Raw genomic sequence first — 72,089 nt, 5'->3', positions numbered from 1 at the left:
GGGGGCTGTCCCCCCCCTGCCCCCCTGGCTACGCCCATGAACACCTCTAAGATATTGAGCTCAGTATCCAGGTTATAGCCTGACAAAAGCAATGAATACAAGTGATCTCAGCGTACTATGGCAAAGGTGCCTGTAAGGCAAGGAATAATAATGCTAAGTGACTCAGTCAAATTAGCTTTGCCATACTGGCTTCCAGAAAAGGTGGGGTGGACAGGAACGGGAAATGAGTGCCTTTCTTTCTGCCCAAAGAGAGCTGACAAATTCCTAATAACTGAAACCTGTTCAGTAAACCTTCTAACACTGCTTGTGTCTATAAGTTAACCATAAATGTAAACCTTACATAGATATGAACCATTCAATTATAAATGCTATTCAAGGTAGCTAACCATTTGCTTTAGAAGTACAAATACTAATATTTTCCAAAGCTGTGTTAGCCTGTTGCATCAACAACAGCAAAGGCTTGTATCCAAAGTAGTGGTAAATCTCTTGTTCCATTAACACAAGGATTTGCCCTTGCATGTCTGAATGTCCACCCCTCTCTTCCCTCTGCATGGCATGATCTGTTAAAAGAAATGAAGGTTCGTAAGTGAACAACAAACTGTGGCTACAGAAAATGTCATTAAATACCCCATGGAAATCGCTAGTGATTCTACACCAGTGATATGCCGCAGAGAAAAGTCAAACAGCTGGAGGTTTCCACTTGGATTTACCTTTGCAGCCAACAAGTTGCTTTTTTTTAATTGTTGAATTCTTATGGTTTAAAATCTAAAAGTGCCAAGGCCCTTCTGGACAGTTTGGATCAAGGAGGGAGAGCACCAGAAAGTAGAAAATAAATAAAGAAACTCAATCAAAAACAGCTTACCTCTTCATCTATACAAGCGGTCAGAGCCCCCATTGGTAGTATAACGTGTAACGATTATCTCTGAATAATAGCATCTTGATTGACGCATCTCTAAAGCCCACCTATGCAAACTTCAGAGAATCCTGGTTGGGCTAAGATTCCCAAGTTATGTGCACAGAGGGGCTTAATACACACATGCACATCTTACTCTCAAATCTTCCTGCCAGAGACAGTCATGCTCAACTTTGGCAATGACCTTGAGTCACAGGGCATGTCCAAACCTTAGAAATCCCCACCTGCTTCTTCTTAGCCATTCCATCCTTTCCCCTTTCACTCCACACACCTGTTTTCTATACATTTCCTTAAAAAATGCAGGTAGGGAGATGTGATTCATTTGAATATATATTTCCCCATCTTGGATGTTTACGTCTTGGAATCTTGCAACAACACCAAAACGATAAGCAAGCCATTTATTTGCTGGTGTATTTAATGCTTGACTATGCTGTTTCTTGTTTTGAAAGCTTAGTTCACGCTACACACCATCAAATTTGCAGTGGAAAGATATGGAGCGAGCTGGGAGAGATCTTTCAGTCTCCGGTTTTGTTATTTTGCCTTGAGGCATAAGGGTGGCTGATTAGCTCTATCTTGGCAGATATAACTAACTGCTTGTTCTTGTTTTTTGAGCCATCACCCTTCTTCCCAGGAGCTTAAGGCTGGTGCACATGGAAGGTTTGTCCCACTTCATCCTGTGCAGGCTGGCTAGGTGGAAAAACTATGGCATGACCAAAGCCACCCAGTAGCTTCATCAACCAAAGTGCTGGTTCATACAATACTTTGCAGCCTCTCTCTTTTCATGACATCCTCATTTCATAAAAGGAGGTAGAATAGTCAGTGAGCTTCTCCAGAAAGCTCTGAAGCTGGTCAAAAGTACTATTTCAGTGGGATGGTATTGACAGTCCATGCACAGAGCTGCTGCCACCAAAGGGGGCATATGACATTGTGCCCCAGGAGCTGATTACATATGTCATGGATGGCATGCAGCACAGCAGCAGTCGCAGGTGATAACCTATCGCCATAGGTGCATCATCTGACCTGGACGCTAGTCAACATGGTGTCTGAACTACCCATGGTGGCATGCATACTGTCCCTTGAAAGGACAGTGAAACACTGCTGGGATTTGGCTGAAAGAGAATTGAGCTTGGTGGACCAGGGGAATGCTGTGGGCATAGTGTAATAATAATAATAACAATAATAATTTATTATTTGTACCCCGCCCATCTGGCTGGGTTTCCCCAGCCACTCTGGGCGGCTTCCACAAATACCAAAAATACACTAATATGTCATACATTAAAAACTTCCCTTAAGATGTCTTCTGAATGTCAGGTAGTTGTTTATCTCTTTGACATCTGGTAGGAGGGTGTTCTACAGGGTGGGCGCCACTACCGAGAAGGCCCTCTGCCTGGTTCCCTGTAGCTTTGCTTCTCGCAATGAGGGAACCGCCAGAAGGCCCTCGGCGCTGGACCTCAGCGTCCGGGCAGAACGATGGGGGTGGATTTTCAATCTTGATTTGATTGAAGTAAGGCTTTTGACAAAGTCTCCCATGATATTCTTGGGGCGAAGCTGGTAAAATGTGGGCTGGATGAGGCAACTGTTAGGTGGATTTGTAGCTGGTTGGCTGACTGAACCGAAAGAGTGCTCACTAATGTTTCCTCACCATCCTGAGAAAAAACACAAGTGGGGTGCCGCAGGGTTCTGTCCTGGGCCCATTGCTGTTCCACATCTTTAAAAATGACTTGGATGGAGGAATTGAGGGGATACTCATCAAATTTGCAGATGACACCAAACTGGGAGGAGTAGCTAATGCCTCAGAAGACAGAATCACGATTCAGGATTACCTTAACAAACTGGGGAACTGGGCCCAAACTAACAAAATGAATTTCAGCAGTAACAATGGTAAGGTTCTACAGTGGTACCTTGGGTTACATATGCTTCAGATTACATACGCTTCAGGTTACAGTCTCCGCTAACCCAGAAATAGTACCTCAGGTTAAGAACTTTGCTTCAGGATGAGAACAGAAATCATGCTCCGGCGGCACAGTGGCAGCAACAGGAGGCCCCATTAGCTAAAGTGGTGCTTCAGGTTAAGAACAGTTTCAGGTTAAGAACGGACCTCAGGAACGAATTAAGTACTTAACCCAAGGTACCACTTTGGCAGGGGGGAAAACAGCTGCACAAATATAAGATGGGGGAGACCTGGCTTCCCAGTAATATATATGAAAATGATCTAGCAGTCTTAGTAGACCACAAACTTAACATGAGTCAACAGTGTGATGCAGCAGCAAAAAAACTAATGCTGTTCTAGGATATATCAACAGTGTCCCGATTAAAGGAAGTAATTTTACTGCTCTATTCTGCCTTGGTCAGACTACATCTGGAATACTGTGTTCAGTTCTGGTCACCACAATTTGAGAAGGATATTGACAAACTGGAACATGTGCAGGGGAGGGTGACCAAGATAATCAAGGGTCTGGGAACCAAACCTGATGAGAAATGGTTGAGGGAGTTGGATAAGAGGAGTTGGATAAGAGGAGTTGGTTAAGAGTCTTGGATAAGAGGAGACTGAGAGGAGATATGGTAGCTATCTTCAAATATCTCAAGGGTTGTCACATGGAGCAAGCTTGTTTTCTCCTGCTCCAGAGGGTAGGACCCAAACCAATGGTTTCAAGTTACAAGAAGGGAGATTCTGACTAAACATCAGGAAGAACTTTCTGACAGTGAGAGCTGCTCAACAGTGGAATGGTCTCCCTTGGGAGGTTGTGGACTCTCCTTCCTTGGAGGTTTCTCAGCAGAGGTTGGGTGGCCATCTGTCTTGGATGCTTTAGCTGAGATTCCTGCATTGCAGGGGGTTGGACTAGATGACCCTTGGGGTCCCTTCCAACTCTACAATTCCATGATTCTATAATCCTCACAAATGTTTCTCCTTAAAATTCCAAAACAAGCTACTTTTTCAGAAGTGTACCGGGACCTGTCCCTTAATAAAAAAGTTAATCAGACACCCAATTGATCTCTCAACTGGGAAATTTAAATCTTTGAACAAGGCTGCTCTTAACTCTGCATAGATTAGGCAGAAAATAACGGGAGATGGTGTCTGTCTCATTTCAGCCACTGAGCACTGTTTGCCTCCAAATCCGAATAGGAAAACAGTTAGGATGCAATAGCAAACTTGTGGTTTGGCCAAACCCAGATGTGAGAGATGGTGAAAGTATCAGTGGGGAGAGAATACATGAATCCAGGGAATGGGTCTGGCAGTCAAAAAGTGTTTTGGGGTGTTTAATGGGAACTGAGTGTGTGACCAGTCATGAGGGATGCATCTGCAAAGCTGTGTGAATAACCTGAGATGCTTCAATCTGAATCTTAGCCAGTTCTGAAATTGGATCTATAAAATACAAAGATCATTTGAACGTGAAAAAAAATGACTTTAAGCAAGTTTTCACTTGCACAAACCAAGTATTCTGAGATGTCTGTAAGCATCTTCTTTAGAGGAGTTATAAACCATAATTAAATACTTTAAAAGTGGGGGGGGGGCCACTAAAATAATAAAACCTTCAAGAAAACATGCTTTGTGAATATTGCTCTTGTGTGAAATTTTCTGTTTCAGAGGTTCAGTTGTTGTTACAAAACTCGTTTTGTAAAGCCCTCCAGCAGATGGGTGTTATGAAAAAGCAACCCGACTGGTTTTAACACATCTTTTCAGGACTGATAAGCAGGAGTTCGTTTAAGTGCTTCTGAGAAACAGGAGCAAAATAATCATTTCCTTTGATTTTCCATTCAGCGAAGTTCAAACATGGGCCAATGACACATTATTCTCATGAACTAATATACACCCATTTTTAATGCGATTAGAAACACTTCACAATAGTTCACATACTGTTATCTGGACCAGCGTCACATCCTTTTAGTGTCTGCCTTTAAACCCGTTTTGCAAGTACCAGGAGGGACTGAATCTTCAACTGTGAGCGCCTTTGATGCTGTGTTAACTAGTCTGAGAATCAGGTAGACAAATAGTTGTATTGTAAGCTGTTAAAGGTGAGAGTCTCAACCACTTACATGGTTTTCTGAACTTGGCTAACACTGCAAAATGCCTTTAAACTTGGGATAAATAGAATAATAGATTTCACAGTCCCTGCATATGCTTATTTTGGGAGTGGGCAAGCTGTTATCTACTCAACCTGTTCGTACAATTTGGACGGCAATCCTAGGCACACTTACACAGGAACGAGGCACCAAGAAATTGAGTAAGTAGAAAATTAACTGAACTATGTTTGGTGAACTCTGAAGAATTTCTGTAATTGGTCTGTAGGCTGCATACACACATTAAAACTGATTAAAGTACATTGGGGAGTAATGAATAGTTAAATCTTCCTTAAGGGTCTCTAATACAAGCTGTATTTCTCCAGAGCATCCACAATGCAGACATGGTAAATTACAGCCCCTCTTCTTTTACATACGATGCCATAGACACAGCTCATGCGAGAACTCATGAAGGCCATTAAAACGATTTGCCCCAAAATCCTATTAAGAAACAGCTTTGAAATTAAAGTGCTTGCTATCGCCCACCAGGAAACTTGGTGAGCCCTTTGCCAAGGTAACCACACTACCCCAAACAAAAACCAGTCTGTTTTATGATGAGGACAGACAGGCCGAGAAGAATCTAGCTTGAGTTTCCAAATGCAAAGCTGATTGGCATCGCCCACAATTTTAACTGTGCCTGGAAAATCTGGGTAGCATGTTTTGTGATACTGCGGAGGCGCTCCAGTCTGGGTATTCCATCCTTGGCACTTTTTTTACTAGTATAATAAGGATTTGCATCTAAACCTTGTTCAGTCCACAGCCAGATGCAGAAAGTGTAATGTTAGAACTAGTTTGCAGTAAAAAGGGAAAGGGGGAAACCCCTCTCTAGCTACAATAAGCACAGGATGACTCTCTCTAGTAGCTGTGCTCAAAGGCTTGGGCATATAGGGCTTTCAAAATGTAGAGTAGGGAGAAAAGCAACTGGATTCAAATCTTTGCTCAGCTCCAATGTTCACTAGGTTGTTGTTGTTTTTTGAGAGCATAGCCTGTTCCTCAGCCTCACCTAACGAGCGAGGATAAAATGTGATAACCCTGCTATTTCAAAATGGGCAGGATATTAATGCAATGATACGCTTAAACAACAGCCCCTGCCATGTGCCACATTTCAAACACAGCTTCCCCTGTGGTGTGAAGTGTGCCGGCCTGGCGAGAGAAGCAGAATTAAGTTTTGAGGTACAGACCATTGCACCAGATCCAAACATCCAAGAGCACTTGTCTAAGGCAGGGGTAGCCAGTGTGGTACCTTCCAGATGTTTTGGACTACAACTCCCATCAGCCCCACTCAATACAGGCAGTGATCAGGGATGCTGGGAGTTGTAGTCTGAAAAAAATATTCAAATACCTCAAGGGTTGTCACATGGAAGATGGAACAAGCTTGTTTTCTCCTGCTCTGGAGTGTGGGACACATATCAATGGACTCAAGAAAGGAGATTCTGAATAGCATCAGGAAGAACTTTCTGACTGTGAGAGCTGTCAGTAAGAACGGATTCACTCAGGAGGTTCCTTCATTGGAAGTTTTTAAGCAGAGGTCATCAGTCATGGATGCTTTAGTTGAGAATCTTGCATTGGACTAGATGACTCTCAGGGTCCCTTCCATCTCTACGGTTCTATAATTCCATGATGCTATTTTGGCTGCTCCTGGTCTAAGGTTTCTTCTATGGTACCCACAGACTGCAGTAAAACCAGTGTTCGAAACTCCCATTGTTTTAGGCGCATTTTGCAACAGGGAATTTCATTAGCAGTTTCTGAGCTCTGGGCGCAGTACTGTGCCTAAGATTTCAGATTAAAACTGCAGAGTGGAAGGAAAGGAGGACCTTTTTCTGCCTCCCCACTTCCAGCTACTCTCTGAAAACTGGAAAAGAGACCCTCTTAAGAATATTAGTTGGGTGGGCAGGGGAAGGACTAGACCATGTGAAAATCGAACATAACATTTTAGCTGCAGTTCATTCATTTTCAGCTTTGTATTGCTATTTAAAAAACCATGCCTAGATAATTCCGTTGTTGTGCCCATAACCTAGGTTTAAGGTGCCATTTAGCTCCTAGCTTTCATTTCTCATTTTCTAACACTGGGTAAAACTCTCCACTTGTTGAAAAAGGAAGATCTTCAATAGGCACCCAAAGGACAACAGAGGAAGCGCCTGTCTTATATGTAGCGGAAGGGAATTCCAAAGGGTAGGGGTCACCTCTCTAAAGGCTTGGTTTCTATATCATACAAAACAGATGTCCTGATAGAATGGTGTCTGCAGGAAGCTCTCACCTGCAGAGCACAGAGATCTGTTGGGTACGTAAGGGGTGAGTTTATCTTCTGTGCACCAGTACCAACATCTTGAACTAAGCCCCACAGCCTGTCATGATGGTGAAAGTCTGTCCCAGTGAGTAATTCAGTTGCTGCATTTTGCCCTGGCTGCAGCTTCCAGGCCGATCTCAGGGGACAGACCCACATGGAGCACATTGGCATAGATCAGCGTGGCAGTTACCAGTGGATAGCTAAACAGTGGTCAAAGTATCTGATACAAATAGCTAGGGGACAGTTTGGAGAGTAAAGGGTATATTTCCTAAGAAGCGGAGGTCTAGAGAGGCTTGGAAATGATGGAGTGCATTTTAGTAGCCCATTGGTGGCTGGCTCTTCCATGAATTATGTACCACAGATGCAACAAAGATGAGAATGTTATAACTTATTACAAAGTGATTTCTCCCTAAAATCTAAGGCTGCGATATTTAGTGCGCTTAATGGAGAACAAACACCATTGAACTCAGTGGGAAATCTCTGAGTAAACATGCACAGAACTGGGCTGCTTCCTTTGCTTAGACAAAAGGAGTCTACAATTTCTGTCTCTGAGGTTTGCTGTTGTCTTTTGCAATTAAAGACAATTCTCCCTCTTTATAGGTAGGTGTCCACTTAGTTTTTATTACATTTTTATCCTGTCATTCTTCCATGCTCAAGGCAGCATCCTCAGGATTATTCCATTTTATGCTCACAAGAATGCTTTGAGGAAGGCATGGCTTGAGAAACAGCGTTTGCCTAAGGCTACCTAGGCTGCAATCTTGCGCCCTTGCCAATGAATTCTTTACCATTTATTTCAAAGTAAACATGCATAGGATTCTGCCGTGAAGATTTGCATCCATGCCTCCCCAGCCCAACTCCTGTGCATTCATTATTAACCCGAGGGCTTCTCTGGCAAACCTAGAAAGAGATCTGATTACAGCAGTAAGCCAGAGAGGGACTTCTCAAAGTATACATTTTGTTCTTTTCCCTTCCCAGCAAACGTGAAGCCGATTTGCCTAACCAGCTTTTCAAGAAATGCTCAGGGCCCAGTTAATGCCTGCATAATGTGCTCCTTTGGCCAACTCCAAGGGTGTGTCTACAGGGCATGGAAAAAATGGCACTTCGTTTCTGCAAACTACTTTCGAATTAAGTCCATCCGTGGCATGGAAGTGGAGAAGGGAGAATTCTCAAGCTGGCAGTGGGGAAATTCAGGTGCCGCCAAGGCTTTAAGGCCTGCTGGGCAGAATACTTCTTGCATTAGAGCTTCGATATTGCTTCGGGCCTGCACCCTGCTTCCTCCTCCTTTTAGAAAAGCTCACCTAGGATATTTACTGCACCATTGCATCCAAGCTAAACTTGGTTGCTGAGGAAACCGAGTCGCCCCCCCCCCAACTTTCTCCAGAGGTCACAGCGTACACAAGTCCTTCAGAATCCCTTGGTAACCATCGGCCAGCATGGTTGGGGAACATCCATGGTGTAACACAGTCTTTCCATCGCTAAGGCGCTGCGGCCTGTGTCGGAGACGGGAGTGGGGGGAGCAGAGTCTAGTTACATTCCTGACCCACTTTCCCATCCCCTCCCTTTTCCTCCTCCCCCGAGGGAGCAGCCAGTAGGAGCCTCCGCTTACAAGAAGCAGCACACCTTCAGCTACCAGGCAGCGCAGGGAGTGAGCCGTCTGCCTGCCAACTGACTCCTGTCTCCGCACAGTTTCTTGCTCAGCTATGACTCAACTCAAAACATGCTTTCTCAGAAAGACAAGACGGAGAGACACCTGCAACGGAAAAGCCATTGTTGCAAACTTTAGGCAGGGGGACTGGGTTGATCGGTTCTACCCGAGCAGATTGCAGGGATGCGGAGAGGTCGCTATTCGATCCACCCGGGTTTCTCATTCCCAGTTCTTCAGCAACGGAATCGACACAAAGGCTTCTCCCTGCACACCCTTTCATCAAAGCCGCAGCCACCCCAAAGTTGAAACGCTATGATACCACTTTAAATAGTCGTAGCCTCCCCCGAAGAATCCTGGGAGATGTAGTTTGTTAAGGCTGCTGACAGCTGATAGGAGAACCCCCCCTACTTTCCCCTGAAAAGCTACAGTTCCCAAAATGATTCCTGCAGCTCAGCATCCCATCAGACATATAGTTTGGCTTGCTCTGCGCTGGAAAGCTGGCCTGTTGATATGGTAAACATCGCGAACCAAGCATTGTGTGTTAAGTGCAAAAATGTCTCATTTTCAGACTTTTTGGGTGATCGTTCAGTCTTTTAAGTTTATTTTAAATGCGGCCACACACACAAAAAAAAACCTCCCAAAGTGATTTATAACCAAAGTGAACCATACCGAGGCAAAATCCCATTATTAAATGAAAACAGATTCAATATACTCGGTGTTGCCCAGACATCTGGCAAAATGAAAGCGACCTTGCTTGGTGACGGAACAATGAAAATATTGGTGCCTCTCTGGGGGCAAGATTCCCTTGATCAAGGGCCACCACTAAGAAGGCCTGTTCTCTTGTCACCACCCCCTGGAGCTCCCTTGGCAGTAGGGTCTCAGATTATGCTCTCAGGGTCTGGGCAGTTCATAGGGGAAAGGCGGTCCTTTAAGTATAGGGATCCTCAGCTGTATAAGGCTTTAAAGGGCAAAATGAGCCCTTTTGCCACCCCCACCCCCTGGAAAACCCACTTTTTACCTCTGAATCAGAGCAAACGTCCATCAGGTTTTGTGCAGATTGATGTTTGCCCTGATTCAGCACTAAAGAGCAGGATTTGCTGGGGAAAGCGGCAGGGCAAGCAGAGAACTACTCAGTCCTGTGTCCAAAGAGCACAACCAGAAAACAGCTTGGACCCACACTTTCTAGGGGAAGTGGGGACGAGCCCAAACTGGCAGTCAGTGCAATCAGTCCCAAACCAGTATTATCTGCCCATGCCGTTTTGTTCCAGGTAAGCTTTCCTCAGAGGGAAGTGTCTCAAGCCTCTCGATTGTGTCGGTTGTCCTTTTCTGCTCCTTTCCCCAATGTCTTTTTTGAGGGGCAAATGACCAGTAACCCGTGCATGGTATTCTAAGGGTGGTCGCACCACCCTAGATGAGCATAAATGCACTATAATACTGGCAGTTTGATTTTCAACCCCTTTCTCAACTATCCCTAACATATCAGCCAACCCCAGCCTTGAGATCAAAGGAGACCCTTCTCATTGTTCCATCTGCCTGTGTGGCTCGCTGTGCGGTCACACAAGAGAGGACCTTATGATTGTGAAACTCCCTCTCCCTGGAGGCGCTGGAGGCCTCTTTGCTGGGCTTCCCACATCCTGTTAAGACATCTGTTCACTCGGGCTTTGGGTAGAGGTGATTAGACTGCTCAAGTTCTATCGATAAATGAGTGACTTTTACGCCTGCTACTGTGTTCTGCTTTCTGCATTTTGTTTGTGTTGTTCTAATACATTTGGATACTGGTTCCTCCCCCCCCCAAAAAAAAAATCTGTTTTGCAAACAGCCATAGTATCTAGAGGATGCCACACATTGGGTCAACATTTTCAATGATGCCAAGGTTATATAATCATAGAATTGTAGAGTTGCAAGGGAACCTGAAGGGTCTGAGTTAAAAGGTAAAGGACCCTGGATGGTTAAGTCCAGTCCAAGGCAACTATGGGGCTGCGGCGCTCATCTTGATTTTCAGGCCAAAGGAGCTGGTGTTTGTCCACAGACAGCTTTCCGGCTCATGTGGCCAGCATGACTAAACCGCTTCTGGCGCAACGGGACACTGTGATGGAAACCAGAGCACACAGAAACGCTGTTTACCTTCCCATCGCAGCGGTACCTATTTATCTACTTGCACTGGCGTGCTTTCAAACTGCTAGGTTGGCAGGATCTGGGACAGAACAATGGGAGCTAACCCCGTTGTGGGGATTTGAACCGCCGACCTTCCAACTGGCAAGCCCAAGAGGCTCAGTGGTTTAGACCAGTGTCACCCGTGTCCCATAACCCGCATCTAGTCCAACCCCGTTCAATGCAGGAATCTCAGCTAAAGCATCCATGACAGATGACCATCCAACCTCTGCTTAAAAACCTCCAAGGAAGGAGAATCCGAAACATCCCAAGGGAGACGGTTCCACTGTCAAACTGTCAGAAAGTTCTTTCTGATGTTTAGTCAGAATCTCCTTTCTCCTACCCTCCAGAGCAGGAGAAAACAAGCTTGCTCCATCTCCCATGCGACAGCCCTTAAGATATTTGAAGATGGCTAACATATCTCCTCTTACTAGGTCTCTTTTCTAGTCAGTCATCACCAGTTCAGTCCCCATTTTATGTGGATTTTTTTTTGCCCCAGCATTCATCCAGTTTGGAGACATCCTTTTGGAATTCCCCACAATCCTTTTGGCCTTACATAAGAAGAACCAAAGGCCCATTTATTCCAGCATGTTGCTCTCACAGTGACAAACCAGACACATACAGTGGTACCTCGGATTACATACGCTTCAGGTTACAGACCCCGCTAACCCAGAAATAGTACCTTGGGTTAAGAACTTTGCTTCAGGATGAGAACAGAAATCATGCAGTGGCAGCAGGAGGCCCCATTAGCTAAAGTGGTGCTTCAGGTTAAGAACAGTTTCAGGTTAAGAACGGACCTCCGGAACAGATTAAGTACTTAACCCGAGGTACCACTGTACATAAAACCCGCAAGGACTTGAGATAAACTACATGCTCCCCAACTTGTGATTTCCAGCAACTAGTCACCCTAAACAATTTGATGTCATCAGCAAACTTGGCCATCTCATTGCCCACCCCTAACTCTATGTAATTTATGAAGAAGAAGCCCTGGCTTGGTGAAATAAACAGTCTGCTTATATGTGTATATGCGGTTGTTTCAGAATAGGCAATTAAAACTATTTTCATGTACATTAATTTAGGGAAATGGAATTACGGGATCCGTTATACACTTATGAAGCAATCCTATACATGTCTACTCAGAAGTAAATCCCATTGGCTTTATTGCACTAATTCCCAGGTAAGTGGGTGCAGGACTGAAGTCTTGTTTACCTCCCTTGCTACTGGTTAAACAGAGCTGTTTCCTTTACACTTTTTGCAAATGTTTGGGGATTTTTACATTGCCAGCAAGCTGTATAGAAATTCGGAGAAGTTGCATTAAAACTAAACTATATGCCAGTTCCTGCATTGAGAGGGGCGTTTGTCTAATAAATCCAAATACTCTCCCATATTTGGGGGGGGGGGTCTACTCATGAAGCAATAGGGGGAATTGACTGATCCCTCAAATTCAACGTTTTGAGATTTGACATAATTCCTAGTTTTCATACCTCTTCTTGTGTTGGATACAGAAAAGTAAATAGTTACCCTCCAGGATCAAAAATAATCTTGTTCCACATCAAACATTAAGCTTAGGGTTGCCACCTTGAACAGCAACAGAGCACAACGGACATTTTGCTGGGGATATGTCACCAAGAATCTCCATCTCTGCAAGCGTTTTTAGATCCACAAGGGAGAGTCTAATAATTCCCCAAGCGAGTTTCAGGGCATGCTAGTCATTTTGCTCCCGTTTATTTTCAGCGCACGCAAATGCAATACCGTTCTCCCGCAATTCCTTCTGCGGAAGGCGAGTCTGCAAAACGCGTTTTTAAGTGGAGAGCAAAGATGCTGCACGTTGCTGCATTTCGAAACCAAAAGGTGCCTAGAAATCGCGCGCTTTGGGCCATAAAGTCTCATTGCTAGCCGAGGGCGGGGTGGGGTGGGGAGTCTCAAGAGACGAGGGAAACGCATTCAAGAGGCACTTGGAAATTTATAAACCGCGCTGAGCCGCAAATCAAAACTCGGGAAGGACACGACAGAAATGGTTTTATCAAAAGTCTGCAATCGGCTATTTTTTGTTTAGTTTTCTTTAATGCTGGTGGGGTTTCTGGACCACTGACAGAATTTCCGCTTGTGAAGCTTTTCCTAAGGTGGGGTTGTGAATAGCAGCAGCTGAATTTCTGCCTGTTATTCGGGCGTTAGGAGGATCCGGAAACCAAGATCATGGTCAGGAGGGGTGGGGGGTGGACGTTGCACCCCCTCCCTAGTCTGTGTTGTGATGGGGAGGGGTCCAGAGGCGGCTGATTCTCCGACTTGCCAAAGCGTCGATTTCCAACCCCGTGAGATCCCCACCTGCAAAAACAGAAACTATTGAGATCTGCCCTGCAAGACAATTACGCAGAGCGAGGTAAACCCGCCGCTGAAACCAACGGGCTGCACGGGTTCAAGGCTATAAACTGCTGAAAACCCAACTCAATTTAAAAAGACGGTCTGGTTTGCTTCGGAATAAGCAAACCAGAAACGAAGCCAGCCGACTCCCGATCCGAGGACGGGAACTGCAACAGCAACAGCAGCTCTTTAATCTGGACTTAAAGCTGCGATCCTGACAACAGGAAAATAGTCAACCCGGTTGGAGCGCAGCGGGACTTGCCGCCCAATAAAGACGCGCGGGGTTGCGCGCTAAAGTCTCGATAATATGCGGGCCTTACTTCCGAGGAAATTGGGTTGCTGGTTCTCCGACTCGTGCAGAGGGCTCGGATCGCGCCCTCTTCTCCCCCCTCCCCTCCTTTCGGCTGGGCGGCTGCGCGCCGCGCTCCTCCACCCCCTTGGAGAGCCACGTGTCTCTGCCTGGTCTTTATTGTGCTCGGGCTCCTCGCCCGCCTCCTCGCTCCATGAAGCGCGCCCAGAGCTCCAGCTTTGCACACACGCACGCGTGCACGAGGAGACAACCGAGCAAAGGCGCCGCCGCTTGTGGTTCCTCCTGCAAGCCGGATTAAGGCTGCTGATCTCATGCTCAGCAGCGCCCCACTGGACCCGCTTCTTGGTAGACCGGGGGACAGAGGTTGGGTGGCAGCGGCGCTTCAAGCCCGGCTGCTGCTGCAAGGCGCCCGGCTAAGTCTGCTGCGGAGGCGCAGGCAGGAGCTGCTGCTGCAGGGAATCCGGTTTCCGCCTCGCCACCGGAGGAGGAGCAGCAGCAACGCTGCCCAGCCCGGGGTAAGGAGCAGCGCGCGCATTTTTCCGCGTTTCTCATGTCTCGAGGGAAGGGCGATGCGATGGCAGCCTAATGCAAAGCTCCCGACTCTCTCCAACCTCTCCCCCCCCCCCCGACGCAGTAAGTCAACAGGTGCGGTTTTGCAATCCGCTTCCCCTGTTGAACTTTTTTTCCTGCTAAAGATTGGAGGCGGGGGGCGGTTCGTGTTGTAACGCAGAGGCGGTAAGGTGTGCACTGAGGTTTAATTCTATTTCTGTTCCGCCCGCCCTTCAGTCTTTGAAGCCCGTTATCATCTCTGCCAGAGAGGTCCGAGCTGCAGTTTTTTCAATTAGTAACAGATACTTCTTTATAAACTGTGCGATTACCTGTTCCTGCTGTCATGCCTGGAAAGCTGGGCATCCTGTTCTAGAATGTTTTAATTTTGTGGTACGTCTCCCCCTGTGCCCACGCATTCATACGCACTATAACACTTCAAGGGCTTGAGCGTGTAGATTTTCTCTGTTTTCTCTGTGTTCTCCCTCTTCAGCCCCACAGTAAGTCCCACAAACGTTCCATTTATCAAACTGTTCTCAATTGTAGAGTTGGAAAGGACAACGAGGGTCATCTAGTCCAACTGCTTGCAATGCAGGAATCTTTTGCCCAACGTGGGGCTCGAACCTACAACCCTAAGATTAGGAGTCTCATGCTCTACAAACTGAGCTATACTGACTTCCATAGTTTGCGTAGCTACTGGTTTCTTTAGACCCTCGCTTTCTTTCTCTTGTAGGCTCAGCTGTCATCAACTTTCTGTCAGCTCGCAAGTTCCTGTTAAGCGCTTTCTGGGTTGTGGTTTTTTAAAAAATAAAAAATAATTTAAATAAACTCACAGCGACGGTATGTACCTAGGGTTTCCCCCTGGGCGTGTAGAAGCAGCTAGTTTTCTTTTAGGTGGTCCGATGCTTCTTCCAAATTGATTGGCACTCAACCACCTGAGTGTGCTATTAGAAGGAATGATGTTGCTTTAACTGTGGCCTGTCATGTTTCCACATAAAAGTATGGTGTATTTACAGCAATGAAGACAGGAACTTGGTGGAGGTTTCTCATGTACTAACTCTTAACGTGGGCTAGGATGGGCCTTGTTCATCACCAGAGGAGAATGCCACAAGGCCCCACAAAAGTGGAGGGAACTGATGCTGAGAATATTTATTTTATTATATTATTAAATTTCTATCTTGCCCTTCCTCCCGAAGGAGCCCAGGTCTTAGTATAAAAGCTGATCGCTTGAGCCCAGGTGACAGTTTCCGCACTCTGCCACGGAAGGGATTTGTGGCCTTAGCCAAGTCGTTCAGTATTTTTCCAGGCTATTGTTCTTTCACATTTAGCTGCTACATTGGCGGGCAACCTCTGGCTTGGTGGGCAGGGGGACATATACCCCTCCAGTCTGCTCTTACATGGTGACCCTTGGAATCTGACCCTCAAGTGTCTCTCTTTCTTCATTCTTGTATCCTCACTGAAAAAGTGTCAGATCTATACTTATATCTAGTATGAGAAATTGGTACCGTGGTACCTCAGGTTACAGACGCTTCATGTTACAGACTCCGCTAACCCAGAAATAGTACCTCAGGTTAAGAACTTTGCTTCAGGATGAGAACAGAAATTGTGCAGCGGCAGCGGGAGGCCCCATTAGCTAAAGTGGTACCTCAGGTTAAGAAAAGTTTCAGGTTAAGAATGGACCTCCAGAACAAATTAAGTTCTTAACCTGAGGTACCACTGTATTGGACTCTACCATCATGCAGCCCCTGACAAATGGATTAAGCCCTTAGGCTGCGTTTGAAATTTGCCAGGCACATTTTGCACCTGGCTATCGGCCACTTGTGACCAAGTGAAGACGCCCAGGTGCCAGGATAACTCCTGACATCTCCACCATCTGGAGGTGCATTCTTGGGGATCCTCAGATCTCGACTGTTTTCACACACTAATACTACATCCTGTAGAATTCTATCTTATATTTTATCTGCACAATCAAGAATGAATTTCAGGAAACAAAAAAGACGTACTGTATTGAAAAACACGACTTTCAGGCTGTCTGCCCCCCCCCCCAAGTGGCGACTAGGCAGCATTCCATTTTTGGCAACTGTGTCCCTGTTTGAAGGAGCCATTTGGCACCTAGCTTATACAGTGGTACCTCGGGTTAAGAACTTAATTCGTTCCGGAGGTCTGTTCTTAACCTGAAACTGTTCTTAACCTGAGGTACCACTTTAGCTAATGGGGCCTCCCGCTGCCGCCGCGCGATTTCTGTTCTCATCCTGAAGCAAAGTTCTTAACCTGAGGTACTATTTCTGGGTTAGCGGAGTCTGTAACCTGAAGCGTCTGTAACCTGAAGCATCTGTAACCTGAGGTACCACTGTATATCTGAGTTTCTAACGCTGCCCATAGGAAATATGGCCTTTGAGAGAGAGAGGAAATGGCCCACTCCTGATGCAGAGGGCATTGGGCATAGCAGGAGTCCTTGACTTGGCAGAATGTGTGTCTATGCTTGTTTCTGGGAAGCTTTGCTTCCAGGGAGTGGTGCTGAATTTCTCTTTCTGGTAGTGAGAGATTCCTAGAAGCAGGACCAATGTCCAACCCATTTTTCAGGATCATTTTGATTAGAATAGCAGCAAGGGCAAGACTCATGTGTGCTTAGAAGTGTATAAACAGTGCATGAGCTAGTGTATGGGTAGGCAAACTAAGGCCCGGGGGCCAGATCCGGCCCAATCGCCTTCTAAATCCGGCCCGTGGATGGTCCGGGAATCAGCATGTCTTTACATGAGTAGAATGTGTCCTTTTATTTAAAATGCATCTCTGGGTTATTTGTGGGGCATAGGAATTCATTCATATATTTTTTTCAAAATATAGTCCGGCCCCCCCACAAGGTCTGAGGGACAGTGGACCGGCCCCCTGCTGAAAAAGTTTGCTGACCCCTGGGTTGGACATTGACTAGGAAAGCACAGGCTTAATTCTCTGCTCAATCTCAAAGCTCGCTGGGTGACTTTGGACCGGCCACTATTTCTCAGGCAAACAAAGTTATTATATTATCCTTATTTGTAAACTAATTTATGTTGCCCAGATTTCCTTGGATGGATGGATGATGGGATACAAGTGAAATATAGAAATATTGCCGTTACGTCTTTAAAATCCAAATTGTTGTCTTAAACTAAATATCAGCTAAAAGCCCCCTGGCTTTCCCCCATGGTGGTTGCAAAGAAAAACTTGATAACTGTAGTATCCAAATATTTGGGCAAGCAAAAAGCAAAACCCAAATGCACCATGTCAGCAAAGAACGTTATTTTTAAGCTGATCTCATGACTTGTGACATCAGGTTACACAGATCTATCAGGCTTCTGTCAGCCTCCGCTGATAAGAAGGAATTTCTTCGATAGAGAAACTGCAGCTGGAATTTGAAGGGAGGGAAGGAAGCACAATTCTGAGCATATTTGCAGAGAATTAAGGATCAGGCTGTGTGGACAGAGTCTCTCATGTGAAACTTAAAATCAGCTTTATTTTAAACCACTCTACAGTGAGAATGTGTAAGCCTGCTTTGACTACAGTATACAATTGAATTCTGTTCCACATTTAATCCTGAATGAATGAATAGCATTTTACATATGGCGTGATTAGTGTGAAAGAAACGTAGACCGCATATTCTCTCTCCCACCTACCTTGGAGTCAGCCCCACTGAACTTATTGGGACTTGCTTCTGAGTAGGATAGGAGTGCAAGTGTTACAGATATTTGTGCCTTGATTGCCTTAAGCGTAGATGGCCTGATCTGCTATTTATTGTTGGTTATTTTAATCTGTCACCAGAAGGTACCGAGCCATGGATGGAGATCTTCTGAGAAACTGGAAAATGGAGGAGTCTTCCATCTTCATGTTCTACCAGCCTCTGGAGAGATACCAGGCAAAGGTGGCGCAGCTTCACTTCTCTGCTAGGACTGTGTAAACTTCTGTGCCTTCCTAAGCTATTACCTTCTCCTCGTGTTTCATTGCTGCTGTTATGGTTGCAATTTTATGCACTCTTATTTGGGAGTAAGTTCCTTTGGACACAGTGGCACGTATTTTTTGGGTAAACTTGCATAAGTTGGAGCTGCGTGATAACCAATAATAATACCCTCTTGACGGTACCGTAATCTGCAGTCCCAAGTCGCAGGGCATCTAGAGAGGCATTTTCGGTGCCTGCTCCGACACTATTGAACTCCATACCTTGGGAGACTTGCCTCAGGTTGGACCACGTGTAAAGCGCTTCTGAAAAATTAGAGCTGGTGAGTGGAGCACCACCATGTGGAAAGAGATCTTCCGTGAATCTGAACACGCATTGAAAATACGAACGGACCAATACAATTTTAGGCATGTTTGTTTCGGCAAGCCTATGTGGCCTATGTAAAATGTTAATGCGTGTTTCAGTCTGATATTTAGGCAATTGTTGGTTTTAATTATTGTTTTAAAATAATTGTTTTTAATGACAATACTATTTTTTAAAACTATTTTTGTAGGGTTATTGCACTAAATAATAATAAATGAATGGATTTTAATAACGAACTAAACAAAAGAATAACAAATTGTGGACCAAGGAGTAGTCTGCAGTGTGATTTTAGTCATATCTATATATTATTCTTAGAAGAATGATTATTCTTCAGAGCTGAGCAGGCCCAGAGTACGTTCACCCAGGAGTTGGATTCCTGGATCCTAACAGCAGTCCATTTCACTCTCCGTACATCATTCACCTAGCAATGGTTAGAGTTTCGGTATAAGCTCTGAACCATCACAGCCCCCTTTCCAGAAAGAAAATGGGTTATTCATGCAAATTGCATTTTAACTGCTGGCTTTAAATGTGTTGTGATGTATCTTTACTATCTTCTTTTTAACTATTTGTGTTTTACAAGTTGAGATGGGCTATAGATATATTGGCGTTTCCGTGTGCTGCTCTGGTGCCGGTTCGCCGGAGCAGCTTCATCACTCTGGCCACGTGACCCGGAAGTGTCTGCGGACAGCGCTGGCTCCCGGCCTCTAGAGTGAGATGAGCGCACAACCCTAGAGTCTGTCAAGACTGGCCCGTACGGGTAGGGGTACCTTTACCTTTTATAGATATATTAAATAATAGTCACCTGCTGTGTTCGAGGAACGCATAGCTATATTGTGGCAGTTCATAATGTGGTGAATCTGCAGGATAAGGGAAAGAGCTGTTTACTGGATAGTCAGTGCCAAACAGGACCGGCCCACCCATGAGGCAGTGTGGGCAATGGATCCGGTCTCCAAAGAGTCCCGCAGCCATGGTGACAACAATGGCTGTGGCGCGCTGCTTGAAGTCCTGATCTGCCTCTACAGCGGCCTTGTTCCTGATGTAGATCTTCACTCACCCATTCTTCCCCAGTTGTGGGAGGAACCGTTTTGTGGCTTGCCTCAGGTACCAAAATGTCTTGGGCTGGCCTTGATGGTGAAGATCTCAAGGTGTTCATAGATTATGTTTGCATACCAGGAAGTTCTCTAGTGTTGAGTCTTCCTGCATCTCCGACTCTTAATAGCAGAAGGCACCCCAAGCAAACGCACTACCAACTATCAGGACGTAAAATAAAATTGCAGTCCCACCCCGAAGTGGTTCATCAGCCAGAGACTAGGTAATCAGTGGGCCACCGGCAATGCTTTCCTTGAGATGATGGGCGTCCCCAGTCATCAGTGATATCTGGCAGATTGCAGATACATATTCTGTATTTCAGAGGCTTGGCCACCTGTCTCTCTTGTAGATTTATATAGATTAGAAATGGGCTCCATATACTTAGGGAACAAGAAATCTGTTAAATCAGGTAACAGAAACTTTTAACTAATGGCATATCGTTTTCATGGCAGCTTTTATCCAGAAATTTTAGAATCTGATTGCTGGGTCTTTGTCTGCCACTAATTTTGCAATAAACAAAAAACACTTCAGAATATGCAACACAAACAAATTATTGAACTACTATAAATGTGTGGAAGCTGCGGTTGTAAAACATAAATTGTATGTTACAATGCCTACTCAGATATGTAGAAAGTTGGCCTGTGTTTTGATCAGGCTGTTAGCTTATTGTTGATTTTTTAATGTTTTAAATAGCTGTTTTTAACTGTTACTGATTATTTATTTATTTTTATACTTGAGCTACTTTGAGTTTTTAAAAAACAATTCAGTGGTATATGAACTTTTCCAAAATAATAACATGTTATTTTTGAACTGTAAGAGATTTAAGGCTGCATTCCTAAACTCCCTTGCTTAAAAGTGTTATTTGTTGAAATGGGTGGGATTTATTTTGATGAAACATACGTGCGATGGGTGTTGTTGTCAAATGTATGCCCATCCTTGCGGTCACACTCCTATATCTTAGGGTAGTAACTGAAAGAATTGCATCACCAAAGAAATGGAGCGTATGTACTAGTTAAGAGCTGGTAAAATCGTCCTAAGAGTTTTGTGAATGCCTCTCCTAGAACACACTGTAGGATACCCCAGAGTGAGGAGGGAGAATACGGAATGATTCTGTAACCCGACCTTAATAGCCAGTTGGTGGTCTAGTAACCATATACAGTTGTACCTTGGAAGTCAAACGGAATCCGTTCCGGAAGTCTGTTCAACTTTCAAAGCGTTTGGAAACCAAAGCGCTGCTTCTGATTGGCTGCAGGAAGCTCCTGCAGCCAATCAGAAGCCCCGTCGGACATTCGGCTTCCAAAAATAGTTCGCAAATCGGAACAGTCACTTCCGGGTTTGCTGCGTTTGGGAGCAGAAACAGAAAACTCTACAGGTTTTATTTTGTAAAAGGCTTTAAGTTCTATCAATAAAAGATGATATTTATAAATGGCCTGAAGTTTTCTAGACACTATTAAGAAAGTAACACAATCCCTGCTCACAGGCCGCAATCTAAGACCCCATCTGCATTAAACATTGAAAACAGTATCTTAATATTTTAACCAGGGATGGCTTTCCCCCAAAGATTCCTGGGAGCTATAGTTTAAGGACGCTGAGAGTTGTTAGGAGACCCCTATTCCCCTTTGAGAGTTCCCTGAGAAGAAGGATTGGCTGTTAAATCAGCCTGGGAATTGTAGTGAAGGGGAATAGGGATCTCCTGACAGCTTTCAGGATCCTTAACAAGCTCCCAGGATTCTTTTGGGGGGAAGCCATTGCTGGTTAAAACATGATACTGCTTTAAATGTATAGTTAGTGCAGATGAGGCCTAACAGACACAATACAAAAGGAAAATCGTGTTTGGGGGGGGAATAAGCATATGCAGGAACAAGTAAATGATTCATGACCAATTGGGAAGGCTGGCAAAGGGGAGATATCTGGGAAAGGAAGTTGTTCCAGTTGGTGGAGTGGGCTGTGCTGTTTCTCCTCATCCTCTTCTGTCCACTTCTGAATTAGTCTCAGGAGCACAGCTGCCAGTCATTGGAGGGGAAAGTGCTACACATTAATCATAAACTCAGATGCAGAAAAAAAAGAGTGGAGGAAAACAACGAAGTTCCACCACACTTGGAAGTCAAGGTATCTCCAACAAACAGAATGCTCTCTGCTGATTCTGCTGTTACTGGTTGATCAGCAGAAAGCCCAGCAGCATCTTGTCTTCCTTACCCCATCAAGTTGCAAAGAAGCTGCTTGGAGCATGGTGTTCTTTACACCAGAAGGAAGTGGGAAACTTCTTAACACGGGGCTCTGAGCAGAGAACCAGGAATAGGCTTTAAAGTAAACGAGTGGGAACAGACTGTCATTGAGTAAATGGCAACCAGTGCATGTTAGAATTTGCTGTTTGCAGTTTGCATGACCCTGCTAAGGATAAGAAGGGTTATATTGTACATCAGCTGATGTGTGCTGACTTAATATTAGGATTAGTTAGTCTGTTTAATTATAAGAATTGGTTGGCTTCTGTGTATTGATCTCAGTATAATAATGTGTCACACTTTCTGCCTGGTATCTTTTGACCTTAATAAGGTACCTTCTCTCGGTGTCTCTGTCTGTCTGTCTGTCTCTGTGTGTGTGTGTGTGTGTGTGTGTGTGCGTGTGTGTGTGTGTACACTTTACATTATTTAAGTGCCAAAATGATCTTTGGCCCACAAAAGCCTATTTCAGCCTGTTACTCCTTTTAAAGTGCTATGGGACTTCATTGTTTTGCTGCAACTTAACAATACGGCTGCCTCACTGGAGAATGTACCTTTGTGCGAAAAGGGAATTGCCTGCTAATTTGTGCACAATTGCTAACTTTGAATACCTTTCCGCCCCTTGTGGAATTGGAAATGGTGAGTTTGATAGCACTAGGTTAGCGCCGTGGCTATACAGATTCACCTTCCCCTACCTGGTGGCTTCCAGTTGATGTTGGACTCTCAGCTCCCACCAACCCCAACCAGAACGGCAAATTATCAGGGAAGGTACAAAATCCAAAGAAAGCTTTTTCTCTTTGCTTCTGGGCAAAAGCTCTTAGCGTCTCCCTCGCCAGCTGAAATTTCACACACGCCTCTTACTCCCCCACAGTTAATGTAATTAATGTTCCTTGGCATGAACATTAATGTTCCCCCAGCATGTTCCACCCCAACCTGACAAGAGGAGGGAATTCTTCCACAAAGCCTGAAGCAATCAGTGAGAATTGCTCTGCAGGTCAGGGATAAGGATCTTGCTCCTGCAGGAGCTTTTGCAAAGTCTTGTATTCATGCTCTCCTAACAAGGTACAGTGGTGCCTCGCAAGACGAAATTAATTCGTTCCGCGAGTTTTTTCGTCTAGCGAATTTTTCGTCTTGCGAAGCACGAAATCCCATAGGAATGCATTGAAATTCGATTAATGCGTTCCTATGCTCAAAAAAAGTCCAAACAAAGCCAAATTTGGTACAACAAGAGTTTATTAAGTGCTCTTTAAAGTCACACATACTGTAAAGAGCATTTCAAAAATTGAAGGAACAATAAATTAAGTTTCTAAACATGACAGAAAAACATTTAAAAATCAACAAAGTGTACAGTACATTTTCTAAGACTCTGGGGGACAACTCGAAGAAGGTTCCTCTTCCACTCTTTGCTTCTTGCTGAAGAACCTGTCCATGGTCTGCTGCTTCATCCACCTTTTCAGCACCTCCCTAAAAGGCGACATGACCCTCGTATCAAAAGTGTTCGCAAGGTCATGTGCCACGTGCTTGTCAGGGTGGTGCCGCTGTGCAAAAGCCTGCACATCATTCCACTTCAGGCAAATGTCCCTCAGTTCTTTGGAGGACAGCCGTTCCTCAGTTGCTTCCTCCTCTTCCAGCGAGGCCTGCTCCTGCGCAGCCTCTGCCTGCAGTTCGACCAGCTCCTGGGTGGTCAGCTCGTGGTCATGCTCCTCCACCAGCTCGCTGATGTCCTCCTCTGTGACCTCCAGGCCCATGGTCCTCCCCAAGGCAACAATGTCCTGCACCACTGTTGACTCTGGTGCATCAGAGTCACTTGGTGCCACACAGTCCGGCCACAGGCTGTGCCAAGCGCAATTCAAATTTCTCTGGCTGATCCCTTTCCAGGCCGTGGTGATCATCTTCAAGCAGGTGACGATGCCGAGGTGGTCCTTCCAGAATTCCCGCAGGGTGATGGTGGTGCAATCAGTCACCTCGAAGCATCACCTGAAAAGCTCCTTGGTGTAGAGTTTTTTGAAATTGGCGATGACCTACTGATCCATCGGCTGGAGCAGTGGCGTGGTGTTAGGCGGCAGGAACATGATGCTGATGAAGCTGAACTCCTCCAACAAGTCCTCCTCAAGGCCTTTAGGATGAGCAGGAGCATTGTCCATCAGAAGCAAAGCCTTCAGCGGCAGGTCATTGTCCAGCAGGTACTGTTTGACAGCAGGGCCAAAAGCAAGATTGACCCAGTCCACAAACAGCACACGTGTGACCCAAGCCTTACTGTTGGATCGCCACATGACACTCAGCTGCTCCTTGTCGACCTTGTGTTTCTTGAAGGCCTGTGGGTTCTCCGAGTGGTACACCAGCAGGGGCTTGATCTTCAGGTCGCCGCTTGCGTTGGCACAGAAGAGCAGGGTCAGACGGTCCTTCATGGGCTTGTGGCCAGGCAACTTGGCCTCCTCCTGTGTGATGTCCTTTGGGGCATCCTCTTCCAAAACAGCCCGGTCTCGTCGCAGTTGAAGACCTGCTGTGGAACGTAGCCCTCCGTCTTCACAACCTCCAGGAACTCCGCTGCAAAGTCTTCAGCCGTAGAAACATCAGAACTGGCAGCCTCTCCATGCCTGACCACGCTGTGGATTCCAGATCTTGTCTTGAACCGGTCAAACCAGCCTCTGCTTGCCTTGAAGACTTCTGGCTCGCCTGAGGTTCCTGGCTGTTCCCGGACGAGGTCTGCGTGCAAGGCCTTGGCCTTCTCACAAATGACGGCCTCAGTCACTGTGTCCCCTGCACGCTGCTTCTCTTCTAACCAGATGAGCAGCAACTTCTCCACCTCCTCCAGAACAGCTGGGCGGTTCTTCACGATCCTGGTGACTCCCTTGGCTGCATCAGTCGCAAGGATCTTCTCCCTCATCTTCAGGATGGTTCCGATGGTTGATGGATTCCTCCCGTACTCCCTGGCGAGGTCTGTCACACGCATTCCACCGTCGTGCTTCCGGATGATCTCCTTCTTCATTTCCAGTGTAACCTTCTCCTTCTTCCCCTCGCCGGCCTCTGCAGCAGCAGTCTTCTTGGGTCCCATGGCAGCACAGCTCCTACCTGCGCAACCCCAAAAAAAAATAAATCAGTGCTTCACATCCAAAAAATTCAAAAGCACCCAGCCACCCACCACACAGAAATTCAAACCCAGAACCAAGTCCTTGAATTCCAAACACCCCAACCCAAAATCCAAAAACCCCCAAAAAAGTTTTAAAAGTTTAACTTACCAAATGGCTGCAAAAGAAGTTTTGGGAAAGCTTCAAAAATCACCAAAGTCTTCAAAAACCTCAAAAAAGGCTACCACACCGCGTGCTATGAGTTGCTCCTCAAAGTCAAGTCGCAACTGCACCTCTTCAAGCAATGCACCCTGGGTATTAACGGTTTTACGAAAAAGGAAACAAACTTGCAAGACGTTTTCGTCTTGCGAAGCAAGCCCATAGGGAAATTCGTCTTGCGAAGCACCTCAAAAAACGAAAAACCCTTTCGTCTAGCGAGTTTTTCGTCTTGTGAGGCATTCGTCTTGCGGGGCACCACTGTACCAAGAAGAAGCCCAGTCTGCTCATAGGAACTTCGAGATGATAGGTTGTCTGCTATCTCTTTGTGGCTGGGGAAAATGAAGGTGGTGGAGGGACATGTTGGTTGTTTTTGTTTTTTAAATCCTGGGGCTGCATAAAGTCTAATCTGTTGTATATTGATGCATTTAAAATTGCATGTGCTCCGCATTTATTGGAATGTTTAAATTCTGCCTTCACCTGGAGAGGCACAGGAGGTGAACATCTGTATCTGGAAAGTATCAAGCAATTCCCACCTGCCCCCCAAAAGGAAGTCTAGCCCATGGATGCAGCCTGTTGCAGCTTAAGGCAGAAACACCAGTGGGGCTGCCTAGTGCTAATCAGTAAATCTAAATTAGTGATTTGCTCTTGAGCTAAGCAATGAGATGGGGACGCGGCTGGCGCTGTGGGTTAAACCACAGAGCCTAGGACTTGCCGATCAGAAGGTCGGTGGTTCGAATCCCCGTGACAGGGTGAGCTCCCGTTGCTCGATCCCTGCTCCTGCCAACCTAGCAGTTCGAAAGCACGTCAAAATGCAAGTAGATAAATAGGTACCGCTCCGGCGGGAAGGTAAATGGCGTTTCCGTGCGCTGCTCTGGTTCACCAGAAGCAGCTTAGTCATGCTGACCACATTACCCTGAAACTACGTCGGCTCCCTCGGCCAGTAAAGCGAGATGAGCGCCGCAACCCCAGAGTCGGTCACGACTGGACCTAATGGTCAGGGGTACCTTTACCTTTAAGCAATGAGATATTTCTTTTCAAAGGCAGCAAAACTCTGTGTAGCACTTGAGTCCAGTTTCTTGGCAGGCTTCAATGCTGCAGCCAAAGTCGTCTAAGGGGTAGGTCTCAAATATGTGATTAAGGCAGCGTATCTTGAACTTTTAAAAGTCTACTGCACCATCCAGTCCTCACCTTGCTGCTGCCCCCTCTCACCCCAGCGTCAACCATCTCTTTGAAAGCTAAGTATGCAAAGATCTTGAAATGCTGCTCCAGATGCCCAAAGCTGCACACAAGAATATGTAGTTCAGGAGAAATCACAGGTGCTTTTAACAGGAATCTCTACCCATCCCCTTACTGCCTTTGGGCTCTACCCTTTAGCCTGGAAGATAGAGGTCTACCAGTAGATCGCAACCTGAGAGAACTGGGTCAAACTGATAGCTTGACCATAACAAGGTGTGTAAATTAGGCTGCTAAAACAAAGATAACTTGGTTCTCAGGGAACCAGGAGTGGAGTTTGGGGTTGGAAAGACTAGGAGCTCATTTCTGGTGCCAGAAACAAATTCCTCAGCTGAACATGTGCTCTTCTCACACAGCCACTCAAGTTCCTTCAGTCCAACTGTGTGTCTGCCCTGGCTGTTATTCTGCCACCAGCCTCTGGTTGGTGGACCTAGAATCTCTAGTAAAAACGCACCAGCAAAATTTATCATTGAATCAAAAGTCTGTCCACCCCTGCCTAAAAGCCTGTCCTCAGTCTTGGAAGTCCTGTGAGATTGGAAGTAGCAGCGAAGAGTGCATTTGAGGACATGCAGAGTGCATTTTCCTCACAACAGGCTAACCACAGCCTACTCCCTGTCTGTCAGTGGAGCCGGATGTAAGCTCAAGGATGGTAAACATTAAGCACAACAGTGGAATAAGCTGCTCTGCACAGTATGAAAGAAGGGCAAAGTCTGGGCACAGTGAGTTCGTTTGTCTGTTTGATTTCCTCTGGTTTGCAAGGTAGTTATTACTGTTTGACAAAATTCAGCTATCCAAGGAGAGGCTCTTTGTGGTTAGTATGACCTTCAAGGAAGGGGAATAAACAAAACATAGTACCTAATGAGCCAGTCAAATTTACAGATATCATTTTAAGGGGGAAATATCCTTACAGAGGGACGCGGGTGGCGCTGTGAGTTAAACCACAGAGCCTAGGACTTGCCGATCAGAAGGTCGGCGGTTCGAATCCCCGCAACAGGGTGAGCTCCCGTTGCTCGGTCCCTGCTCCTGCCAACCTAGCAGTTCGAAAGCCCGTCAAAGTGCAAGTAGATAAATAGGTACCGCTCCGGCAGGAAGGTAAACGGCGTTTCCGTGTGCTGCTCTGGTTCGCCGGAAGCGACTTAGTCATGCTGGCCACATGACCCGGAAGCTGTCTGCGGACAAACGCCGGCTCCCTCAGCCTATAGAGCGAGATGAGTGCGCAACCCCAGAGTCGGTCACGACTGGACCTAATGGTCAGGGGTCCCTTTACCTTTACTATCCTTACAGAAGTCAACCATCTTTCAAGTCCCTTGTGCTGGTTTGTTGGGTACAGCTTGATGCCAGGATGAGCATTGCCTACAGAAGTATTTAGTCCCCTATAAGCAAACGAATAAATATAAGCCAAATTGTGACACGGGATTGATCATCTTGTTACAAATTTGGCTGTTTAGGCTGAAGTCCTAGGTACGCTTCACCTAGGAACAAGTCCCACTGAAATCGTTTGGGCTTACTTTTGAATAGACGCATATAAGATTCCACTGTTAGATTATTGTGAATGGATTTGCCTTGCATACTACCTAAGTAGAGATCACAGGTTAAGCAAAGAGGTTTAATGTTCTTTAATGGCTGGAATATTCTCTCTAGCCTCATGTTACAGCCTCCTGCTGCTGGGAGAGGCAGAGAAGCAACAGTTTGAATTTAGGTTACTGACCAAGCGATGGAAGTTCTGAGCTGGAGTCAGCCCAAACTGGGATGCAAGTAGGGGATGGTGAATAAATTACAAGAATTGTTTTGTGGGAATCTGCTGCAAGGTTACTAGTTGTGCTGCCTTCTTTAGGCGCCTGTTTGCTTCCAACATGCTCTTCCCCTATACTTATAAGAAAGTTGCTATAAATCTCTCATAACTTGAACAAAAACTAGGCCACTCCTAAAACACTTATTTCAGTCAGGAAAGCGTCCTTTTTAGAACACGGTTAGTTGAATGCTGTCGCTAGTACCTTCTGACCTGCTCCTGCACAGGTTTTTTTTCCCACAAACGCATTAAAATAAAGATAAAACAAAAATCAAAGTCACGCAAATGTCAGCAACATTTTCAAACGAGGTGGAGGGGGGTGGTGTCTTTAAGCTCCACGATTCTTTAACGTGCAGGGTTTTTATCTGCCACATGTTTCAATTTCCTTATTTTCCTTGGCTTTTCATCTTGCTTGACATAATCCAATTAAATGCCTCTTTAGTATTTGGTTGTTATAAGGGGGGAGGGAGAACTCATTCATATTAGGCTGTCTGAGAAAATTGCAACAGGACACGCATTAGTAGAGAGAGTTTGTGGGGAGCATTAAGGGAAAACGTGAAACCTCACTGCAATCTGAAGTCCATACTATTACCGCAGCACCCTACCATCATCTCCCCATCATTCAGATCATGCCGTCTTAGCGATTGGGGTCAGTGGTGTCCGGTCAGGTCAAGAACCAGGAAGATCTCTAGCATGGCTTTGAAGACTAAAATTGATGCTCCGTTACCTCCTTGAAATTCTTCCTCCAAGTATTTATTTATTAAACTACTTGCATATATATGGTACACACACCTCTCAAGGTGGCATACAACATATCAGAATAAAATCAGCAAAAAGCAACCTTAAGAACAGGCATAGGCAAACTCGGCCCTCCAGATGTTTTGGGACTACAACTCCCATCATCCCTAGCTAACAGGGCCAGTGGTCAAGGATGATGGGAATTGTAGTCTCAAAACATCTGGAGGGCCAAGTTTTCCTATGCCTGCTTATGAACATCAATAAAACATCAATAAACAATGGTTGGTTAAAATGGAGAAATCCAGGTTGCAAAGGACCATCAAAACAATACAGTGGTACCTTGGTTTACAACCATAATCCATTCCAGAGGTCTGGTTGTAAACCAAAACAGGTTGTAACCCAAGGCGTGCTTTCGCCAATGGGGCCTCCCCCCCAAAAAAATTGGTTGTAATCCAGAAAAAAATGGGTTGTGATCCAAAAAAAGGGAGACACGCTTCCGGGTTTGACATGGTAATCCAAAACGGTTGTAATCCAAAGCGGTTGCAAACCAAGGTACCACTATATAGTTTTCATTTAAAAAAAAAAAAAAAAGATATTTATTAAAGTTTCAACATATTACAAAAATAAGCGAAAAAAAGAGAGAGAGAAATAGAAAATGAAAATACAAGATAAAAACAGTTAAAAAACAGATTAATCTTTCCATATCTTATCTTTCATTTGCTTGTTTCCCCGACCTCCTCACACCTCCCTTTTTAGTATTCCAGTTCAAATTAGTTAATTCAGCAAATCCTTTCCCTCTTTGATTTTATCTTGATCTTTTATCTTAATATATTATAACTTTAGATTATCACCTGTTAACAATCCATTTTTACATATTCCTTTATAACATTGCTGCTAAAAACCACTTAACTTCAATCCAACATCATTCTAACATTCATTAATTTTGCAGTATTTCTGTAGATAGTCTTTAAATTTCTTCCAATCTTCTTCCACCGACTCTTCTCCCTGGTCTTGGATTCTGCCAGTCATTTCCGCCAGTTCCATATAGTCCATCACCTTCATCTGCCATTCTTCCAAAGTGGGTAAATCTTGTGTCTTCCAATACTTTGCAATAAGTATTCTTGCTGCTGTTGTAGCATACATAAAGAAAGTTCTATCCTTCTTTAACACCAATTGACCAACCATGCCCAGGAGAAAGGCCTCTGGTTTCTTCAGAAAGGTATATTTAAATACCCTTTTCATTTCATTATAAATCATCTCCCAGAAAGCCTTAATCCTTGGGCACGTCCACCAAAGGTGAAAGAATGTACCTTCAGTTTCTTTACATTTCCAACATTTATTATCGGGCAAATGATAGATCTTTGCAAGCTTGACTCGTGTCATGTACCACCTGTAAATCATTTTCATAATATTCTCTCTTAAGGCATTACATGCCGTAAACTTCATACCTGTGGTCCATAACTGTTCCCAGTCAGCCATCATTATGTTATGTCCAACATCTTGTGCCCATTTAATCATAGCAGATTTCACCGTTTCATCCTGAGTATTCCATTTCAACAGCAAGTTATACATCTTTGACAAAATCTTGGTTTTGGAATCTAACAGTTCTGTTTCCAATTTTGATTTTTCCACCTGGAAGCCAATTTTCTTGTCCAAATTATATGCCTCCATTATCTGATAATAATGAAGCCAATCTCGCACTTTATTTTTTAGTTTTTCAAAACTCTGCAGTTTCAATTTGTCTCCCTCTTGTTCCAAAATTTCCCAATATTTCGGCCACACTATATAGTTTTCAAAAGGTGTTTGAAAGAAGGGCGAGGTGATTTCTGCCAAAACACAGAGCAGAGCCTGGTCCCTACCGAAGGCCATCTGAACCCCAGCAGTGTGGGGAACCAGAAGTGCTCTAGCAGGGAATCTCAGTCATTGAGATGGGACATAAGAAATCAGATGGTCCTTAATGTACTTTTAGCTTTGTGGATTAACACGAGTACCTTGCATCTGGCCTGGTAGCAAATTGGCAAGCAGTGTGGCTCTCTCAGCAGTGAAGTAGCCTATTGCCAGGAATCTGCTCCTATGAGCAGCCTAGGTGCTGCATTTTGTGCTAGATGAAGCTTCTGGACCAGATAACAAGGGCAGCCCCACATAAAGCATAGTACAGTAATCAAGCCATGAGGTTACAAATGGTGGTCAGGCGGTAGTGGTTGAGGGATGGTTGCCGCTGACGTATCAGCCAGAGCTGGAAAAAGAACTGGCCACAGAAGACACTTGAGCCTTGAGTGACAGAGGTGGATTGAGGGTTATATCCTGTACCCCTCCCAAGCAGTTCAGCGATAGAGGACACAACTTGCTGCCTGGTACCCATGGGCAGGATCATTAAGAGAGAATTAGGTGCTTATCATAACTGACACCATGGAATCACAAGACAAAGGGCAACTTCTCTGCGGTGCTTTCTGCCCGAGGCTTGGCAGTGAGTCACAAGCACCAACCTGCCCAGGCAATGCCGCTACGGCAATGACGTCAATGGCCTCCGTGCATTTCAAGCAGGGTGTGGCCTGAGAAGGGAAATGCTCTTTCCTGGAAGATGTGCACAATAAATGGGAGCTCTTGGCTTTTTCAGCTCATGCCAAGAGGCACTTTCTTGGTTTTGCACACAAAACAGTAGCAGGTGGGGCTGTTTTCTGCTCAGGTGTGTGGCCAACGTAGTCTAGCTGAGCCCAGTTCTGCTGCCTTAAGAACAAATTAATTGGAAATGCAGGACTAACCTGGCCGTGGGCACAGGGTTCAATGCAGATGTGTCACACCTGGAAGAAATAGGGGGTGTATTCCTTGTTCCCTGCGTTAGCTTTGTGCTAGGCCTACTTCTCTCTCATGGACTGGACCACTGCAAGGGTTGAAGCTCATATTATGGGATGCTTCTTCATACAAAAATTTGCTGCATTTAGCAAACTGGCACACTTGTTTTCTGTGTGATGGGCATTTTTTATTTTTTATTTTGCATTTGACCATTTGAGACTCCACTTCTGTAGCAGAGTAAACTAGCCAAGACACAGCTTTGCCATCTCTGGTGTGTCCCAGGTTGCAGTAGTGCTTTGCATTCATAGAAGTTGCTCAAGCATCCTCATATTAAATTTGGAGACAGGAGCAAGGCATTGACAACTGGTTTGGCTTCATAGAGCAACAGCAACCATTCCTGCCATCGTGTTGCTGCGACCTAAGCCACGGTTTGGATTACTGTTATGTCTCAACCTGAGCTCATGGTTTCTCTCATTCTAAACAAACCATGTGCTGTCATGAAGGCTTGTTCTTGGCTTACCACTCATAGCTTGTGGAAGACAAATTATGAGCCAGGATTTGGGTGTGATGCTAAGCAAACCATGGCTTAATTCCAGGGCAGGACCAGGGAAGGAGCAAAGCAGCCACAATTTTCTCCCTGTGCACGCTTGTTTGTTCATAGTTAAAGCGATGGTTTGGCTTAGCGTTGCATTTTACAGATTTTAGAAGCACCACCTTTCTTATTAATCTCTTGTGCTGATGACAGCCCCTACAACTCTGTTTGGCAGTCCAGTCATATGGGACATAGAGGGCTTCTGAGAGATCAAAACTGATCATTGCAGTTTCTCCCCCCCCCCCCCAAAAAAATAGTTCAGAATTAGGGACTGTTGGAAGAAGCAGCCTAAAAACCACTCAGCTTGTCATGGTCTGGGGTTCACACTGATTATGTTCAGGGGATAACAACTTGAACAGCTGCTTTTGATTTCTTCTTAATCTGTAAACATGTTTCCACAAAAGCATGACTCAAATAATCTCTCGTGCTGATGGAAACTAATCCTAAGTATAAAAAAGCAAAACAAAAACCCAACACACTGCAGGCACACCTCGTTGTTTTTGCGTTTACAGGCAGTAACCCAAATCTTATATTATGGGAGCAGTGTGTTTCCTTCTCCTTGCACTTGATTCAATGCTGCTTCTGTCAGGGTAGTTGACATCCATCTGTCTCAAGACACAATGGAGTGCACCTCCGGGGGTGAAGTCAAACCACTGCATTTGCAGCACTGAAGTGACATCCCTGGGGCACAAGCCTAGGCAGTGTGTATGGAGGTCCTGGGATGCTCAGGAGACAAGACCTCCCCTCTCAGCCTTGCTGAAGTGGTCCAAAGGAAAGCAGAGCTACGTATATGTTTTACACAAGCTTGGCTGCAGGAGTTGCCAGAAGGATGTGTACATGGCACCACTGAACCATCTTAAGGACTCCACTCTGGATTTGTGTAGGGTTTACTCCTTATCTTGTTCTTCTTCTGAAGATGCCTCACAAGACAGTGGAGGCATAGGATCAGAGTTTTCCTTCTCCTAGATGGGCTACCTTCCGAGGTGGACAAGTCATTGGCTGCCCTCACCTGGTTTAGCTGGCCAGTCAAAGCCCTTCCCAGGGTGTGGCCATTGTCACATGCTGGCAGCTTCTAGGAGCCACAGGTGAGTGCAGGGTGGGGACCAAAGGTGGGCAAACTACCCCAGAAGGTATTACTCCCTCCCCTAACACCCCATACACCGTGGCAGAGTACATATGAAGAAATAATGTAGAAGAGTCAGAACCCAAGCGTAATGATGCTGCCCTGGTCCGGCCTGTGATGCCAGCACAATTCTCATGTGACTCTCCTGTGTTGGCAAGGCAGGTGTTCGGTGGTAGAGCAGAAGGTCCCGGGTTCAGCCTCATGTGTCTCCAGGTACAGCTGGAAGAGAACCTCTGAACCGCTGGAGAGAAGAAGAAGAAGAGTTTGGATTTGATACCCCGCTTTATCACTACCCGAAGGAGTCTCAAAGCGGCTAACATTCTCCTTTCCCTTCCTCCCCCACAACAAACACTCTGGTGGGGTGAGTGGGGCTGAGAGACGTCAGAGAAGTGTGACTGGCCCAAGGTCACCCAGCAGCTGCATGTGGAGGAGCGGAGACGCGAACCCGGTTCCCCAGATTACGAGACTACCGCTCTTAACCACTACACCACACTGGCTCCCAATCAATGAAGACAATGCTGAGCTAGATGGACCAGTGGTCTGATCATTATAGGGCATCTCCCAATGTTTCTACCCCACTTTCCCACCTGCTTTCTTACATTTTGCTCCGACTGGGAGCAACATGGACCACTGCCGTAGGGAAGCAGAAGACAGCACTGTGCTTCTGTCATTTAAGAATCAGGTCAAACTTGGATCACCTTCTGGAGCTCAACCCTAAAAAGACTTCCCTGAACTGCTCGGAAGGGAGAGAATGTTCTTCTGTTAACAATGGCAGCAATCTTGAGGATTGCCAGTGCGTGAGGTTCCCAGAGGTTGGGGGCGAGAACTGCAAAATCGAGATGGCCGTGGGCCAAACTGGAAACTTTTATTCATACCACTAATGACTTTTAGATACCAGCTTCAACTCATTCCTGTGCTTGTTCTAACACTGTGCAAAATAGGCATGGGAGGTTGACTGGCTGATTTTATTAATTACATTTTTCTTGTACTCTTTCCAGTAATGTTACCTATGGCCTGTTGCCCAATGTGTTGAAAGGAGCACATTGAGAGGGAAGAATCATGCCCTTCTGGGCATCCTGCTCCATCACATGCGCAAAAATGAGCTTCCCCAGCAACTAACTTGCTTTATTGGCTTTCATATCACCCAAAGACCACACATTTTATTCTATTAGTCAGGCTTTGAATTCCTTTTTTTAAAAAGGGAGGGAGGGGGAATGAGACCTGAAAGGCCACTGAAAATACAGTGGTACCTCGGGTTACATACGCTTCAGGTTACATACGCTTCAGGTTACAGACTCCGCTAACCCAGAAATAGTGCTTCAGGTTAAGAACTTTGCTTCAGGATGAGAACAGAAATTGTGCTCCGGCGGCGCAGCAGCAGGAGGCCCCATTAGCTAAAGTGGTGCTTCAGGTTAAGAACAGTTTCAGGTTAAGTACGGACCTCCGGAACGAATTAAGTACTTAACCCGAGGTACCACTGTATGGCCATTTGTTACTAGGGTTCTGGCAAGCAGGACTAGTATTGTAATATTAAAAAGGTGCCAATTAAGAGTCATTCTATGGTTTCTCTGTCAGTTCATGTGTTGTAAATCAAACCCCATTCACAAATACGATTCCAACATGAACTTGATAGCTTCAGCAGAAAGATGTGGACTATTTGCAAATTTTCCCCACTGTTATCAATCAATTTATTTGTATGCCTCCTTTCCAAAGTTAAAACCATGCTCGAGGTGGCTTACAACATATCAAAATATCACGTAAATTACAAGCAACAAAAGTAGACCTAGACAATAAAAAATAGTATCAATAGCAGCAGCAACTCCAACAACAAAAACCCCTAAACAGTACTCTAGCTCTCTACGATTATTCAGATAAATGTATTGGTGATTTAAAACATTCTGCTCTTCCATAACAGAATATAACCCACTCTTTATGGAGTATGATTTGCATCCCAGAATTAAAAAATCTTCAATCATGTATATTAAGGTGAGGTTACCCCACCACTGCAAGCCTTAATTGTTGGTCTATTGATGTCTGTGTCTTCTTTCCTGTATCTAGGTGTTTCCTCTCATGATTAATAGACTATTCTTTGAGCTGTGGGTTCCTTAAAATAACACAAAATGGATGCAGAGACAGGCTCATACAGGTAGATACCAATAAATTCACTAAGATACGCACACAGAAAAGGGGAAGACTGATGACTAGATAGATATGTACATAATCATACTGAAATTGTAAAGTGTGTGTAGCTCTTTATGTAGATATAACCACAGATGTGTGACCATTTTAAATGTCCTGTATGGGACAAATACGTTTTGTCCTCTTTCATTATAAAATGGGCTGACCTGTAAAATAAAGTCCCATCTTACCATCCCAGTTTTGGCCCTATATCTTTTATATCTGTGTAATGTGTTCCTGAAACAGAATGGGTTACAAATAAAGTAATAAGATGATGATGATGAATTGAATTTATATAACGCCCTATACCCGAAGGTCTCAGGGCGGTTCATATAAAAATAAAAACAATAACCCAATAATACCCCCCCCCAAAAAGAGCCACATTTTAAAAGGGTATGGGATGTTGATCAGGTCAAAATTAAATATTTTAAAGTGGTCCGGTAGCTTTGCTAGGGTTTGCAATGCCATAAAGTGTTTTTAAAAGATTGTTTAGGATTTAAGACACAAATAATAGTGAAGACTACTGAGTTATCTAAGGATGTAAACATTTTCCCACATATAGGCCAAACTACATGCTCGTGCTTGAATTATGGAAGGGTAAGTATCATTGCGTGTTGCCTAATACAAAACATCTGTAGGTGACTTACATGCACAATTTAAAAATAATCATCAGATTTATCAATTCATTATTTGGGGGGGGGGGCTGCAACTGCAATATAAGTACCCATATATTTGGGGGATTAGCATAGCAGAAAGGATAAAAAAATACATCTGTGGTAGTACCACAGCCACAGTCCAAAGAGCTACCATGCAACGTATTTTAGGAAACGTAAGAAGTCACCAGGAGAGCCATCTCTCTCAAGTCACATGTAGTTTGGCCCTATGTGTACACAGGACTACAGCCTTAGGTTTTAGATGCAATGATTTGCACGCACCTTTGGCAGCATGGCTGTTCCCAAGTGAGGGCTTAATATTGCAAATGGGCCATTCAGATATAGCAAATGGCAGCAAGTTTTTTTTTAATTTATTGGATTTTCTCCAAGAAGGGTAAACCCAGATCAAATGGTTCTGGAAGCACCCTAAGTTGCACTGATCTCTTCTGAGTCAGCATGCACAGGTAAGAGTTGCCATGTTTCAGAAAGTGAAAATCTGGATGCAAAAGTTGTTGAGCCTTCCTTCTTCTTCTTCTTCTTCTTCTTCTTCTTCGCCAAAGTTGTTGAGCTCCCCCCCATTCCAACATTGGTTGACATACGTCCAGATTTTCCTGGACATTTAAGCGATTTCCACCCTTACACTGCTTCCGACTGCAGTATTCCAGCTATGTCTGGAAAATTCCAGACGTATGGCAACCCTAGAGGCTGTTAGTCATGACTAACTTCATTGGATTGTGATGAAGTTATTTCCAACCTGAATTTGCTGAGCTGGGATTTATCTGGAGATCTGACGCAATCTGACTCAGACAAGACCGGGAGTGGGTGGTTCAAGATAGAAAGTGATTGCCCTCCTTTAGATGTTATTGTATACATTGTTCCTCTTGCTTTGCTAATTCATCACAGGCTGGATAAGACCCCATTTGAATGGATCTGCCATTCTCTTGATTGGATCTGGTTTTTCTTTCATGCTTTGCATTGGTGATAACATACTTGCATTTCTGAACCTTCTGGCCACATTTTGTAATAATATTTCTGTCCCCCACCCCCTTGCTGGCTTTCTTTTGGACCAGCTACCACACCAATAAAAAACAGCACTTTATGCATCATCAGAGGATGGTCAAAGGAACTTTGTGCCACAATAAATATGTTGGTCTTTAATGTTCCACAAGTCTGCATTGGTTTTGCTGCAACAGACTAGCACAGTTACCCCTTTGGAATATTGCTGGAGTGTCCCTATTCTATTAAACAATTTATTGTTATCAGCGGTACATCATCTGATAAATTGATATGAAGCACTCAGTATGGTGCAGCAATAAAACTGCTAGCACATTTGCAAAGCTAAGCAGGGTCCATTGTGGTTTCAACTTGGATGGGTAGCCATGTGTTGAGATTCCTGCACTGCAGAGGGTTGGACTCTAGATGACCCTTGAGATCCCTTCCAAATCTACAATTCTATGATTCTTTGAGATCAAGAGCACCTATCTCTTGACAGATAGATTTAAAGTGAAAATAAAGTTAAGAATTTAGCAACGTGTCCGAAGTCCGAATATTTCCGACACCCCAGAGGAAGAAAAGCATCTTAACCGAATCACCTCCAACATGTGCGCACACCTGCTTTTAGTGGACAGTTGGCAGAATTTGCCCAGGATTCCCTTATCGGTGATGGACTCGAGTTGTGTAGAGGCTCAATGTGGCTTGCTTATAAAGATTATATTTTTTTATTATAAAAGAAAAATTGAGAGGAAAAAAATCCATGCAAAAATCTTTGTTCCTCCAGCTATGTTAATTTAACTTTCAGAAAGTTATGGTTATTCTTAGGCTGATCTGGGCCTTTGTGCTGCTGGTCCCCTTCTCAGCTATTCCTCGGTTCAGTTTTACCCAGAGTAACATGATAGTGAGCAGCTGCTCCTCTGCATCTCCCATAGTGACATCCCTTCCTTTTCATTTTCGGCTGAGCATTCCAAACCTAAAGCCAGCCTTTGTCCAGAATCCCAGAAATCTCAGCACATGTTACAAAATAACCCCTCTGCTCCCAACTCCCTTGCTCCTATAACGTTAACCATGACTGTATATATAGTAGATGGCAATTCAAAATTTCTTATCTCCAATCTGGGTTTCCTACGCACGTCCCCCTACCCACCCCATCTCTTTCCTGTGTATCTCCTCCTCCTCGGAACCGCTGTCTTCTCTGCAGGAAAACCTTGCGCTCTGTGTTTTTCTGGCTGCTGCAAAACTCTGGTGAGTTTGAGAAGTTCCCGTTAATCTGCTCTGCAGATGGATGTTTCTGGATAGGGCTCAGCACCCAGACCCTCCCTTCTTTGTGCTTATCAAGTGAAGCAGAAAAGAAACAGCACTAATTTAAATATGCTGACTGAATAACCAGCGAGACAAGATTGATTTGGATCTCACCCATGAGTAGTAAAGAAAGCAAACGGACCAGCCTGGATGTGGCCTCCTCCTCGCAGTAATTCATTACCAGTAAGGTCCGCAATCAGTTTTAACAGAGAGGCAGTAGGGAAGTGTGGGTTAATTATACGCAGGGAGAGGTGCCATTGACTAACCTACAGCCATTGAAAGCCAATGCCTTCTTGTTGCTGGCATTATTGTGCATGGGCTATGGAAACCTGACTTTAGGTCCCCACAGGGTGACCTTGGGCCGGTCAGCATCGCAGCCTGACCTATTCACATGGTTGTTTTGGAGATCGAATGGGCTAATCCCGTGTGTGACCTTGGAGGAAGGATTGGATACAAACGCAAGGAAAAGATTCCAAAGTCTTGCATCACTTTATCCTTATGCTAGGAAACTGCTCCACCTGTTACATGTCTGTGTTTCAGGCTGCTGTTAAAGGCACAGAAGCAGGGTCCTTCAGAAAAGGTTATACAGTGGTGCCTCGGGTTATGAATTTAATTCGTTCTGGAGGTCCGTTCTTAACCTGAAACTGTTCTTAACCTGAGGTACCACTTGCCGCCATGCGATGTCTGTTCTCGTCCTGAAGCAAAGTTCTTAACCCGAGGTACTATTTCTGGGTTAGCGGAGTCTGTAACCTGAAGCGTCTGTAACCCGAGGTACCACTGTACATCTCCCCCAGCATTTTGGTATTATTGTTACTGTTACTGTTAATTGATTGATTGATTTTTACCCACCCTTCCCCATAAGGCTCCAGGGTGAGATGCAATGCTATAAAGAATACAAGGAGGAATTCAACATAGCTCTATGGCTATTGTTTCATTGGCACAAGTTTTCCAGCTTGCCAGAGGGAATGGTCCTTCACATTCCCCCCTGCTCAGTATTCTGGGTGTTCTTGTGACCCACCCCACACCAATTTCAAGGGTCATGGGGGGGAGAGACAGGGGAAGCTTTGTTGCGTTAGCAGAAGTCCTTCCACCGGCTTCCGCTAGCAGGAACTGATTAGCTGAGCCCCAACCACAATACAAAAATCAGTTAAACCCAGGCCTTTTTTTAAAGCCAGAACTCACCTCTCAGGTGGGCATCATTGCCATTATAAGCAGGAAGGCGTTCATGGTGAGTCCTGGTGCCTCTTTTTCTAGGAAAATAGCATTGGTTGAACCAGATTACATGCTTTATAGCCCAACTGGGGATTTGAAATGATGTTTGCCGAGCTATGCACTAGTTTGTTCCGGAACAGCACAACAGTCTTGTGGCACTTTAAAGTCCAACAGATGTATTAAGGCATACACTTTTGTGAATTGCAATCCAAATCCCATGGACCTGGGAGTAAGGCCCATTAAGTTAAACAGAACGGCCTTTCAGTTAGAGGCTATTTTACCTCTAGATTTCACTGTAAATTAGTCTTTAAGGTGCCACAAGGCTCTTTGTTATTTTGGCTGCAAGAGACTAAAGCGGCTGCCCCTCTGGAAATAGTTATTCTCTCAGAACTAGCCAGGATACATTTATGTTCTTTTCAGGGACATAGAACTTGCCCTTGACAAAAGTTGCCTTGGTCCACTAACGTTGTTGTGGTTAGGAGACATTTTCACACACTGGTTGTGATGTAATCTCATGGAATGTGAGCCATGAAAAGGTACATATGATGCAACGATTTAAAAACGACGAGTGCATACCACACGATTTAAAATCTTGAAGGGGAATAGAGGAGAGCAGAGATGAGAACGGTAATAAAGCGTGGACATTTGGACTTTGGCCAAGGTAAGGCTTATCCAGGGAGCTTTGAGGATGCTCTGAAGACGTGCTCCAGTTGGCATTTGCCTGCTGTCCAAGTGTTTATAAGGAAAAACAAGACGGATGAGGCTGTTTTCAGTTTCCCACATTGGCAGGAGCAAGACGCTGCGAGATTGCTGCAGTCATCTGAGTGACTAACATCAACATGTGGTGCTTCAGATGGGTACATTCAAATCTCATGCCAAAGCATAAAAATACCCCCCCCAACGTTGTGCTGGCACCATCAAGCTTTTATTGCCCCCCCGCCTCCCCCCATACCACATCTGGTCCTAATCTAAAGTGTGCCTCTCGTCTCCCGTCTCCCCACCCTGCTACATCTTTTGAATAAGGGCACACTAGAAACAAAGGAAGCCTCGTATTTCTACATTATTTTTACATTTGATCCAGCAAGGGAGTTCTGCACACTGAATGAGGGTATCTCTGATATCACTGCGATTTCTTTCCCTCAGTCGTAGCCCCGTCCTTTCTGTACCATTACAGAGAGTCTTCTGAAGTCCAGTGGTACCTCGGGTTACAGACGCTTCAGGTTACAGACTCCGCTAACCCAGAAATATTACCTCAGGTTAAGAACTTTGCTTCAGGATGAGAACAGAAATCGTGCAGCAGCAGCGCGGCAGCAGCGGGAGGCCCCATTAGCTTAAGTGGTGCTTCAGGTTAAGAACAGTTTCAGGTTAAGAACGGACCTCCGGAATGGATTAAGTACTTAACCCGAGGTACCACTGTACATAAAACCCGCAAGGAGGACTTGAGATAAACTACATGCTCCCCAACTTGTGATTTCCAGCAACTAGTCACCCTAAACCCTAGCTTAAGTGGTGCTTCAGGTTAAGAACAGTTTCAGGTTAAGTACGGACCTCCGGAACAGATTACGTACTTAACCCGAGGTACCAATGTAGTGGTGGGGGCGCTCAAGGGACCGAAGCAGGAAGGAAGAGGAGAACCCCAAAACACTGCTAGCCCTTCTCTGACTCCAAGCCAGAGTTTACTTTCTTCATCCAAAGGATGCCAGAAATGTTGGTTTTGTTCTCACAAGCTTTCCTCTCAGAGTTTTGTGGAATGGGGACAGCTGCTCATGAAGAAACTTGGATTTGTTCTTGGCATCCTTCTCTCCCTCCCCAGCCCTGCTTTTCAGTTATTCCATTTCTTCTCACCCCCACCCTGCTTCTGCTTTTCTATTTATAACATCGTTATTGCCGCGTCATGAGGTTGTATGGTCCCATGATGTGGTTCTGTGCCTGCGTTGTATCACAAGGTAAAAGAAGGCTACAAGAAGAGACCTTCCTCAGAAAAGGGAATGCAAACAACTTGCTTCTTGACTCAGGAGTACTGCAGGCATATTGGCTTTCTCGATAGCTTTCCCACGATCTTTCACTTCATATCCTCCTCTTTCCTTGCCCCACCCAACCAAAGGAATGTCTCCATGCAAAAAAACTGAGAGCTGAGAAGATCTCCTGGTCTAACAGACTGCCTCCACCAGCACCTCTGAGAGAGAGGCTGAAAATGCCCTTTTGACAACAACATCTGCGAGCTGTCAGTACAAGGTTTGTCCAGGCTGAGGAGACTTTCTGAGACATTTTTGACCTTTCCAATGGATCCACCTTCTAGCAATTATAGTGTATGAGCTTAGTATGCAACGCTGCGTGAGTGCATGAGTTTGTGCATGTTTGTACACACACACACAAACACACACACACCTTCCCCAGAAGCAACACTATAACTCCTGTTATTGGGAGTGGGCCATTCAAGTTGCAATCCTATACCTGCTTACCTGAGAGTAAACACACTGAACCCAAGGGGTGGTACTTCCGAGTAGACATGTATATAATTCAATTGCCCTGTCACTATCAACATTCCACTGCCATCCTTTAAATTTCCCGTTTGGTACAGTTTTCAATTCCCCCTCCCCCCAAGAATGGATGGCAGCATTTCACTTAAATATGGGTGAAGGTAAAAAAAGGGTGTTCTTGGGGATGCTACTGGCATGAAATTAAACTGCCCCTGACCTTGGTAACACCAGCTGCTAAGAATCTTATCTACATCCTGGGTTTACATTTTTATCACAAAGTGGGGTGGGATATTTATTTAATTTATTATTAAATTTATAGCTGGCACCTGCCTAGATAATGAATTTTGGCTGCTGGAGCTTATATAGAAATTAGATAAGCATAAATTGTGTGTTGAGAAGTCCCTTGTGAAATCTCGGCCACAAATTCTGTAGGTGGCGTTAGGCAATTTGTTGACCTCACCTCTGCAATTTTATATATCTGAGTTGGAAAGCCTGTGGCCTTCCAGTATCTCTGGCAATGAGCCATGCTAACTGGGACCGATATCTTCCTGAAGGCAAATGATGATGAGGATTTTATTATTTCTACCTCGCCCATCTGACTGGGCGGCCCCAGCCACTCTTGGCAGCTTCCAACACATATAAAAATATAATAAAACATTACACCAACAAGATCCCAAGGGCCACAGGTTCTCCATTCCTGATGTATTCTAACAGTGAACTCATTTTTAAGTGCAAATCTTTAGGTAGCCAAAAAAATGGGAGCATTCACGCTTAAGAGGGAGGTATCAGCAGGCTTAGGGAATCCCAAGGCTTGTAGAACTACAAATCATATTTTGGCAGAGGAAAGGACCCTAATGGAAGAGAATCTCAAAACAACCCAATGTCAATGCCCCTACCGTTAGTCAATAGACTGTGTGTGCCTGCCCTCCACCCCCTAAGCCAGCCTACTGCCCTCAGGTACAGTGGAATTGCCAGGGTTTAAGTAAGTTTCATACAGTTATAGTTAAAGCTATAGTTTTCCCAGTAGTGATGTATGGACGTGAGAGCTGGACCATAAAGAAGGCTGATCATCGAAGAATTGATGCTTTTGAATTTTGGTGCTGGAGGAGACTCTTGAGAGTCCCATGGACTACAAGAAGATCAATCCTATCCATTCTGAAGGAAATCAGCCCTGAGTGCTCACTGGAAGGACAGATTGTGAAGCTGAGACTCCAATACTTTGGCCACCTCATGAGAAGAGAAGACTCCCTGGAAAAGACCCTGATATTGGGAAAGATGGAGGGAACAAGAGAAGGGGACGACAGAGGACGAGATGGTTGGATAGTGTTCTCGAAGCTACAAACATGAGTTTGACCAAACTGCGGGAGGCAGTGGAAGACAGGAGTGCCTGGCGTGCTCTGGTCCATGGGGTCACGAAGAGTCGGACATGACTAAATGACTAAACAACAACAACATGTAAGGTTCAGTCTTGTTGGCTGGTGCATGGGATGGGGGAAGCACCGTTGCTTCAGGCAATGAGATGCCTTGGGCTAGACCTGGGGGACAGAATTGCCAAACAGGTGTTTAAATGAGGAAAAACCACAACCACAATGCCGTGATTATGGATTTTGTACCCGACTGAGGTGCTAAAACATTTCGATGACTTTGGCGAGTTCGGTATAAATTCTCAAGAGTCATCATGCTGCTGTGAATCCAACAGTGAAAGGAAAATGGCGGATAATTACTTTTCACCCTGAAAGCATCCATTATAAAACCTTCAGCTGCCGTCAGTTTCTTCAGAATTTATGAGGGGGGAATATCATTGCCTTACTGCGTTACAGTCTCTAATCTCCCTTCCCCCATATATAAAGTGCAAGGTTGTTGCCTGCAGTCTGTTTTCCATCGCTGTGCTCAATTTATTTTTAAGTGAATCAAGATGGGCCCAATTTTAATGCTCCGAATCACCTGTTCCCTTCTGCCGTTTAAGCAACTCTGTTAATGCTCCCATAAAACACACATCCATATTTTATTATTTCTGCAGTATTTTCCCAGGGCTTTAATTATATTCTAATAAATTGACTGTTGAAATTTAACCGCTATTGGCTTTTGGCAGCAGGCCCTGTGGGCAACACCTTTGGTGTGCGAGAGCAGCAGACAGTAGCAGCCCTTTCAGGTGTAAATATAAGAGGCAGCCACACAGTTTACACGCTCAGATTTTATTGCACTATTGTTTGGACTATATTTAAAGTTACTAAAATCTTGTTTGGGGCAGGGGAGTACAAATGAATTGGAAATCAGAACGATTCGAGTTTGTGGGTTGGAAACTGGAGCGACCAGATACAAAAAAGGGGGGCAATTTGTGTGTGTGTGCCTTTCAGTGAATTTTGGCAGGTGCAATTTTCCTCAGTCTCTGTGACAAGCTGCACCTGCTGAAATCTCCTCTTCTACTTGACAATTAAAAACAACACTGACTCCCACATCACCTCACAAACTCGCCCGTTTATTGTGACAGAAACTTTCATGAGAGAAGGCCCACTTTGTCATATATCTCATTCAGAGATGCTTACCACACTATAAATGGGTTAGTTTTTAAGGATTCCCTGATGTTCTTCGTAAAGCACATTAACACAGCTGTTCCTCTGGAATTTACATCTATTAAAGATCAATAACTATGTCCTCCTTTGCCTCTAGTTACACCGACCCACAGCGCTGGCCGAATTTCGCTGCCTGAAGCACAGGACCAGCCCAAGCTTCAGGATTCTTTGTAGTCATCATCCTCTGGTCAGAGTTATTTGTTGTAGCAGAACTTAAGCTCATCTGGAACGTTGTCCTCATTTTTATATTTGCTTTTTCACTCTCTACTCATAATAGAAGCGATAAACAAATCCTTTTTATTCAAATCTTCCTCCTGCATCTCGCTGGCATTTGGTTTTTCCTTCCCTTGCCTCCCAGAACAACAGCATAAGTGACTTTTTAAAAGGATTAAACCAACTGAAAGAAGACAGATCTGTCAATGGCTATTAGTCGTGGCAGCGAATTAGGACCTCCACATTCAGGAACAATATACCTGTGTGTGTGCATACACGCTGAGGACAAAACAACAGAGAATGGCTATCATACAATGCTTTGTTTGTGAGCGTCCAGAGGCATTTGACTTGGAATTGATAGAAACAGTGAGCAGAACCTGCCAGACCGTGCAAGGCGATTGCGACGTTCTTATTTTTATTTTTGCTAAGATAACATTTGCTGGTGAAAGAACCAAGATGCTTGGATGCCTTTCTCCCACAAAGTGTCTCTTTTTTTATTGGCATTCTGAACCCATCTGAGGAGTAGCTCAAAGCTATAATTTGAGTCAGCCAGAACCTGTTGCATTCCATTATTCAATTGAAAACATAGAGCTCTAGGCATTTCAAACTGGTTTAGTCTGATTATTATTAACTGTCTTAAAGCAATTTTCAGAGAACAGAAATAACAAGCATTAAAAGCAAACATACAAGCACCAATAGAACAATAACGTAAAATTCTCATCCATAAATATATACATAAAGGACAACTTCACCCCACCAAAAGGATGAGCACAAAAGTAGGCTACAAATATAACTAATTACAGTTCAAATGAAGGACTGAGGACTTGGGTGAATAAAAATGTTTTTGCCTACCACTTCAAAGCAGACAAGAGGAAAGCATTCCACACACGAGGAGCCTTCACCGAAAAGGCCCTTTTCGTTCATCTGAATGAAGCAATTAATACGTTGGGGCCAAAGTAAATGCAGAAGATTTGCAGTAGGGTAGGCAGTTTTGCATCACACTCAGACAAAAGAGAACAGATTTCCATAACATATGCAGGTGTTAACTTGTATGCCCAGTAATTTACCAAAAAAGAAAATACTATAATTCAGATTTTATTATTTTTATTTTTATACTGCCCTTAAAGAGGGAAAAACCCCAGGACGGTTTGCACAACAGAACATTGAAATACAGTAAATACAAGAAAAATCACGGTGAAATCTAAATGTAAGACATTTCACTATAATGAGGAAGGCCATGTCAAGCTGACCTGTGTTCCTGTTCAGTCTGCTCTTCAGTTGCTGTTGATGGGAAACTTCAAGGCTGTTGCTATCCTTTCTTACGGTTTAACCCAGGATTGGACCAGACGGCCCCTCAAACAGGCTCGGAAACAGAGCAACTGGAACTGGAAAACTACCAATCACAAAACATTTTATTCCTTCTCCTGCATATCTTTTCCTCTCCAATAATTACATGGTCTCTTTTGTCTGCTTTTCTAAGAGAGAGAGAGAGAGAGAGAGAGAGAGAGAGAGAGAGAGAGAGAGGTGCTTTTCTACCACCCTACAAAAAGAGTAAATCTCCTGAGTTTTTTGTTCATTAAACCACTTATTTTGAACAGTCCCCCCCCCCATTTTTTTGTTCATTTGGTTCCACTTCAGCAGAAAGGCAACCATGAGATTATGGTTGCAGTTCACTAGGGGGGAAACCCCTCTCTAAGCTGCGTTCAGTTTGACCCCCTCGTTCTTTCAGTCCGTCCTGCAGCTTTCCTGCATTCCTGGTCCCCTATCTGGAATTCCTCCTTCTGCCTGCTGCCTGAGTTAAGTTATTGCTCTGCTTCCAGTCTTGTCTGCTTATCTGCTTCCTGCCTTCAGTTCCTGGGCCTTCCTGATGTTGGTTGCCACCCTGCTGGCCTTCCCAGAACAATCTGTCCGGCATCTTATACCGGCCGATCATCATAAACCTCAAGGGGCGGGGGGAGGCACTTTGTGTATAGTTCTTTGAACTAATAATGAAATCTGATTCTGTTCCTTTGGGCCAATAGCTTTCGGACCTTCTGCAGATGTTGGTTGATTCAGCACTGCTAAGGCGATTCTGCTGTAACCAATTACTGTACTGCTGTTGCGAACGGTCACCTGTACTTACTTTGCAAACATCTAAGCTCCCACTGAATTGTCACAGGCTGTCCTGTTTGCATGCTGTTACCATTTCACCCAACCTTTTCTAGTTTTCCAGCCCTTGGCACAAATACGTATAGCTGACACCAACTGACATTCTGTGCATCTGATAAAAGTGGTTGGCGCTGCTCCACAAAAAGCTTATTCCAGTTAGTCTTTAAAATAATTTTGTTGCTTTCGTTGCAGCAGGTTTAATACCGCTACCCTCTGGAAGTTTTTGTAACTGTGGTTTCCCCCTCTGTCGCCTGGAGTCAGCCCTGCGTTAAAAAGGAACTCTGGTTCAACCTGATTATCTTCAGTACTTTTTTAACCTGCATTCTTAAAAGACATTTCCTTATTTTCTCTGGTTCTTTCACTATGCATAAACCATCCCGCAAAGGCTAAACTGTCATGGTGTCATGTTTTGATTGATCACCAGGAAAAACTCTTAGGTATGATGTATTCTAAGTAGCAGAAGGTACATGGAAGAAGAAAAAAACAGATTCTGTACCTAGCTGAAATAGAGAGGGTGTGCTGTATTTCTGCAGCACGGCGGTAAAGGTAAAGGTACCCCTGACCATTAGGTCTAGTCGCAGACGACTCTGAGGTAGCGGCGCTCATCTCGCTTTACTGGCCGAGGGAGCCGATGTTTGTCCGCAGACAGTTTTCCTGGGTCATGGGCCAGCATGACAAAGCCGCTTCTGGCTAGCCAGAGCAGCGCACAGAAACGCCGTTTACCATCCCGCCAGAGTGGTACCTATTTATCTATTTGCACTTTGATGTGCTTTCAAACTGCTAGGTGGGCAGGAGCTGGGACCGAGCAATGGGAGCTCACCCCATTGCGGGGATTGAAACCGCAGACCTTCTGATCAGCAAGTCCTAGGCTCTGTGGTTTAACCCACAGCGCCACCTGCGTCCCTAGGCAATACTAGTGATTAAATCAAACCAGGAAAAGTGAACCAGAGGTAAATGAACGAGGCTCATGCAGTGTGCTTTTAGGTCGCTGAGATGCACAGAGTGACCAGCTGCCAAGAGAGGACACCCAAAAGGCACAAGCACTGTCAGTCATCTAAGGAAATCCTCACTGTTAGATGTGGAGGGTGAGAAACTTAGCTACTGGCAGGACATGCCTTCTGGCTGATCTGAGCTGCCTGGCTGGGCACAGAGGGGAATTAGCATCTCAGGAGGAACTGCGCTTCAAAACAATGTGGGGCTTTAAGCAGCATTTGTAACATCTTGGGCTGAACCCAGAAGTGAATGCAATAAATGTACAGGATTTGCTATCATGCACACACTATGTACTCGCATGCTGTTGTGCATTGGCTGACCCACCGCTACTACTATTCTGTAATAATGTCATGACTAAGGTTACCAGATTTTTTTCAATGAATCCGGGGACACTTTTCAACTTCAATGGATTTCGTATGGGGACTGGTTTGTAAATCCAGGGACTGTCCCTGGGAAACAGGGATGTCTGTTAACCTTAGTCATGACATTATTTAGCTTCTTAAGGAGCTCAACATACATGGGCAGGAGCTGGCCGGGGCTGTCATTTAGAGAAGCCCAGGGAGGATATCTGAATTTCAGACCATGCATGGTCATTTCTCAGAAGCGCCACAATATTCATTATTCACTTATTTGTCAAGCAAATCTGTAGACCGGTCGGCAGCATAAAGCCATCGAGATGATGGTGTACAAGGTAAAGCCAGAATAAAGAGAAGAAGCACAAGCACCAAGAAAAAGAAAATGAATTCAGTGATCTCTAAAACACTACAGCTCTGTAAACAATGACAGCATTTCACCAAATACAAAAAACAAACAAACCCTGAACTTCCATAAATGACTGGGGAAATCTTCCTAAACAGATAGGTACAGTGGTACCTCGGGTTACAGACCCTTCAGGTTACAGAGTCCGCTAACCCAGAAATAGTACCTTGGGTTAAGAACTTTGCCTCAGGATGAGAACAGAAATGGCGCAGCGGCAGCAGGAGGCTCCATTAGCTAAAGTGGTACCTCAGGTTAAGAACAGTTTCAGGTTAAGAACAGACCTCCAGAACGAATTAAGTTCTTAACCCGAGGTACCACTGTATTCGGTAGGTGCCTAAGCATCATTGGATAAGGCACCGGTCTGATTTTAGCCAATATCCACTTGCTGGTTTTGTTTATTTATATTTATTTCCCACTAAAATGTCTCAAAAAAAAAAAAGTAAAGCGACCACCTAAGTGGGCCTATGCCCTAATAGGATTACAAATCCCTTTGTGAAGGAAAGAAGGGTGACAAAAGGTGCTGTATAGCAACTAAAAAGGTGAGCAATATGTCCGGAAGACCCTTGTCCAAATCTTGCTTCTTATAAAAATCCCTGTGGGTTTAGGCTTATCTACACTTCACTTTTGCGCTGGGCTTTCTAGGTTCTAGAGCAGGTTTCTGCAGGGGGGAAGCCCAGACCTGTACCTAGAAATGCAGAGCCCTTAGACAAGTCATTTCCTCAAGTTGAGCATGTCATTGGCAGAGTGGGGATAATAATAATTTCCACTGGCCTACCTTGCAGGGCTGTTGTAAGAATTTACTAAGATTGTGCATGTAAAAGTGTCTGAAACAGGCTACATAAAGTCACTAGTATTATTTTTCATCTCACAAAGCTTTAAAAATTCACAGACACAATCCAAGCTCTCAAAATATGTGTGTGTGTTTCTTTTTGAAATTTAATGTTAACTACCGTATATCCAGAAGGGATGCAGGTGGTGCTGTGGGTTAAACCACAGAGCCTAGGACTTGCCAATCAGAAGGCTGGCGGTTCGAATCCCTGCGACAGGGTGAGCTCCCGTTGCTCGGTCCCAGCTCCTGCCCACCTAGCAGTTCGAAAGCACGTCAAAGTGCAAGTAGATAAATAGGTATCGCTCCAGCGGGAAAGTAAACAGCGTTTCCATGCGCTACTCTGGTTTGCCAGAAGCGGCTTAGTCATGCTCGCTACATGACCCGGAAGCTGTACGCCGGCTCCCTCAGCCAATAAAGCGAGATGAGCGCCGCAACCCCAGAGTCGGTTACGACTGGACCTAATGGACTGGACCCTTTACCTTTACCTTTTACCGTATATCCAAGAACAGGTTTTTGTTTGTATTGCTGTGAATTGTTCTTCCCCACTGAAATATCTTTGCACTCCTCTATTGAATGTGAAATGGGTGTGTTACAGGTGCTGCTTTTTATTTTTTTATTTTTTGTTATTAGCATTTTATTGCAAGATGTATTTTTTATTGCGCACGTTACTGCTTACGCACACAACATTAGCCATTCCACCCCTCCCTCCATAGCCCCATCAATGCCACGCAACAAAGTGTGGACACTGGGCCAGTGTAGGGTTAGGATGGTCCTTAAAAACCTGTGGTAAATTGCTGCTGCCCTTACGTGACCCGCGGTGGGGGCCCTGTGTGCTGGGGTGAAAAGTGAAAAGCAGGTGTTATCCAAGGCACCTCATGTAGACTGATTTACTGGGTGGACTTGAGGGATGAATAGAGGGCACGGAAATAGCTGAACACAGTGAGATGAAAGGGGTAGGCAAAGCTTGCGAATACCAACCGGGATGGATAGGAATAGCTTTGTGAAGATGGTGGAACTCTGGGAAAAGAACAAGCACACAAGGATATCGAGTGGCTCCTGGCAGCCCAGTGCCCTGGCCCTTGTAGCATCATTGGCTTAGGGGAAGGAAGATAACACATAGACAAGTTGGACAAGTATCGGTTTCATGGGCACATTCTTCCCATTTCACTGTCAGTGTGTGAAAGGTCTTGAAGGCTATAGTTGCCAGCAGTGCCCCAGGGGCTACAGAACTCATGGGCTTTTTTTAAAAAAAAAATGGAAAATTAAACCCCTCTAAATACACAAGGACAAATTCTCTTGAATTTTTTGCAAGCCTGATGACTTTTGACTTGTTTTCTAGGAAAACAGAATGTGTGATACCTGGGGGGGTTTGCTTTTCCTTTCCCCCTTTCTATTTCTTCAACCACTTGCTTCGTTCCACTCCTCCTTTTTTAATTTCTTTTCTTAACGGCACCTCTAAAGTATTGCACGGTCCTGGCCAGACATCTACACTATCTGGAAAAGCCAGTTTGAATATACAGGAATGTTGTTAGATGGGATGCATGGGGGTCATAGAGCCATGTGGGTCACCCGGTGAGTTTCTGAATATCTAATAGCCTGACCACCTGTCTCAAACCATCTCACACGAGGGTTTAGGTGGGGGGAAAGGGAGGCGGAACTGCTCATTAAAGGCACAAGGCAGACCAATGCAAGCATTTTAATGGCACAGATAAATACGCACTTAATGATTTTTTGTTTTGTTTTAAGTGTCCAACTCAATCATGCCTTAAGATGCTATGAGGGGCGTGCAGGAGCTGCGTGCGGTTCAGACCTGCAGCTCCTCATGCCCCAATTTTCAGCATTTTGCACCATCATAATGATGTGGGTGGCGCTGTGGTCTAAACCACTGAGCCTTGGGCTTGCCAATCAAAACGTTGGCGGTTCGAATCCCCGTGATGGGGTGAGCTCCCATTGCTCGGTCCCAGCTCCTGCCAACCTAGCAGTTCAAAAGCACACCAGTGCAAGTACATAAATTGGTACCACTGTGGTGGAAAGGTAAACAGCGTTTCTGTGTGCCAGAAGTGGTTTAGTCATGCTGGCCACATGGCCTGGAAAGCTATCTGTGGACGAACGCCAGCTCCTTTGGCCTGTAAAGTGAGATGAGTGCCGCAACCCCAGAGTTGTTCGGAACTAGACTTAACTGGCAGGGGTCCCTTTACCTTTCTAATGACATGAAGCAACTCGAGGACTCAGCAATGAAAGGCATCTCACCCCTTTCGTTCGTTTCTGTCTCATCCACAATCTCTGCTAGTATAAATATCTATACTGGTACAGGGAAACAGCAGGGCAAGTCAAGGAATTCGACATTAAAGATGGATCCACATCAGTCAAGGTTTCAGGCTTTATGTTGCCATGGAAGCATATTTCTAGTTTCTAGAGGTGGCCAAAGCAGGATATAAGTCCACCAAGTCTTCCTGACTTTTCAGCTGCTTAGCTACCTGAGCTAACACCTTGGCGTTTGCAGGTAGCCCTGGATGAAAAGAAAGCAAAGAAACTGCAATGGCCAAGACAAAATCCTGTTTTGCAGAAGAAAAGCTGGTGATGATCTGAACCCCACCCCCATCCCCCACCCTATACCCAAAAAAGTCAGGCAAACTATCTACATACCCTCAAACAAATAAAACCCAGGCCAAACAGGCAATATCACTCCCCCCCGGCAATGTAGCATTTCAATGGTTAAAACCTGACTTTTTGGGAAGGCACATAGTACTGACTGTAGGTGTCTGGATCTCGTTCATTTTTCTACTGCTGAAGTTGTGGATGCTTTTATAGACATTTTAATTGCAGTGTTTTAATGGCTGTTATTAGCATTTTAAGTTAAATTTTATGGCTATGATTGTATTGGCATTTTAATTTGTTCCACATGGCTCTGGTTAGCATTTTGCAAACACAATTTGGATGTTTTAGCAAAAAGCGATTACAGTGGTGTAAATAAATTGCTCTATTGTAAATCCTTGATTACAAAATGGGCACGGCTATGAAAAGACGAGTCAGCATATCTAAAAGCCGATGACATTACCATAGTAGTATCAAATGCTGACTTCTCAAATGAAATATTTCTGTGAAGAAAACAAGATTGGAACAGGGAAACCTTGGAGAATCACTGGAGGCGATCTTAATTTCATTTTCACACTGTCATCTGTAAACAGTTGATGCAGACTCTGCAAGGAGAGTTGGCACTATGACCTATTATTTCAGTGTGTCTGTGTGTTATTGAATTGTTAAGCCGTTGCTGAAAGATGATATAATGTCAACTGCTTGTGTTGTTGTAACTAGCAGTGTCCGTTACTTCAGGCACAGCCCTTCGTTTTGGACTAAGTTTGCCAAATCTCTGGACGTGCTGCTGGAGCTTCAGAATCTCAAAGCAAAACAGTAAAATCTCATGATGGGATCCAGAAGGAAAGGGGGCAGATGATTATCCTCACAGTCCATCCTTATCCTTTTTCAGCATTTTAACTGAAGTCTTCCTGTTCCAGATTCCAACTAATCAGCCACACCTTCTAGAATACTCTGTTCAATCCTACTTCACCATCGGTTTTTCCCCCCTGTTCCACCACCCACTGAGTGTGTTTGGTCTTCACTGGGCTATTTTTGCAATTCCTCCCCCTGAGGATTCCACCCCCATAAAGAATTGCCTGCTGATACTCCCTTTTGTGCGGGCTGTTTTGGCTACATAAGGATCAACATTCGGAGATGGAGTTTACTGTTAGTATATAGGACAGACAGACATGTGAGCAGAGTACTTTACATCTTCAAGAAGATTAGAAGCCCCCCCCCTTTTTTTGTTCCCTCTAAATCCTTCTGGGGGTGCATCTCTCACTTCTTTGCTCTCAATTTACGCTTTTGAAAAATAATAATATTTTATTAGAAGAATTTCAGTTGCAAAAATAAAGTGGTAAAAGAAAAAAAGAGAGAAAAAAGAAAAAGAAAAAAAGTGTGAAAATATGATTAAATGCTATAATGCAATAAGTATACACAGTGCAAGACTTTAACTGTTTATGCAGGAGTAAGTTCTGCTGAACTCAGTGGGGCTTTTTCTTAGTAAAGTGCATGGCTTCCCCCAAACAGTCTTTGGAACTCTAGTTTATCTCTTAAAGATAAAGGTAAAGGGACCCCTGACCATTAGGTCCAGTCGTGGCCGACTCTGGGGTTGCGGCGCTCATCTCGCTTTACTGGCCGAGGGAGCTGGCGTACAGCTTCCAGTTCATGTGACCAGCATGACTAAGCCGCTTCTGGCGAACCAGAGCAGCGCACAGAAACGATGTTTACCTTCCCGCTGGATACCTATACCTATTTATGGATACCTATACCTACAATACCTATTTATCTACTTGCACTTTGACGTTGTGATGGCCTGGGATTCCGATTCTGAGAGTGAACCGGAGGAATCCCAGCCGGCACAGGAGTCCCCGCCTCCAGGGCCGGCTGAACTGGGGCAAGGCCTAGATTCTGAGGAGCCTGCACCTGTGCCAGATCCTCAGGAGCAGGCACCAGGTGAAACCATTCTGGCCCCAGAGGTGCTTGAGGACTCAGTGTCTACAGGTGAGCCTTCCCCGGGGCCCAGTAACCCTTCGGCCTCTCCTGAACTGCAGAGGCTTAGGGCAGAGAGGCGAAGGGAACTGGTTTCTCCCAGGAGGAGTGCTCGCCTTAAGGCCAGGAGAGGCGGGGCTCCTGGGGGCCGGGACCGCCCCTGGCCTTAGAGAAGATAAAGGGCAGTCAGCCCGGTCCCAGGTTGCGGGAGCAACGTCGTCATTGAAGAGCTGTTTTGGCCAGCATCCAGTCCTGTTCCTCCAGTGTTCCTGTTCCCCGCCCGGCTACCTGCTTCTGATCTTCGAGTGTTCCTGTCCCCGCCCGGCTCCCTGTTTCGGACCTCACCTCGCACTTTGTGGACTATCTCCAGGCTAGTGACTTAGGACTGAACTTTGACTACGGTAACAGTAACCTTCCCCCCGGGACCAGCACAGACGTGCTTTCGAACTGCTAGGTTGGCAGGAGTTGGGACCGAGCAACAGGAGCTCACCCTGTCGCAGGGATTCAAACCGCTGACCTTCTGATCGGCAAGCCCTAGGCTCTGTGGTTTAACCCACAGCGCCACAGGGTTACAATTCCCAGTACCCTTAACCAACTACAGTTCCCAGGATTCTTTGGGGGAAAGTCATGTGCTTTACATGTATGGCATAGATGGGAGCTGTGTTTAGGGTTGCACTGCCTAAACACTGTATTGGGCTTTCATTTGTTGGAAGCCACCCAGAGCGGCTGGGTAACCCTCAGCTTGGTGCCCTATGCGGGAGAACTGCTCGCACTGCGCTAAATCCAAGACTACGCCAAGTAAACCACAGAGGTGCAGGATGAGCTGGGGCTGCAGGAGTAAGTGGGAGGGGGCAGCAGCAACCACTGGACTCTAAGACCCACTGGCAGCACTGCAGAGCTGTTGTGTTGCAGTCGGGCAATGAAGGGAGTGAGGAAAGCTCTCTTCCCCACAACCCGCCGCTGCTTCGACACAGCGACCACGTTGGCTACCTCTGCCCCAGGCCTTCCTGCTCCATCCCCACCTCCCACCCCATTTTGGGGTTTGAACTACAGAGACTTGGCCAACTCTATTTCATCACTGTACTGTGTGGTTTGTACAGATCCGTAGCTGGGAAAGACTTTAAAACGAGAAAGGGCATGCCGGAGACCTTTTAAAGAGGCAGCTGCCTCAAGATACCTGTTTCCCAATCAAACACCTGTGTGGGCCTGCAGCAAAGCTTTTGACTAAATAGGAGTGACAGGAGGTTTGCGTACATTATTTGCTTATTTCTAATGATGTGTAGGTCATCTTTCAGGGTTTTGGTTTTTTTTTTAAATCTAGAGTAGCTTATCAGTAAAACAACAAAAACCGGAATAAAATATATAATAAAGTAGAATAAGGTCAAAAGACAGTAGATATTGTCATTGGCCTCCTCCTGTCTCGAGAGACAATGGAGTCCACCTCTGGGGGTGAAGTCAAACCACGGCATTAGCAGCACCGATGTGACCTTCCATGGTGTGCAAGCCCAGGCAGTGTGGATGGAGGTCCTGGGCTGCCCAGATGACAAGACCCCGCTCTCAACCTCACTGATGTGCTCCAAAGGAAAGCTGAGCAATAGGCTTGGCACCAGCTTGGCTGCAGGAGTTGCCAGAAGGAGGCGTACAAGGCCCCATCCAACCATCTTAGAGACTCCACTTGATTTGTGTAGTGTTTACTCCTTAGCTTTTTCTTCTCCCAAAGGTGTCCCACAAGGCAGCAGAGGATTTGGATCAGAGTTTTCCTTCTCATAGATGGGCTACCTTCCCAGGTTGACAAGTCCCATCTGCAGGTATAAGCAGTGTAAAACAGAACAGATGAATCCAATGGTCAAATGGTATCAGAGTAGGCACAAGGGAAACCTCACTGAGGAGAGCACTCCACTCCACCACCAGGAAGGCCTTTGTAAGCCTCTCATCACCCACTTCACCTAAGGCAGTAAGTGCACCCCAATGGCCTTGGGGAGGCTTACAATAGAGAAGCCAATTCATTTGAGCATCATCTGTGTCAGGTGGTGTGTCCCATCACTCTCAGCAACCACAGCCAATGGTTAGGACAACAGCATCTGCATGGCCAAAAGTTCCCTGCCCCCAATATCCGTGCTTGCATTTGCAATGTAAAACCCACCCAATGGATTAAAGTTTATCAGTTCTGGAATGGATTGTCGAAAGCCCTTGTGACATGTGCATGGCTAATATTTAGATTCCCAACCTAGCAACAGGAGTGGAAGTACCCTTCTGCCTTTACTAAGCATGAATAAACTGTCCAGATTTTCTCTCCCTTTGTATACAATAGTCAGTGCTGGGCCTGTTCGTTTTCTCCACTGGTTGATTCATTGGTACAAGGCCTTCATGTTTCTGCACCCTTGGCAATGTTCCCTAAATCACACACCCATCATGCCTTTGCAGCTGCACATTGCAGGGCAAGGGGAGCAGTAGACAAGCAAACTTACTTTCTGGGGTGCTGCACATTGCAGGGCAAGGGGAGCAGTAGACAAGCAAACTTACTTTCTGGGGTGCTTTTCAACTGGCTGCCACTGAAAAAACATCCAAGAATTCCCAAAAACACGGTCTGCAAAACAGCTTCTTTTTCAAGCTTTCTCTTCCCCTTTTACACTATCTGCCGTACTCAATTTGTTAGCCTGAGTTATTCTGTGCATCATTTGCCATGATGTGAGCATGCCCTTGCACATGAAGCATGTGCAGAGTGCTCCGCTTACTGATTTACTAGAAATCACCCACATTGCAGGTCAGAATGTGTGACTTTCCACTGGCCTCTCATTTTATAATTCTCCAGCAGTTGCTTGGAGTTTATCTAGACAGCCTCCCAGGTAGCTGGAATAAAAGCAAGATGCGCATAAGCATCATGGCGCAGCCATAGCATCTGCTCACACGACAGAGAGGCTATTGTGTGGCTACCGAATCCTTGCATTACACCTCTAACAACAAATATAAATAAAGCAAGCAACGACAGCATGTACAGAGAGACAAGAGACCAAATTTGTCCGACAAGCGTGGTGCTAAGTGACAGTTCCCATGAAGCCTGTGGCTCCATACATTCCAGGGACTGTGGGTTTTTATTACATGCATGGACTCTGGCCAAAGGGATGGCATGTTGCGCAGGGCACGGAAGGTCATAGTAGAGCAGGGTGGCAAGGACAGAAAGAAAACAAAGTTGCCCGTTCCAACCCTTCTCCCCCAAAAAAGGTCTTTCATACACTGCTCTCCCACTGGATGGGCTCTCAAACACCCTGAAAACTGTGGATGTCACGGTCCAGTCTCCAGGCGATTGAAGTCCCAGCTGAGGACATCGGGACCGGGGGCAAGATGGCGGGGTGGGAGCAGGAACGAGAGTCCAGAAGCCAGGAGTCCGAGGGTCAGGAAGCAGGGAGTCACGAAGTCAAGGGTCGAGAAGCAAGGAGTCACGAAGTCAAGGGTCCAAGGATCAGGAAGCAAGAAACCAAACACAGCAAGGCAGGAAAAGTGTTGCTGTGGCAAAGAGCTGAAGGGAAATGCTGACCTTATATCCCTTCCCAGCTCTTGCCACCAGGTGCAATGAGTTACCAAGCAGCCTCACCTGTGCGGCCACACCTTGCCTCTCCAGAACAAACTTAAGAATGCCCCACTCCTGCAAAGCTCTACTGGTCACAGGGCCTGGCTCCTGCATGCACTCCTGACAGTGGGAATGCTAAGGAAGATAGAAGAGGATATATTGTTTTGATATTATCCCTGCTCACTCATGCTAGTGAGCGAACAGCAGAGCACATTCCCTTTGCAATATATTGGAAGCAAGTTGATGATTCGTTAGAATCCTTTACTTGTCTCTCTGTGCCCTTTTACCTGGTCAGTTTGGGTCACACTCATCTACCTGGTCACACACAAGGGGAGGAAACTCCAGAGCAGGTATGAAATGAAGTCCTCCCTGTCTGGAGCTACATTCCTCTATGTGCCCATTCCAGACAACAGGAAAATGTTGTACTTGACTGCTCTAGTAATAAATACATCCCACGAAAGCACACTGCCAAGAGAATGCAGCTTTGCTCTGGCTCCTTGACCCTCATTTCCACAAAGAATGCGAGGTCTTAAAAGAGCACATCTGTGGCTCAAGCTTTACAGTTTGAGGGAACTCTGTCCTTGGAAGTGCTGAGACGTGTGAAAGGGCCCCCTCGGAGGAGGAGACGTGATCCAAGCCACTTCCTGCCTGACAGGAAACGGTGACAGAGCCCTGATGAGCTTAGTGGTTCTCCATCTCTGCGGCGAAAACAAACAGGCAGACAAAAAACCTGGACCAGCTCATCCTCCAGGCTGTTTTGTGAGTAAGAGGGGAGTCTTTATTGTCCTTTCAGTTGGGAAGCGTTTAGCAGAGAATCCCTCTGCAAACTCCCACAGCGTGAGCTGGCCTGTCACTTATAATCACAGGGCTTGTGAAGTGGTAATTAAATTGTGCAACGTGTCTGAGTCGCTCTGATTGGGATGTTCTAGCAAAGCAGGCAGGCAGGGCGGAGTTCCCCCGGCTTTCTCTTCCCCCACCCGAATGGAAAGGTTCCAGGGAGGGAAGGGAGTGTAGCATGTGAAAGGCTATTACTGAATTAACTGGGCACCTGCTGCTGCCATTCTTCCAGGGCTGTTAAAAAAAACAAAACACCATGTAAGCAGTTTGCGGCGCACTGAGCTGAGAATACCCATCGGGATGCTGCAGCTACAGAGAGCGAAGCTGCAACTTAGCTGGCAGGCTCAGGCTCAAACTTCACAAGGGCCTGGGTCATCTATGGTCATGATCCCAAAATAGATCCAGTTTACTGACCATCGATAGTCAAGGCCGGGGTGACTGAGTGAGCACGCACCAGAAGACTCATTCATGTTGGCAGGTGTTATCAGCACCCAAGATATACTCCCCTTTGACTCAAAGGCAGAAGCATCTATGATTTCAGCTCCCACACAAGAAACTATGCCTCTTTTGTGACTGGCAACACTGCTATGTGGGGGGGACTGTAGCAGACCCCCCCCCATCTTCATATAATTGCAAAGTTGGTAGGGAAACCACCCCCAGGGCCATTCCTGCAACGCAGGAATCTCAGCTAAATCATATCTTACAAGGGTTCTCATCAGCATGTGCGAAACCTGCGTTATCATTTTCTGGTTTCTTGTAATTCATTTATTCCTTATTTTGTTTATTGTGAAAAGCATTGCCTGAGAGGGGATAGAAAATTGCAAGAAGTAGGGGGATTCTAAAGAGTATCCGCTCCCCTTCATTTTGTCGCCACATACACACTTTGTCTCCATCCATGGCAGGCAGCAGGCAAGGGCTGACTGATGCAAGAAGCTATGCAAGGCTAGCTACCCAGTCACCACCCTCTATTGACATGGAAAAGAGAAAATCCTGACACTCTGTGCCTCAGGCCAAGTAGCTTTCGGATGTGCAGAGTCCCCCACCCTAATGCAATCAAAGATAACGCCTGAGACCCCACCTGCATTATAAAACAGTACCATACACGTTTAATGGCTTCCCCAAATAATCTTGGAAACTGTAGCTTGTTAAGGGTGCTGAGACACACCCACACCCCACTCCCCTCACAGAGCTACTATCCCCAGAGCTCTGTGGGACGAGGGATTGACTCTGGGAATTGTAGCTTAGTGAGGGGAATAGGGGTAATTCTTGCTATCTTTAAACTACAGTTCCCAGACTGCAGCCATGGCTGTTTAAAGTGCTGTAACGTTACATTTATAGTGCAGCTGGGGCCTGAGAGCCTGGAATTATTCTTTGAATTCCAGCTACCCACCACCAACACACCAAGCATCTCTTATGCTAGCCTGTTTCCTCTGCTGCGTTACAGGAGTCTGTCCCATCAGCAGTGGGATATCAATAAATTTAAATATAATAATAATTTTGGGCACTGGGGAGGTTGTTGCTTTCAGTGCAAGCTTGAATGTTAAAACATGGTGAGAACTTGGAAGAGGTATTAAGCTGCCCACTTGAATAAATTTTCGTCTTACAATAAGAAAGGAAGGGGGCAGAAAAAGAATGGGAAATTTCATAGAATCATAGAGTTGGAAGAGACCACAAGGGCCATCGAGTCCAACCCCCTGCCAAGCAGGAAACACCATCAGAGCACTCCTGACATATGGTTGTCAAGCCTCTGCTTAAAGACCTCCAAAGAAGGAGACTCCACCACACTCCTTGGCAGCAAATTCCACTGTCGAACAGCTCTTACTGTCATTTCTTCATGCCCAGGCTTTTGTAGTGTTCCTGGTTCTGCAAGGGGATGGGGCAGAGGGGCAAGAAGAATCTAAATGCATAATAAATAAGAGCGTACTTTGGAGATCAAGGGGAAAAGGAGGAGAGAGGCAGCTTGCTTTCATCTACTTTGGGGGTTCTCACACGGTCTGTGTTCCTTGAATCCTTTGTCAAGCCCCTCTCATCTCCCCACCCCCAGTCCACAGATTATGAAGCAGTCCAGTGTGTCTGTAGCTCTCTGACACCCTGCAAACTGGTCTTGCTCTACCTCAGGCTGCCCTAAAAGCTAACAGGGAGGTTTTACTGCAATACACGAGCCAACCAGATTGCAAGCAACCCTGTCTGTGCTTCTTTTCCTCTATGCGAGAGCCGGGAGTGAGCTGATGTTGTGAGATTAGGGCTGCAGTCCTGGCAACGCATACTTGGGAGTAAGCCCCATAGATTTCAACAGGACTTAACTTGCTTCTGCGGAGCTGTGGTTAGGGATGGCACTGCGAATCTGTAGCCAAGCAGCCCTGAGAGAGCGAGGCGCAGGCACGGTGATGCCAAACACTAAAAGAAATGCAAAAGGGGAAGCATATAGAAACGGACTATTCCAAAGGCTGTGCCCTTTCCCAGACCACAACTGCCCCCCACCCTGCCCCAAGGCTATACGCAGCCCTGATTGCATTGCCCGGCTGGAATGCGTCCCTGAACTTCTGCATGCCTGGAAGCAGGATGGAAAACTCAGAGAATGGTCTAATTGCAATAGAGAAAACTGTTGTTAAGTCCAAGTGCTAATTTCCCCCCAAATCACATTTGATGTCCAAATATATCATAGTACTTCTTTATTACATAAAATTATTAATTTTTTTAAAAAAATAAAGTTTGAGTTCATTCCCTATCGGGGAACATTCCTTTTATATAGCACATTCTGAGCAGCATTGGTGAAATGGGTATTTTTCGGGTTCCTGCAACAGATTTCCAAATGCGCCCTGGCCTGTGGTGACATTTAGCGAAGGTTGCCAACTTTCCAGTTAGTCTCTGAAGTCGAGCCTTTCACAACAGCAGACATAAGCGCATGATACCTTTTAACTCCATAATGCGAAAAGCATCATCTATTTATTACTACGTATCAAGCTGCTCCTAAAAGCATGCATGTAAAGCCCAGATTGAAAAATTGGCACAGCTAGGCTTTTCCAGCTAGACTGGAAAAGTGGCCTGGCTTGCTTGTGTGCCTTGAACAGTACATTGATCTGCAGAAAATAAGCAGCAGAATACTTTCCCCAGCATGGAGGCTTCCCCTTCACTGAAGCATTGTACTGTCATGAGAAAAGGTGGACTGGTGAAATTCTTGCTTCCATGCCAGTGGTGTAGCGTGGGTTGTCAGCACCTGGGGCAAGGCAAGTAATTTGCGCCCCCTAACCCGTGGATTTGCGCCCCCTAACCCGTGGATTTGCGCCCCCTAACCCTAACCCCCAGATGTTGCGCCCGGTGCGGCCGGCCCCCCCTGCACCCCCCACACTACACCACTGTTCCATGCAACTGTTTAGAGGCTCTGGAGCTGGCAACTGTGTAAGTATCTGGTTATAGCATTAGAGAAGGACCAGGCATGCCTAGGTTCAAAATAACTGTTCAGAGCAACCTACATCGCAGGGTTGTTGTTTGACTAAAATAAGGAAGGAGAACTGTCTGCTCTACCTGACCTCCTCTGATAAGAAACAAACAAACAAACAAAAATGAAGTTACAAACAGTCTTTCAGAACAGCTGTAAGCTTTTTCTGTCTAGTCTTGCTTTTGCAAATGCAAACCAGATGTAGATTTGGGTTGTGCCTGTGTTATGTGCAACAGGATTTCAGCTAGATTTATCAGTAGCGTGGCCAGTTATGCATTTCCTAAAGAAGAAATACGATGTCCCCCAAAATTGGACAAAATGGGGCACAGATTTGCATAAAATGGGCACACGCTAATTTATGCCTATTTAGAAAGCCGCTGTGGGTTAAACCACAGAGCCCAGGACTTGCCGATCAGCAGGTCGGCGGTTCGAATCCCCACAACGGGGTGAGCTCCCATTTCTTGGTCCCTGCTTCTGCCAACCTAGCAGTTTGAAAGCACATCAAAGTGCAAGTAGATAAATAGGTACCGCTCTGGTGGGAAGGTAAACGGCGTTTCCGTGCGCTGCTCTGGTTCACCAGAAGCGGCTTAGTCATGCTGGCCACATGACCCGGAAGCTGTACGCCAGCTCCCTCGGCCAATAAAGCAAGATGAGCGCTGCAACCCCAGAGTCAGTCACGACTGGACCTCACGGTCAGGGGTCCCTTTACCTTTACCTAGAAATGATTACAGGCAACTCCCCATGTAGGCGGAGGTTACATTTCTGGGTAAATCGCATAAAGTGGGGAACGCCATCTAAGAAGCCTATAAACACCCTCTAACCTTGGTGCAAGGGCTCCTGGGATTGCTAGCCATTTCCCCGCTTTTTCCACACCATTTTTTTTTTTTTTTTTTGCAGTTTTCCTACTCTTTTTGGGCCATTCTCCCCCACCACATTTTTGCACAAGTCAAACATGCATTAAGTGGGAGACATATTGTATTTCTATTTAAATGGTAGTAGAGGAGGTGGGGGAGACGGTGAAGCTGTGGATTTTTTCAATCTGCTGTTCAGATGCTGGCAACTCCAAGGCCCCTGTTGTGCTTTCCTGTAGTTATCTTTAAACTGGATTAGACCTTCAATAGATGCCTCCTTCAGATAAGAGGACTGCCCTTTTATAAATTTGGACAAATGGCCTCACTGCGGTTGGCATGTTCGGTTTAGATCACAGTTCCTGAACAGTGATCAGTTCAAAAGGCGAAACTGAGACCACACAAAAAGTGCTGTTTTTGCAGAAAAGTATTTCCTTAAAGGACTCCCTTCAAATGCTTATCTGAAGCAGTTAATTTCATCATTGTCATTATGGTGAACTGGGTTGAACGGATGCAATGGAGGAGGGGGTTCCTATATCTTCCACGGTTGCACAGAAGAGGAAATTTCAGCCAGAGGAGAACTAATATATTTCTGTGCCTGAGGCAGAAAGTCCAAGTGGCCTCTGGCAATGATAAAATCCCATTAAATAGCTGACAAATGGTCCTCTAATCTTATCACAATATCTGCCATTTGAGACAGGCTGAATGACAAACAGCTTTTGACATGATTCCTCCTTCTGGACAACTTTTAGAAGTACAGATCTGTGTCCTTCTTTGCCTGATGCACAGGAAAGAAAAATATAACGGTGGGGAGGGTAACTTAAAGGCAGCAAGCCTCTAGATTTCTTGAATTATCTCTTACTGTTCTGCTCCAGAAGAGCACCAGGGCAAACTAATCTTGTTGAACTAAAAGAAAGCATGTTTTTCGCAGAAGCAAAGAGGTTTACATTTTGCAGGTGCCTACGACACCCTTGGAAAGATAAGAGCAGCAGGCAGGGATCCTATGATTTGCCCTCTGGGTCTAATTATATTATATATTCATGACAAAGACACTAATTGCTCAATTATAATTAATTGTTATTATAGGTTTGATCTGGAACCCAAAGCAAGGGTGTTTAGGATTGGTGAAAACAAACATCAAGCTAGTTGTCTTCTTTGAAAAATCCAGACTAAATCATTAATTGATGTCACAAGCCTGCCTGAGGGCTCTGTGGCGGCTCACGACGTTAAGAATAAATGTAGCCTTCTTGGCTCATAAGAAAAATTCCAGAGGAATAACAACAACAAGGTCAATGCACAGTTAGGGGAAAATATTTGACAGCAAACATAGCTTATTGGCTGATTTTCAATACTTATATTTATATCCTGCACATTTGGTCCAGAGTAGCTAACACAGCATATTTGAAATAGCAAATCATATTAAAATAATAGTGGTGATGATGCAAAAAGCAATTCAGCTTTGGAAAACCAGGTGACAATTTAAAGCAGGTCGGCATTCGAACTACAGTGGTACCTCGGGTTACGTACTTAATTCGTTCCGGAGGTCTGTTCTTAACCTGAAACTGTTCTTAACCTGAAGCACCACTTTAGCTAATGGGGCCTCCCGCTGCTGCTGCATTGCTGCTGCCGCACAATTTCTGTTCTCATCCTGAAGCAAAGTTCTTAACCTAAGGTAATATTTCTGGGTTAGTGTTGTCTGTAACCTGAAGCATATTTAACCTGAAGCATATATAACCCAAGGTACCACTGTATTCCCAAAATTCCAGACTCAGAGAGCGCCTAGTAAGCCGTTCAGTTCAGCACCCACCCTGCCGTGACAGATGCGCTCTCCAGCTTCTGCTTAAAGATGGACAATCCTCTCTGTTTCTGGGTAATAGTTCCATTGTCAAACTGCTCTTACTATCAATATGTTTCTCCTAACGTTTCACCAAAATTTACCCTCCATTAGATCTAGTCCTCCTGCCCTCTGGGGGCAGCAGAGGTCAACTCTTTGCCCCCTTCCATGTGACAGATCCGATAGCCCTTGTGGCATCCAACTGGCCATCTCCAGAAAGCAAGCAGGGAGGAAAAGACTTGAAATATACACCATTTTAACTTCTTCCTTAGACATGCTGAGTGAGGGGACCTGCGGACTTCCCAATGTGGTGAATTTCATAACCCGGACACTGCTACCAAGAAGGCTACAAAGAGGAAGGTACCGTATTTTTCGCCCTATAGGATGCACTTTTTCCCCTCCAAAAATGAAGGGGAAATGTGTGTGCGTCTGGGGGGAGGAATATATATTTTTTATTCCCCCCCCCCCCCCAAAAAAAACTAGGTGCGCCCTAAGGGCCGAAAAATACGGTGCATCTCCTGCTTATTGCCGTGTGTGTCAACTTGGAAGGAAGAAGATGGCCCATTGGATAAACCTAGTCCCAAGCAGTTGAGGTCTTAAGGCAGTAACCAGCATCTTGAAATACAGTTCATTTCCTCTTGCATGAAAATGGGTCTTGGTATAAATTGTTACCTGGTATTTCAAAGCAATAAGGGCCCTTTAAGGGTTTGAACACCCAAACCTCAGCATATAAATATTTACCCAAACACATCTGCCTGAAGAATGCTCTAAAAACGGCCAGCTTTGTAGCCTAATGTCGGCGGGCTTCATCTCTGGGGACTTCAGTGTGACATGGAAAGTGTGCGCATACAGATGCATGCACGCTGCTCCCAACACAAACACACAATCCAATTTCTTTTTTTATATAAAAAAAAAGGATTGTGGGGTGTAATTCAACATCACCAGGGGTAGTGGCCCACGGGGGTCGTTTAACTGGCCCACGAGCCGCCCCCAAACCGAGCCGCCCCCTCAGCGAGTTCCCATGTGCTGCGCTAAACCGGCACCAGGACTCGCTTCTGCAGCGCCGGAAATCCTGTCTGCACACACACATGCTGGAAATCACGTCTGTGCAGACGCAGATGCCATAAATCATGGGCGTGCGCACTCACGCACGCGATCCAGCCCACGGAGGGGGTTCCGCGGCAGTGAACCGGCCCAGGCAAGGTAAACCTTGCCGACCCCTGAACATCAGCTAAGATGGCTGTTCTCTCAGCACAAGCCTTTCTGGTTGTCAGACAGGATAAGCTCTCCTCTCCTCTCCTCCACTCCATGCCATGTTTTCTGGGTTTTCCTGACCTTCCCAAGCAGAATTGGGGAAGGCGGGGGGGGGGGAGGAGGTGGGTGTAGGGGGAAAGTCCCACTGCACTAGCAGGACTCATTGTACTGGTTTCCGGTAACAGGGATGGTGGATATGCATCAAGTACAGGGTTGCCATATTTCAAAAAGGTCACATAAAATTGTTGAGCTTCCCCCCCCCCCGGTAAATCTCAAATGAAGAATAAGAAGAAGAAGCTCTTGAGCTATTTTTAAGGGAAATCGCCAAAATCTAGACTTCCGACATGTATTAGCCATACGTCCGGATTTTCCCGGACATTTCAGCGATTTCCGCCCGGACACTTTTCCGACTGCCATATTCTGGATTTGTCCGGGAAATTCCAGACGTATGGCAACCCTAATACTTCAGCATACATACCATGGTAGGCCTGTGTATTTCGGACTGGTAAATGCATGGATTGGATCTTCAGCCACAACTTAATCAATGTTTTTAACAGCTACCAGACAGTGAACATACGTAGATGGATATTTACTATTCCCAACCAATGAATTGCTTTATATATAAATTTCAAGGCAATTTGCGATAAGAACAATTTAAGAAAAAAAACAAGGAACAACTAAAGATATGAATTACATACAGATCCATAGCCAAAGCAGCTGGAACAGCTTGTTGAAACAACCCCCGCCCCCACAATTGTTTCCAAAAAATACACATAGTAGGTGCAAGTTCTCAATGGGAATTCCTGCTCCACAAAATATACTCCGTCAGGGATGTAGCTGAGCATTTTTTTTTTATAAGATATTTATTGAAATTTTCAAAGTATTACAAAATAAAATAAAAGCAGTAGAAAGTACAAAATAAAAATAGTTAACAAAGTAGAAAAAGAAGGAAAAAAAAACCCCTTCCAACCATATGAATACAAATTCAAAAATAAGAAAAAGTGACAAAAGAAAAAATACAAAAATACATCACAAACAATTAAAAACATTTAAAAACAAATTCATTATTCTCAAATCCTCAACTGTCATTACCTTCTGTCTTTGACCTCCTCCTCCTCCCTTTCTTTGTATCCTAGTTATTAATTATCCCAGCAAATCCTTTCCATATTTCATAATATTCTGTCATTACATTACCCTAAACTATTTTAATCTTATCTTACTATAATAAAATAAACCTTAAACCTTAAAACTTAAATCTTATCCTTACCCATTTCTCATAACCAAAATATTCTTTCATAATTCTTTAAACATCTTTACTAAAGCCAAGTAATTTCATTCCAACATTTTTCTGACATTCATCAATTTTATAAAACAGTTCTAATGGTAGAAAAAAGAGATACAAACAGATCCAATCTTCATCCAACGTCCTTTCCTCCTGGTTCCGGGTTTTGTCAGTCCTTATTATCCCGTCGATCTAGCCCATTAACCTGGCAGCCTTATATCCGAGGCCCTCAAGTCTCTTCCATGTCCCTTCCGCAGCTCTTCTTCATATTTGTAACTGTATTTTCCCTTGTCTCCTGCTCGTGATAACTCCAGCTTGACAATATTTTTAACCCTTCTCGACAGATCAGCCCCTTTTCCATATTCAACACTGAATTCCATATGGTATTTAAAAGCATGTTTCAAAGACCCTCCAAAATTAAAATTAAGAGCCCCCACAATCCCAAACATCTCACGGCCCATTGCCAGATCTGAAAAGTCCAAACATCCCAGCATAGGGGGGTCAATCCAGGCCCCCATTTCCAAGCCAAACCAAACTTTTTCTTTCCAAATCTGGCTTTTTCCAAGTTCATTTGTCAAATCCAAAAACTCATATTCCTGTTGGGCCTGTTCTGTCAGGACACACTCCTGATTTAATTCCTGAGTGGGCTCCACATATTTTCCCACTGTCTGTTCAAAATTTCCCACTGCCTGTTCAAAGTTTCTTGTCGAAGTCGCCATCCAATTCACCTTCTCATGTAACTGTTCCAGTAGGGCATTTGTTTTATAGAAAGCACACAACAAAGCTTCTGAATACATTGTCCTGCAAGGTCAGATGCCTGTTCCCACAATTGTAATCTGTAACAGTTGCCAGCTCCCTGGAGTTGGTTACAGTTTCACAGTCTCCCTCTAGGGGGAAAACTTCTATTTGTTCTTGCAACAAAGTTTCCCTTTTTGAGATACTTTGTCAATATTTGTTGCTTAAAGATGCGAAGGGAAGCAGTGGAATCGCTATGTTTCTCTTCTTTTAGCTATCTGTCAAAAACGCTTGTCTCTGGTCAATGAACTTCAAACGTCAGTCCTGACACCCCGCTCCAGGATCAGGACGGAGGAAAGTTACTTTACTTTAAACTCACTTTAAACAGTCCGAAAAAAATCCCCCTCCTTCTCCTGCTGTCGAAGGGGGGTTCCACAATTTTAAATGATGAAATCCAATCCTTTAAAGGCAATTTTCTAAGCTCTAGTTTACATTGTCTTTGCTTTATTCTGTCTACAAAAGAACGGAAGGCTGACTTCCTGTTTAGACCTTCCCGTTCCGTACCAAATTAAAATAGGTTTTTAAAATCCAATTCCTTTCTGCTCACAAGTCCTTATTTGATGTCCAGTTGTTCAAAGTCTGAGTACTCACGGGTGCTTATTTTAGAGTCCAAATTGTCCCAGGAAAAAGGCAGCGCTCTCCGGCAACGGCTATATGGCTTCGCTCCACAGAAATAGCAGTTGACTCACAGCACTGCGCCACTTCCCCCTCTTCACTTCGGAGCCCGTTAGTGGGTTCCTTAGCGAGTTGGGGGGGCGCTAAAGGTGCCCGCCAAGTCCCATGGTCACAGGCTTCATCCGCCTGTGATTTTTAAGAGGGTCCCCGCTTTGCCGTAGCGGAGAAGACCCGTTTCCCGCGGAGCTAGTCCCTCCTATTCAGAGGGAGTCTGCCATTGCCGATGGCGCCACCCCGGAAGTCCAGGGATGTAGCTGAGCATTGCTGCCTCTTTCTATGAAGAAGAAGAAGAGTTTGGATTTGATATCCCGCTTTATCATTACCCGAAGGAGTCTCAAAGCGGCTAACATTCTCCTTTCCCTTCCTTCACCACAACAAACACTCTGTGGGGTGAGTGGGACTGAGAGACTTCAGAGAAGTGTGACTAGCCCAAGGTCACCCAGCAGCTGCATGTGGAGGAGCAGGGAATCAAACCTGGTTCACCAGATTACGAGTCTACCGCTCTTAACCACTACACCACGCTGGCTCTCTATGAGCAGCGATGTCACCTGCTAGAACACATGGGGAAGTGAAGAATGTTGAATGAGCTACTGAATTCTTCCTGAGAATTTTAGCCTCTTTTTTTAAAGTAGGTTTCCAGCACTTAAGACTAGAAAAATATGCATGGACGTGAACGAGCAATGCCTCTTTCCATGATTAGCTAAAGCAGATTAAATTATGCAAAGTGAGGAATTCCTCTCTTGAAATATAAAGCAGCTGCTTCCAAGACTGAAAATTCATTAGCATTTCATCCTAGAAAATAATGGCTTTTTAATGAAAACAGAATAAGAAACAGAGGGCTCTTGGCTGATTTGCTATGGCATACAATAAAATTATTGTTTTGCTTCCTCCTCATCCAGGGGGCTTTTCTCCATAAAGCAAACATGAATTGGGACATTGCTTGCTTGCTTCCTGTAGCAGATCTTAAAAAGGCATCACATGTCTTCATATGCAGCGCAAGGAGTTTTCTGTCCATTCAACAGCTTCCTTTTGAATGGTATCTTTATAATTCATCTGATTGCTTAATAATGTAAAATGCTGGCTGCATTATTGGTCAGATATTGGGATTTGAGTTCGGGCTGCTCTTGCCAATAATTGGCAAGAAGGAAAAAGAAACCCACCGCAACCTGGTCTGCTTCTGAGCCCAGTGAACAGAGTTTTGACATGCAGAAATGAGCAGGTGAAGCTTTTCCCAGCTCAGAGGATGATCACCCACCAAATAGAGACCGTAGATCAAATGACAGGGACAGCTTTAAGAGTTGGCACCCTAACGACATATAGGCTGTATAATATTATACGGGATTAGGGCTGGATCTAGACACATCAAAGAAGTGTTTCAGTTTAAAGCGTTGTAAATTTAAACAGGGAAAACAGGTGGAGAAAAACGGGGCTTCACGTCGCCATCTGGTGGCACAATATTATATTGCACATGCAACGCATATACAGTGGTACCTCAGGTTAAGTACTTAATTCATTCCAGAGGTCCGTACTTAACCTGAAACTGTTCTTAATCTGAAGCACCACTTTAGCTACTGGGGCCTCCTGCTGCCGCCACACCGCCGGAGCACGATTTCTGTTCTCATCCTGAAGCAAAGTTCTTAACCTGAAGCACTATTTCTGGGTTAGTGGAGTCTGTAACCTGAAGCATATGCAACCTGAGGTACCACTGTAAATGACTTTTTCTTTACCAGTCAATATATCTGAAGGAGTGATGAATGGAAAGAAGAACTCTTTCAAAGCACCAACACCAAGAACTCCCCAATTGTGCTTTCAAGATGACTAATGCAAATTAATAAAATGCTTCAATGTTTATTTATTTTAAAACAATGGGTTTTTGTTGTTGTTATTTTTAGATTTGTGTGTATGGATAGAGTTAGCCTAGAAAGACTGACTTGGAGACCAAAGACTGTCAAGAAAATATATGGGAATCAAGAGAGATGTGGGGACTGCTCAGGCTACAGAAGTTGCCAGGTCACACAATCCAAAGATTCTTGTCACTTTCGCAAGTCCTCAGCTGCTGAGAAAGATACAGCTTCTGCAGTCCTGCTTCTCCCTCCCATCCTTGTGAAGGCTAAAACAACAAGAGTCTTTCATGCTCTAGCACAGGATGGAAAGGTCCTCAGGAAGTTGAAGGACTCCAAACTCCCACCATCCCCAAACAGCATAGGCCAATGGCACACCTTCCAACATTTCTCCAATGAAAATAGGGATGTCCCATTCCATAATGATAATTTTACTATCTAAAGCCCACATATCTTATTGGGTTGCTCCAGTCACTCTGGGCAGCTTCCAACATATAAAAAAAATTGAAAGCATTAAACATTTTTAAAAAAAACATTTCCCTGTACAGGGCTGCCTTCAGATGGCTCGGGGGGTTGGATAACTCCATACCCTCCAACATTTCTCCAATGAAAATAGGGACATCCTAAGAAAAAGCGGGACATTCCAGGATCAAATCAGAAACTGGGATGGCTTCTCTAAATCGGGGACATCCCTGGAAAATAGGGACACATGGAGGGTCTGCAATGGTCAGGGTTGATGAGCACTGCAGCCCAGCAACATCTGAAGGGCCCAACCCTGACCTAGGAAAGTGGTGGGGAGGTGTGAGGTGTGATGAGATAAATAAAAATGTGGGTGAGACAGAAGAAGCCATAGCTTTATCCTCTTCCACAGCCCCCTGTTTTAAGACACTGCAGGTTCTCCAGGTTGTCATCTGCACTCGCTCTAAATACTATTTCTGTAGCAAAATCTTTTTGTCAGTATTGGAGGAGTAAGATTGCTGATAATTTCCTCTGCCAGCTCTAGAGTAATGGAGGGGAAATTTATTACCCAAGTTGCATTGTGTCCTAACAAACATCTGATAAACTCAGATCAGGCACAGCGATTACAGCTGCAATCCTACCTCTGTTGCGAAATAGCTCCATTGAATACAATGGGACTGACCTCTAAGCAAACACGCATGGGGCTGTTGATCTAGAACAGGGATAGGCAACCTAAGGCCTGTGGGCCGGATGCGGCCCAGTCGCCTTCTCAATCCAGCCCACGGACGGTCCGGGAATCAGCGTGTTTTTACATGAGTAGAATGTGTCCTTTTATTTAAAATGCTTCTCTGGGTTATTTGTGGGGCCTGCCTAGTGTTTTTACATGAGTAGAATGTGTGCTTTTATTTAAAATGCATCTCTGGGTTATTTGA

At 45.1% G+C, this 72,089-nt stretch overlaps 1 long non-coding RNA gene across 1 annotated transcript; it reads left to right on the top strand.

The window, feature by feature from the left end:
• The first annotated feature begins 13,930 nt into the window (after positions 1–13,930).
• On the top strand, positions 13,931–20,045 carry LOC308482077. The gene is made up of 3 exons (XR_013988963.1): positions 13,931–14,241; positions 18,065–19,172; positions 19,359–20,045. It is a non-coding gene; the product is annotated as an uncharacterized lncRNA (long non-coding RNA).
• The last annotated feature ends 52,044 nt before the right edge of the window (positions 20,046–72,089 follow it).

Source organism: Podarcis pityusensis (assembly GCF_964106645.2).
Source record: "Podarcis pityusensis genome assembly, chromosome: 7".
In the NCBI taxonomy this organism is placed as follows: Eukaryota; Metazoa; Chordata; class Lepidosauria; order Squamata; family Lacertidae; genus Podarcis; species Podarcis pityusensis.
This window is presented reverse-complemented; position numbering and strand designations above follow the sequence as displayed.